Below are 72,089 nucleotides of genomic sequence, written 5' to 3' on the forward strand. Positions count from 1 at the left end.
GGGGACCAGTCCCCTCCTACTTCCACTATCACATATAACATATTATAAACATATTGCTAGGCATGCATGGGTTCTGACGACCCCTTCGGTATATTTCAACCGTTATCCGGGGACTATTTCACCCCTACTACTACTAACATGTATCTCAAAGCATCCTAGCACACAAACATAACTAATAATGGCATACCAGATAATTATCACAAAGACAAACTATGTATCAAAGCCCAACATATGGCCCAATTTTCCAAATTGGGCCGAAACCTTTACAGGGTCATACTCTAAGGCCCAACCATTTATTCCAGACCAACATTTTACATTCTAATGGCCCAATATCATATAATCATTAAGGACCAAACTATGGCCCATCTATGGCCCAATTTTCCAAATTGGGCCCAACTCATCATATGCGCCTTACCCTAAAGCCCAACAACATATTCTAGTCCATATGATTATTCTTGGATGGCCCTTTAATAATCCCATCACCAAAGCCCAATGAAAAGGCCCAACTCAAGGCCCAAGTGAAATTAGGGTTTCACATAAAATGATGATTAGGGTTAAGTTTTCCTCACTTAACCCATTGACTCATTGAGGACTTAATCCATTAAGTCCCACATGGCCTTGGGTTAATTGCAAATGGTTATTAATTAATATTTTAATTTAATAAACGATTCTAGTGCGGGTCCCGATTGATCCAAAGCCCATATATCCAAAATTAGGGTTTTCTAAACCCTAATTAGGGTTTCCAACCCATTTATAGCCCAATAGGCCCAAAACCAAGTCCTTAAGCCCATTAGGGTTTCCTAGGCCCATTAGGGCTTTAGTCCCTTTTTCCAAACATTCCAAACGATTCACAATCCAAACAAGGCACACCGCCACCCGACACGGCGGCCGGTGGCGGCAGGAGGCGGCAGCCACCACCCTACGGTGGTGGTTAAGGTTTCTTTCTCATTAATCCATTTCCAAATACATTTTACAAGGCTAAATCTCAAGTAAACACACACCCACTCACTAACATAAACACACACATGGCGGCACATGGTGGCAGCCACCACCTCACGGTGGTGACGGTGGCTTTTCTCACGAATTCCATCCATACAACCCCGTCATTGTGGTTTTCCAAGCTTTCTGGCCACGAGCACATACACACACGGTATGCAAAGCAGTAGAAACACACACCCACACACCCCATGCTCGCAAAGCGAACCCAATCACCCACCCGAGGTGTGCGGCGATGGTAGGAGGCGGTAATAGCGGTGACCATCAACGGCAGAACGAAAAGGAAGAGGAGAAAGAACGGCGACAGCGAACGGCAGCCACAACCGTGACTACCGACAGCAAAGAAACAGTGAGGCGGTGGTCTTTGTCGTCTTTGCTGATCGGAAATGGCATGGCGTCGGCTCACATCTTCAGCAGCAGCAGGACGACGCCAGCGGCGGAGGCAAAAGGGTGGCTTGCGACCTCGATACCGGCAAGAAAGCGGCGGCGGCGACCGGCGACCGGCTGGAGAGGATGGCAATGAAACAGTAGCAGTAACCACCCTCGCTGGCGGATGGGATGGTCGTTCGGTGGTTTCCGATCTCCATGGTGATGATGGTGCGGCGCCGGAAGTCAAGAAGGGAAGGTGGCGATCGGTGAAGGGGATGTAAGGTGGTGAAGTTGGCGGCTGGCATAGTTCTCTAGGGTTAGGGTTAGACAACGATTATATACTCCCGAGCCCCATAAGCATTATTTCCATAACGACAGAATTAGCCCCTCCTTCCCCCTTTTCTTTCAAAATGAATCCATAACTTACCGCTTAAACCCTCAGCATTAAAAGTCATTACAAATCAAGTACAATACTTACCAAACAGCCCTCCGTTTTTGAATTTCTTTGCAAACCCGGTCCAAAAGTTACCCTTTGAACCCCCAATATCTCAATTATGACATATTCAGCCCTTCCACCTCTTTTCCTTTCAAATTAACTCCAAAATTACCCAAATAGTCCTTAGTCTTCAAAATCCTTTCAAGTTAAGTCCCAATAATTTACCAAGTAGTCCCTACCTTTATAATTATTTACAAAACCAATCTGGAACTTACATTTTTAACCCCCAACTTCTGAATTGTGCCAATTAACTCTTCGAATCCAACACCTCGCTATATAATTATTGATTTTAGGGCTACCATAAATTTATTTATTTATTTATTTATTAAATAAATGGGGAGTTACAACTCCCCCCCCCACTTAAATTAGATTTCGTCCTCGAAACCATTCATTACACGCTCGACCATTCTAGTAACATGGTCACCATCCTGGGCACCCCCTAGCCTTCCCATGGTATTCGTGACCCATCTTCGCAAACCCTAAAATCCATAGGTGAACGAATTCCTCGCAACAAGTTCACATCTACTCTGTCTGAAGTCTGCTGTCTTGAAGTGGTCTGATTCCCTGACAGACCACTCATACTGAACCAGTATTGATAAAACCAGCCTGCTTATCCCTCAACTGACTACTCAACTTCAGATATCTCGAGGTTCCCATTATAAAATAGGTTCACAGACCTAATTATCCATGCAGATCACTTATTCTTAGTCAAGGCTCAGCTAATCTCGATGTGAGTGACTGGTCACTCCCCAATCAACCAGCTATTCCGTCAGTACTTGCAACCTAGAACACAAATACTAACACTGCCTAAATGGTGAAACTGCCCGAATACTGAACTGCCTGAAGCAGTATGCTGTTACATGGCCACTTACCAAAAGCTACCGAGACCTCCTGGGTCTCAATTCGCTCGCTAATCCTCTGAAATAACAGGTTTTCCGCCCGGCTGCGGAGCCAAAGGACTCCTACTTAGTCGTCTCACACGACTTCTGAACGAAATCCTTCTTCGGAACTAGATGCGACTGGTTATCATGCCACTGTGGTTCTAACAACCTCCCGATCCAACCGATCGGGTCCCTGCATCGAATCCTGACGTCGCTAAATCCAAGGCTGAAAGTGATTGCTACATGACCAACAGTAGACTTATATCACAAATGACCTTAAGCAATCCCTTGCTTCCGTGATCTCATAACTATAGTGGCGCTCCCACAGTTTTATCACTGGCGCAACCGGATCTAATCCATCTGGGTAATCCATAAACCAATCCGTGGATTTCCATATCCTTACTGCTACACCCGAACTGGTGGGTACTACTGTTCCTTCTGCGATCTAACAACACTCCCATGCTATCTACCAACCTAGTGAATGCTAAGGCTACACCAGCAGTCTTACAACACTCTAGCACTATCTGGCTACTAGTGAATGCTACGGCTACACCCGCAAACTTACAACACTCTAATACTATCTGACTGCTAGTGAATGCTACGGCTACACCCGCAGACTTACAACACTCTAACACTATCTGGCTGCTAGTGAATGCTACGGCTACACCCGCAGACTTATAACACTCCTCACACTATCTGCCAACCTGGTGAATGCTACGGCTACACCCGCAGACTTACAACACCTTCCATGCTAACTGACTGATAGTGAATGCTACGACTACCCCCGTAGTCTTACAACACTTTCCATACTGGGTCGAACACGCACTCGACCTAACATACAACTGAACTTGAGTCCTAACTAGAGTTCTAACCTGGTTCCCGAAACCTGCTATTTGATGCCAAGAAAAGCATGAACCAAACGTTGGAACGTTTTCTAAACTTCCAACTCACCCAATCCTCCACCTAGACGGCCACTCGACCGCCTTTCCCCCCTTGACGAGGATGTGAAACTAATACTAGTTTCACACCTATTTCTGCTCCTAGACACCTGATCGATTCTCCCCCACTTTGCTTCGGCTAAGTCTTCACGACTCGTGAGAATTGAAGGAATCCCTATCCTTCTCGCTTCCTAGTATCCCACTGATGACAACCTGTGCTGTTGGGGTGCAAAGATATTCATGATTGACTTTGTAATTGTTTGACTTTTGTAAAACCCACTTGCATGTGGTGCATTAGCCTTTAGACCCATGAGTTAGTGAGAGTGAGAGAGATACATGTAAACACCTCTATATAAGGTGGGTTCATACCACTTGTAGAGGTGTGCTTGAGAGATGTAAAAGTGAGTGTGTTAGTGTGTGTTATTTATGTAGTCTAGATCTAGATCCTTTTTGTGTAACACCATATACAATCCATACATCTCTTGAACACCCAAATCACCATGTTCATTGTGCAATATTTAATTCCGCATGCCAAACCATGTTCTTTATGTCACAACAATTGGTATCAGAGCAGGTTTTCAAGATCAACGTGATTTTTGAAGAATGATTCTCGGTTTGGCAACATTTGTCACAATTGGAGCAATTTTTGGTGAGTCTCTCTCTATGATCTCTCTTAATTTCATTGAATTCGTGCGCTGCGTTCTTGATTTGTGATCGTTTGACTCGTTGGATCAAATTTTTCTTGAAAAACCCCATTGATGATCCAATAATTTTTTTGATCAAGCCAGATTAAAAGTTGTATGTGTTACTATTCATCAGATTAAGTCCAAATAATGAGTATGTTACAATTCTCGTAATCAAATGTTTGAGCCCAATATCCAATTCATTTACTGTTCTTCTTGAATTCAAAGCCCAAACTAAATCGAAATCAATTTTATCAAATAATGTTCGGATACTGTTCATGAGAAATTTTTGAGTCCATAAACAAATATGGTTGATCCGATATCCTAAATGATTGAGCCTATATCAAATTGACTTGTACACCAGCTTTATCTGTTGTACAATTGCATTTTTCATCGTTTCTTCAATTACACATCTGTGTATAATCAATTTCTTTTCGTTCTATCGATTTCATTGAGTCGTTCTAATAATTGATGATTTGATTCACATCAAGAAAGCTCGTGATTGAATTTAAATCTGAGATCGATATAGTTGATTTGATTTGTGTTGACTTTCTGAAGTCAAAATCGGTGTTCTTGAGAAATTAGAACTGGAGTTGATTAAAAAGGAAAATAAATATGATTTGTATTTGATTTCGAAACCACACTGACGATTGACGAATTGATTGTTAATGATGAAGGATTAATTTCGTTTTTCAAAAGTTGTTGCTTGAAATTGAAATCAGTCGGTGGTGTCGATGGATGTTGGATTCATTTTCAATGGAATATTATTTGATAATCGAAGTTGTGTTTGGTTACACAAAAGCGAAGATAGATGAATGAAAAACGAAATCGATTCTGTATTGGTTTATTAGTTGAGAATGAATCGAGTGGTCAAAAGTTACTGGGAGTCGATTGTTTTGAGGTCAATGTTTGGGTTCGTGTTTGAAAAGCGAAGTGACTGGAATCAATTATTTTAATTTCGTTGATCGATGGTTTGGGGACGAATCTACAAGTTCAATAGCTTGATGTCGACTTTGGAGTCAAGATTCGAAGGATTGATTTGGAGTCAAGTATTGAGGATCGATTAGGTGTTTAATGGTTGTTCGATAGTTTGGGTGTCTGTGATTCTCATTGTTTTTGATTGTTTTGAAAATAAGTGAAGATTTTGGTTTAGGAAGAACTGTAAGAAAGAAAGTTGGAATTGATGGATTAGCAAATGGTAGTTAACGATGAAGTCAAAAGGCAGCTATCAGATTTTTTAATCGATGATTTTCTTTGTTATCTGGGTTTGGCTTTTGAAGACTAGATGGGTCGATTTCTTCGAAGATTTGGGAATCGATGTTGGCTAATGTTGTTTGCTGTTGATGATTTGGGTTGATACTTGAACGAACGAAGCCTTGGTTATTTGATCGAGGAATTGGAGAAGAACTGTAAGGAATGAAGGGATAAAACGAGCAGTGAGTTAATTCGATTCAGAGGTTGGATGATTAAGAGGTCACTGTTCATTAAGAGGCTTCGTTATGCTTCGATTTCGTATGCTTTGTATGTTGAGAATTTTTGTTTGATTGGGGAAGATGAAGTTTCATACGAAGAGGAGAGAGAAAATTTTGGGTGAAGATGATTTTCGTACGAAGGGGAGAGAGAAGGAAAAAGTTTCGTGTGTTTGGGTTGCCTGATTTCGTGTGAATTGAGGAAAAATAAAGCAATGTTACGTAAATGGCCCCTGAAATTTCGTTAGTTTAACACCTTTCCAAATTTTCGTATGAAGAGGAGATGCTTTCGTACGAAGCGTTGAAAATTTCGTATGTTTGGAATGGAAAAACAAAATTTTCGAATGTAGTCCCTCAAGTTTCGAATGGTTGACAAATGGAAAAAGGCTTCGTATGAATGATCAACATTTCGTATGTTTTGATCAAAAAGCAGAATTTTCGAAAACAGCCCCTGAACCTTCGAATATTTGGCAACCTCAACAATTAATTGAAGTTTCGAATGTTTGACACTTTTCACCCAAATTCGAAAATTTTCTAAAGCTTCGAATGTTTGGGACAACTCTTCGTATGTTTGGTGCACAAAGACATAATTTTCGAAAATAGTCCCTGAGGCTTCGAATGGTTGGCGGTTCATACCAAAATTCGAAAAAGGACTGTTTTTGCTGAAATTTGAAGAAAATGCATTTCAAGCCCCTGCAGTTTGTGCAAATTGACGCTTTCTACCCAGCTTTGGAAAAAGGGGAGAGTTTTGCATATTTGGCTGTTTTGGGCGCACCGGGTCACTGCAGAATTTTGAAATTGACAATTTCTACCCATTTGTGAGAAATTTTGTCAAAGGCGATCCGTGAACGAAGCTAAAAACTGAAGATTTTTTGGATTTTCCGGATTGAAGCACAAAGTTTATGCCACATGTTAAGGGGGAGTTTTGACACGAAAAATTCCGAATAGAGCACGTTCTCTTTCCTTGAAGGTTTTATAATCAAATTTCGATTATAAAAAGGGGGAGAAATTTATATGGAAATTCGAACTTGAATTTTTCATATTACGGCGCGGATTTGAAGACCGAAGTGACCTTAATTTTTGAAGCTTACGAAATGATGAAATTGGAAGTTCGGAAGTGATGTATTCGAAATGGGTTTGGTTTTATTGAAGATTTTTGGGGTGTGCTTTACGCTCAACTTTTGGTGATCAATTTGGAGTTTGAGAAGTTCGTGATCATTCGTTGATGCTCGGTTTGTACGGTCTCACATCCTAGAGCCCAAATTGAAGAATCATGGAAGAATTGAAGATTGAAGTTCGTTTCGACATGTGTCACCCTTGAGGCTTGGATCGCGTAGTTGCTCGATTTTGGAAGATTTGAAGTGGGTCATTAATTCCTAACTTTGAGGGGGAGAATGTTGGGGTGGAAAGTTATTCATGATTGACTTTGTAATTGTTTGACTTTTGTAAAACCCACTTGCATGTGGTACATTAGCCTTTAGACCCATGAGTTAGTGAGAGTGAGAGAGAGACATGTAAACACCTCTATATAAGGTGGGTTCATACCACTTGTAGAGGTGTGCTTGAGAGATGTAAAAGTGAGTGTGTAAGTGTGTTATTTATGTAGTCTAGATCTAGATCCTTTTTGTGTAGCACCATATACAATCAATACATCTCTTGAACACCCAAATCACCATGTTCATTGTGCAATCTTTAATTCCGCATGCCAAACCATGTTCTTTATGTCACAACATGTGCGTACTAATGCTAGCGATCAATCACCGGTTACATCCTCAGATCGCCCATCCTTTGAAATCTTAAAGAGTACTCATGAAACCTGGTCCAGTCTGACACCTCAGTCCATCTACCATGCTGACAACTAGAGGATGCAATCTTCACTCTGGCGGACAAGTCCTCGTTCCCACTTCCAATCTCGCAGCACCACTGAACTCTAACCGTACACAGCCCGTGTGGAAATACAATTTTCTTGAACATTCAATGACCAACCACTTATGCACCCAACACCCGCAACTGACACTACCCTCTTCATGTTACCAGCTCTGTCCTAGCAATGGTAGTGCCTTGAACTCCATAGTTCATCCATAGATAATTGTCGACCACTCCTAAACAATGATAGAACCACTGAACTCTGACTTCACTGGGGAACCATCCCACTAATTCCCGACCAAGGATCTTCCAGACAACACTTCTGCATAGATCTCGACAAAGATCCGGAATGATAACGGTACGCGCAGAACCCACTCCGCAAGATGCGTCCCTCTGTGGGTTCATCAAGGACCTTTCGGCATGCAGGATGGCATATATGATCCTTGGTAACCCAAACACTAGCAGAAAACCGACCCGAGATCTGACCTATCCAAATCTCTCACAATTCTGAAGCGTTACAGGTTCCCGATATCCACTTTGAAGTGGCAGAAGATGACATACCCGTGACCATCTGATGAAATCCTGATCTTGATGATAGGAACTAACTATAGGATCCTCCTTCCCGAAGGATTCTAAGGATCTACAGACCTTGGGTTTCAAATGAACCCCTAACTTCCCCGCGACAAATCTGGCCCAAAAGGCCCCGAGACAACTACCGAGAGCTTCTAAAGTCCTTTCTTGGCTAAAAAAAGACCACCAAGGTCCATTCCCAAAACTCCACAAGTAATCTCTGATGAGATGAACTTATGCGATCGCGCATCGACTACTTCAGGCTCTGCTCCTGAGCTGGAACCAGAATCTGACTTTGATTCTTGGGTCTCTAACACCATACTGAACTGACATTCCAAGGATCCGAACATACCCAAGAATCCTTATCAGCTTTTGCTGACATGACCAATCCCGCTACCTTGTAGCAGCCTAAACCCTTGGAGCGACAAACTCGCTTGTACACCTTCCCGTACGTGCTGCACTGACTCCGGCCTCGCTGACCTTTCACCCGATGATCAGAAGTCATGGGTCTCTTCCCGGGACCCTCTACTATACTCAACTGGCACAACCCTCTCTTCTCATGGCTCTCCAAACCAATCTCGCATATACAACTCTTGGAAGTCATATCCTTCAGGGTCTGACACCCTGTCACGCTCACTAGCTCACTTGCCCACTTGCCAATGGCTAAGCTGCAACAACCGAAACATCCTCTGTCCCCAAACCGTGTCACAAACTCCTCCCCGAAGCTTCTCGGATTCTCCAAGACTCCGACTGATTCGAGTATGGATCATGTGCTTTCAGTAGTACGGGCCCAATACTACCTTCCACACCTATCCATACTTTCCTCAACAATCCTCCTGAATCCTCCAAGTCACTTCCTCAAACTGATGCACCCAAGTCTTGCTAATCCTCACTACTAACCCACTGAAACATACCCTAGGCTTTCTTAGGTTCCCAAACTCACCCAGTCCTCAGCTGCTGAAAGATTCCCAGTAATGTCAATGTAACATCCCAAAATTTAGAAGTATGATTGAAGGACTTAAGGGTAAATTGAAGAAGGTACTCGACGAGTAGGTATGCTTACTCGTCGAGTCGGAGCGGGTTTTGGTCGCAAGTTAAGTGACCAACTCGCCGAGTCGACAGCTGGACTCGACGAGTTGGTGCTGAAAAGAGAAAACCCTAATCTTAAGGGTTGCACCCTATTTAAAGGACCATATATCCTCCCTTCAGCCTCCTTATTGCCCTTAAGAGTCAGTAAACCCTAAAATCGTGTGAGCTTCCATTGTTAAAGAGATTTGAGCTTTGGAGGAGGAATATTGAGAAGGGAGCTTGAAGATCAAGAGGCTAGCATCAATGGATTGGTATAGATCCAGAATCTACTTCAGATTGGGCACATTTTGGAGGTAACTAGCTGTTACCTTGACTCTATTGCATTTATATCTATTCAAGAATGAGATTTGGGGCCATTTTGGCATGTTAAAGATCTATTTCGGGTTAGGGGTCTAGATCTGAGGTTGCTACTTCAGATATAGACTTGTCTTAGTCTAGAAACTCACAAAGTATCAGCCTTTGGCTTGTTGGTGAAGCATCCTTGTCTTAAACCTTAGCCCTAGATTGATTTGGGCCTATAGCTCTTTGTTTCCACGTAAAGTTTGCAACTTTACGTGAGAGTCATGCCCTAGAAGAGTGGATCTACAGTTTGGAGCCCCTGCATGACTCGAAAAGCCTCTGTATGAATAAAGGACTGAAGGGACTCGACGAGTCTGTTCTTGGACTCGGCGAGTCTGTTGAAGATAGGCATGAACTCGACGAGTTGGAGGAACAACTCGGCGAGTCTGTTGAAGATTGTCGTGGACTCGGTGAGTCTGTTCTTGGACTCGGCGAGTCAGAATGCAAAACCCCAACCTCTTCTGGTTAAGACGCAGATCAGCGATTTGAGTGGTGACTCAGTGAGTTGGACATGATAGGACTTAGAGATTGTTGAACTCGACGAGTCATGGGGTGACTCGGCGAGTCGAGTCGTGATATGAGAGTTTTCTGAGTTAGGAACTCGGCGAGTCAGCGGGTTGACTCGACGAGTAGGGTCAATCAGGAAGGTTGACTTTGGCCAGGACTTTGACTTTGACAAGTTTGACCTTCAAGGGTATTATGGTATTTCGGATATTTATGTCAATGGATCATTGATGGCTATAGGTATTGGAGTTTGGGGCAGTGCTTCGGGATTGTGCTTTCGTGGTTTGGATCGGCAGTTGCAAGGTGAGTTATCCTCAATATACCCAAGGGTCTAAGGCACCAAGGCCGGCCCTTTGATTTGTTATTTGAGATAGTTACTGGTGTGCTATGTTAGTTGGCATCCTGGTAGATAGGATGGCTATATGATGGTATGATCTGTTAGATCGGTATTCTGGAAGATTGGATGTGGCTATGCTTAGTGACCTGTAGTTGGTCTGACTGTCTGTATGCTGGTAGGAGATTACCTGTTATATGTGCACGTGTTGAGCAGTAGTAGAGGGTATTCCATCCCGGTAGGATGATAGGGCCCTAGTATGTTGTCTTGTAGACTGTTATATGATTATTTAATAGGTGCACATGTTTGCTAGTATGTGGGCATTCCAACCCGATGGTTGAGGGCTAGGAGTATTCCATCATGGTAGGATGATTGGACTCATAGTAGGTGGGCATTCCAACCTGATGGTTGAGGGCCTGGGGTATTCCATCCCGAGGGATGATTGGACCCATAGTAGCTATTGTATGTATAATAGGTGGGCATTCCAACCCGATGGTTGAGGGCCAGGAGTATTCCATCCCGGTAGGATGATTGGGCTCATAGTAGGTGGGCATTCCAACCTGATGGTTGAGGGCCCGGGGTATTCCATCCCGAGGGATGATTGGACCCGTAGTAGTTATTGTATGTATAGGTGTGTGGGCATTCCAACCCGATGGTTGTGGGCTGAGAGTATTCCATCCCGAGGATGATTGGACTCGTAGTATGTTGGCATTCCAACCCGACGGTTGAGGGCCTGGGGTATTCCAACCTGACGGTTGATTGGACCCATAGTATGCTGTTCATTGCTGTATGTGTATGGTTATGTGTGTACGAGTATTTTGGGGGAACTCACTAAGCTTTCGAGCTTACGGTTTTCAGTTTATTGTTTCAGGCACATCAGGTGATCGTGGCAAGGCAAAGGTGTGATCGTACCGCTCCTCATATTTCATGATTTTGTGATTTGGTTCTGGGGATACTCTGATGTTTAAACTATTTTGGAAACAAGTTGTAATAACTTAATGGTTTTTTTGAATGGGTTAAAATGTTTTAAATTGGCCTGAATTTTAGGGGTGTTACAGTCAACTAGCTATGTCATGAATATAGCTAGCTCACATTACTAAGAATCCCACAAAGCACAAAGCAAGCATCATTCAGACAATGGAAAATCTAACCATCACATTTCAATCAAACCATTCTATCCTCTACTCAGGAGTCTGTACATGCAATTCAAAGGCTTATACAATCAGGCATAACCCAAACAGGCTATCATATCATTGACTGATCAGTACTAGCATGCAATTCTACAAGCACATACAATAGGCATATAATGCATCCTCCTAGATCCTCAGCCCTAATCTAGCATGCAGTTCTCATAATCATATCAAAACATAAAATATCATAACATGTATGGGTATCTTGGGGAAAACTTACTTGAGATCGGCTGATTGCACGCATCACACACCTTGTTCTTTTCAAAGTTCTTTTCTCTTTTCAGATTTCTTTCAAACTCCTTTTTATAAAATGGTTGTACTTTTGCAAATTTTCATACCAAGTCCTTAGTTTGAGTTCAGACACACCCGAGAGTGTGCCCGAATCTCTCAAACCAAGGCTCTGATACAAACTTGTAACAACCCAAAATTCAAGGCCAAAAATTTTATTTTTTAATAAGTTATTATAAAACCAACAGTATAAGAAAACATCCATAATGTCATGTGTTACACCCCCAAACCAAGGATGGCGGAAACGTCCGGGGATGGCGGACTTCATGTATAGTATCATAACAACGAGTATAATAGTGATCAAAGCAATACAACCAATCATAAATATAATCGGAAAAGAATTACATGGTTTCAAGTGTTACATATTTCAATGATTGATTACAACATGATATAAAAATAGTTGTTCAACGCCATAGCGTTCCATCCTCAAAAGCTTGTGATTACCTGGTTTCGTTGATTTCCTGAGAATACAAGTAGTTTTGAAAAAGTGTCAACAATTAAGTTGATGAGTTCGTAAGCTTTTTAGATGAAGAGTTTGGAAACCGATCTTTGTAATGAATTGTGTGATACCAAGAAAAATCCAATATTTTCCTTACAAAATTGATGTGTAGTCTTTAATTCCAAGACCGAAAGTGTACAGTAATATCCATACTTATTGATATAAAAAGTGATTTTAAATCGACATAAAACCCTTTTTGATTTGAGAAAATCCCCGTAAACGTTATGTGTTGTTAACTCCCTATGTGAGTCGCTATAACCATACTATGACTAATGAACCTGCCACGACGTTTCTCAGGCGTCGAAAAAGATAATGACACTTGTCACCCCAGACGTGTCGGTCTAGCTGTTGCATGCAGCTCAGGTGTGGTTTGTCAAACCCAATATAGATCTATACACAACTATCACGTTCTCCCTACAAGACACTCTGATTATAACCACCAGGAATTTTAACCTGTACTCTAGGAGTACTAAGAAGAATGTCTCATAATTTACGTTAACAAGTTTACGTGTAGTGTGCGTGAGTGTAAAACCTTTTTCTGTGGGAATAAAACCTTCCGAAATGTGTTTGTTGTGTTAATGGAAACATAAACTATACCTATTATAGTTTAACATAATTGTTTGTAATGTGTATGAAACATAAACTATACTTACCATAGTTTATCATAAGTGTTTGTAATGTAAAAGAACCTTTTTCTATGTAAGTCGCATATATAGCAAAAACATAACTATGTTTATCATGCCTTGTCTTGTACTATTGGTAATGATGGAGGATTCTTACAAATTAGTGAGTAATTTCTGTTATATAATTATACCACAACAAGAAACACATGAAAAATATGAAATCCTCAAAGATTAACACTTTGCTCAACATGTTACAAAGTGTAATGAAAGTTATAAGCTGTTGATTTGTTTTTAACATTTCTGCACTGCCTTAGAAAAATCACAGAAAAATGATACGAAGTCGAAAACTAAATCCGTAAACTCTGAGAGTTTAGAAAATGTGTCTAGTTTGTCCATAAATTTTATTATAATTTTTAAAAGTCTCTAACTGGTGTGAAAACGTTCATATTCACTGACTGGTCCGAATTCGTAGCTACAGTGGTAGGCAGTTTTGTAAAAATCACCATAAATAGTAGAAAAATCGTATGGACATGTGCAAGTAGTTATTTTAAAGGTATAAACCTGAACTATTTACACCTAACACAGTTTTGAAAACTAAAAAGCTTAAGATGTCTAAAATAGTTCGTGAATGAACCTTAACTTTTCTGTTGAAAGCTGATGTTTGAGTTTAGTTAAGTTGTTGGGATTTTTACTTGTACCCCCCCCCCCCCCCCTAAAACTTGAAGAAAACATGAAAATGTGGGGGTATGAACTCACCTTGAGTGATCTCTTAGGATGGATGATGGAGAGAAGAAGTTTCCAAGTCAAGAACACTAGGGAGACACTTGAAGATTTGAAGATCCTAAGCACAAATATGACGATATTTGTATAAGAGATTCATGATTTGAGTGAAGGAGTGTAGAGTATTCACATGTAGGATGAATATACTTACCAAGACTGAAGTGAAAAGCTCAAGAACAGCCTTGAAATCTCGAGTTCTAGAGAGGGAAAGTGAGAGAGAGAGGGGTGTTTGCTTTTTGGGAGAGAGAGTGTGTGAGTAAAGTGGGGAGTGATATGGGTGTTTCCAGCTTTTGATGAGGCTATGCAGCTGGAGGAGGGGTGTCAAAGGACAAATAGTACACTAGGTAGGGAGGAATAGTGACTGAGGGTTTCCTATGAAGGTATGGGGGGGGGGGTTGCTTGTGTCATACTCTAGATAAAGTCAACACTCTATCACAAAATCTAACTTAATAGATTTTATTCTTGGACAATGATTTTTCCCAAAATAAAATTAAAATATGAATATTTAGGGTTTCTTATGTTAAAATACGAGTTTGGGTGAAAATCCCGTGTTAAAATCACGAAAAACGGGCTTAAAACGAAGATTGGGTCAAAAACTGGGAAGAAGTTGCGAAATTCCAAAGTCAGGAGGCGAGGTTCAATCTTAGGAGCTGAACAACCGAAGGTAAGTTCGCTCCGAGAAGGGTTCGGTTGATGCATTAGAACCGAGAGTGAGAGGTTCGGTCCGAGCCTCGCAGGCGAAGCCATCAGAAGGGACCAAAGGCGAAGGGTAGTTCCGTTCTTGAGGAGGTCTTGGTTCTTAAGCTGGTTTCGGTTCAAATAAGAGGGTTCGGCTCCTTAAGAGGGTTCGGCTCCTTAAGAGGTTCGGCTCCTTAAAGCTGTTTTTCGCGTCAACTTCCGTTTTCGAGCGGTTTTCGACTAAATCAAAGGTCGGGAGGCCCCGAGTGATTATAAAAAGTTGAGAGAGATTTTGAGAGAGATTTTGAGAAAGATTTCACATACTTAGAGAGATTTGGGAGAGATTTCACATACTTAGAGAGATTTGGGAGAGATTTCACATACTTGGAGAGATTTCACATACTTAGAGAGATTTGGGAGAGATTTCACATACTTGGAGAGATTTGGGAGAGATTTCACATACTTGGAGAGATTTCACATACTTAGAGAGATTTGGGAGAGATTTCACATACTTGGAGAGATTTCACATACTTAGAGAGATTTGGAAGAGATTACACACACTTGGAGAGATTTCACATACTTAGAGAGATTTAGGAGAGATTTCACACGCTTAGAGAGATTTGGGAGAGATTTGTGGTAGCGAGAGATAGAGCGAGAGAGATTTGAGAGAGACTTCGTTTGAGACCTTTTTGGATGTTTAGCTTCGCTACGCAAGGTGTGTAAACCCCATTAAACCTTGTTATGAATGTTATACGCCCCCGAAGGGTATGTATTAATGTTTTATCGAGTAGTTCCATCACTTACCCTAATTTGGGTGTAGATTTTCTGAACACGTGAAACTTCTAAGCGATGCTTTGTATTACGATGGTGCGTTGTACAATAGTAAACATAAGGTAAACCCTAATATACAAGGGTTAATTGAGTTGACCGGTTTGACTTGTTGACTTTATTTGACTTTGACTTGACCAGAAATTGACGGTTGTCACTTCATCCCCCCGTTAGAAGGAATTTTGTCCCGAAATTAACGTTTCGACTGGGACTTCAAGAGTTAGGGAAAAGGTGCGGGTATTTTTTTTCATCCGGTTTTCACGCTCCCAGGTGAACTCGGGTCCTCGTTTAGCGTCCCAACAGACCTTCACAATAGGAATGCGACTTTGTTTCGTTCTCTTGATTTCCCGATCCATGATTTCAACCTGTTCTTCTACGAAGTGGAGGCTCTCGTTGATTTTGATTTCGTCGAGTGGTATTACAAGAGTCTCGTCGGACAGACATTTTTTTAAGTTTGATACGTGGGAGGTCGGGTGTACGTTATTAAGTCCTTGTGGCAGTCGGAGCTTGTATACTACTGGGCCAATCCTGACAAGGATTTCGAATGGCCCGATGTACCTTGGATTTAGTTTCCCCCGTTTACCAAAACGTACCGTTCTTTTCCACGGTGAGACCTTCAGTAGTACATGGTCACCATCCTGGAATTCCAAGGGTTTGAGTCGCTTATCTACATAGCTCTTTTGTCGATATCGAGACGCTTTCAGTCTTTCTCGAATTTGCACGATCTTTTCTGTTGTCTCTCTTATGATTTCAGGGCCATTGAGGGTGCTGTTAGGAACTTGCTCCTTCGCTAGCTGTGTATCTCCCACTTCAGTCCAACGCAGTGGTGATCTACCCTTGCGGCTATAGAGATCTTCGAATGGAGCGACCTTGATGTTAGGGTGATAGCTGTCGTTGTGTGAAAATTCAATGAGTGGTAAGTGGGCATTCCCACGCTTTACCGAAGTCAATCACCCAAGCTATTAGCATGTCTTCCAAGGTTTGAACAGTTTCCTTTGCTCTGCCCATCGGTTGTAGGTAACTCGAAGGCTTCTGTTGTTCTACCCTGACCTTGGCACAAGTCTGATACTTGCCCACATGTGTAGCGATGTCAGCTTTCCTATTCGGCCACTGATGTTACTTTTTGAGGTCCAGATACCTCTTGTCTGAGCCTAGATAAATGGAGTAGTGAGTTTTCATGTGCTTTGTTCAAGACGTCATTTCTGATTCCATCAACTTCGGTGTCCAGATCCGGTTCATGGGATAACATGCCCTGCCGCTCTTGCCTTCTAGGTTCTTATGATCGGTGAAGATTGTACACTTCGTGTCGTGGAGATAGTGCCTCTAGATCTCTAGGTCGAATAATACCGCTCCTAGTTCGAGGTCATGCGTGACCTAGCCGATCCCGTACGTATTTAGCTGTCTTAAGTCATAAGTAATAACTTCTCCTCGGAGCGCTGCATAGGGCCTGCTGTAGAGCTTCTCGATCGATTAGTTCGGTAGGGAGCATATGGGTTTAGTTTACGCGACTAGACTTATTCGGATGGTAGAACGTTCACTCGCACTCCTGGGTAGCCTTGTCCCGAAGTTCCTAGTAGGACTCGTACCTGGTCCATCTATCTTTAACTTGCGCATAAAGGTCGTATGTAATTAGGGTTGGTAAGACAGTTGGATGGGTGACTCTGCCCCAGGTCCACAACTAGACAAGGAACAGGAAATAGGGCGGAAGTACACATCCAATGTCCGTAGAATCTTAATTACATATTATCCTCGCATATACACTTAGTAGTGATAGACTAATCGTATTCGTCCCAAGCTTCCGTGCTTGATCATGACCTGCTATACGAGTGATATTCTCGAAGGGTTTACTAGGAATAATTTAAAAGGGTTACAGAAGGTATAACACACCTCCATAGAGTGCTTTGGGGTTTCGCAGTGAAGGATGACCAGGGAATCAGAGTCAGATTTAGGGTTATGAGAGACGAGGGTTTCGATATTTAGCTGGTTAGGTGGAGGGTCTTCTCGTAACATATGCAATTGATAAGGTGATGATCCAACCCAATCCATATCGAATGACGACACCGGAGTTTCTCGATGACACATGTATTAAGTCGTATTCGTAATAGGTATTCGTTAGAGTGATGGTGCATCCTGTGTTTCTTTTTAGTGTTTTCCGTTTTGATCGATGTTATTGTTACTGCAAATGATTTATACCACAGTAGCTAGTGCTGGTAGTAAGTGTGTTCTGATAGCTAGTAATGATACTTTATATTGTGATCCTCGGCCGATCATTCTATGATCGATCAATATATGTAAGTCGTATGTCATTTGATATTGATGAAACCGACGAGTGAATGACTCTACCCTAATCCCACCACTAGACATGGAACAGGAATTAGGACGGAATTTTTCGCTTTAAGTCTGTAGTATTTTGATTATAATTAATCCTGATGTATACATCAATTCATCACAGCTCACCGGTAATGATCCTAAGGTCATATATGAGTGTCTTTGATTTGATTTAACGAGGGAGTATTTTAACTATTTTTTGAAAGACGGAAATTTTTAGCGAACACACCGAATTCATTACAAACATATGGTACTTAAACTTTTTCGTTGTTGGAAACATTACAAAAGTCCTAATAAGTTCCCTTGTTGCTTCCGCTGGTTTAGTTGTCACACTCCTCCTGCTCCTCCGTCATTCTTCTCGGTTGGACAGTCTCTCTTGAAGTGTCCCGTTTCACCACATAGGAAGCATATTGGACTTACACCAGTATTGGTGGTTGAAGCGATGCGCTGGGTCGGGGTCCTGCAGAAGCGGATGGTATGTCCTTTCCTGTTGCAGTTGATACAGCGTGGAATCCGGCAAGCTCCTGTGTGATGGTAGTTACACTTGTTACACTTTGGAAGTGTTCCCATATATTGCCTGTCTGGTGCTTGAGCGATAGATGTTGTGGCTGATGTCGAGGCATGTGTTGTGAGTGCTGTCGTAATTGTAGGGGCAGCCATGGATTGCTGTCTCTTAGCGAATTTTTGAGATGGGTTGCACTTCTTTCTGTTCCAAAACTTCCGTTTCTTGCTTTTAGGTTTGTGGTCTAAGGTATTTTCGTTGGTGACGCCCGCTGGTGTTCTTGATTGTTATTGCGGTTAGTATTTCTGACACCATCTCCGCGCCCGCTGGCGTGGTTAGCATTGAGTTGCGCCATGACGGCTGCCGAGACTGCAGCTTGAAAAGTAGCAGAGTCTATCTGCAGGGTTGGCGCCTTGCTAGTTGGTTGGTTACCTCTTGGTGAAGACATAATTCTGTTTCATGATGAAGAACGATTTTGTGAGTGGGGATGATTACCTCAAGCGCATTCTTACAATTTATATTCACATATATAAATCTCGCACATTGCTGCACTATCCTTAGTGTTTCTGCTAAACACTCCCGATATGGAGTTACGGAAATGGGTAGAAGTAGGTTTTGTACGAATGTTAAGTTTACCCATCCTAGTTACTATCTTTGCCAAAACACTCTTAGCTGAGGAGTTCTGATGGGATCCGGTGTATTAGTGCTGGTATGATCGCACCCTATAGGTCTATGAAGAAGGCACCTTTCAACCAAAATGTTTAAAGGTGAGACGATAATGAGTCGTTAGAAAGCGCTATGCGTCGTGGGTTATCCAACTAAGTTTATCTTAGTTCTAAGTGTATTGCATTTCAATTTTTATGGTGTTCTGAAAGCAATTCTTAATGAAAGTCTGTAATAAACCCATGTATTTTAGTAGTTCTGTATCCAAGTGAAACCTTGTAATTTGATCCAAGCTAGGTCCTTCTTACGACCACTTGATGTATGCTTAGTGGTATGATTAAGACTTAATAGACCTTTGAGTCTGATGGGTCTGCCGTAAGCCCATTTTGTTGATATGATTCTAGTAATTTTAGTTTCAGAGAAAATTTTTAACCTCGATGCAAGTCTACACCAAATCATTATAAGGAAAAGTTTTGACAGCTAATAAATCCCCTGATTAGAATAACCACTTAAATCGCAGGGTTGAGCTTACACATAGAATAGAGTAGCACTAACGCATACTCATGAACCTAATCTACAAGGTCTTGTGAGCAGTATGAACTCTACTCACGACGATCCGTCCCTTGCGATGCCTGAGACAAAGTCGATGCACCTTGCAGCTCTGCCAATCGACGCTTGGCTACAACCATTCTCTCTTCGAGTGTCGTGTGTCTACCTTGTTTCTCTTTTGCCTCTGCCCGAGCGGCGATAAGGTTCTTAAGGAGTTGGTCTCTGAAATAGCAATCTCTTTCCAAGTCTCGGGTACGTGAGATGGTAGTGTTTGTAGTAGCGCGCAGTTTCCGAACTCTATTTGCAGTCTCCCTGTTTTTGATCCCCGATGTTCGCGATCTGCTGGGTCTTCGCCGGGAGGGCTCTATCAGTCGGTCCCCCGTGGTTGAGGTCATAGCAACCTCGTTGGTCTCCAAATGGCGATTGCTGTTGCTGATAGCGACTCCACCCCTCGATCCATGCTGCCCAACGGGGCACATGTTCGATGTAGTCGAAACGGTTCGCGAGAGTCCTGGCTATGTAAGGAGAGTTGTCGACCTCTGGCTCTACTTTCGACTCTTTTCCCAATCGCCCACAAACTCTCCGGGTTCGGAAAGTAGGGGTCTCCTGGTAAGTAGAATCTTGCCATGTTATACGTGCGAGAATAGGAGGGGTAGGAAGCATATATTAGTCGTATCCCTAGAAATACTTATAGGGGTTTGATCCTCATTAGTTACTTCTATAGTGACATAGTGCATACTAATTACATATAACAAAGATATGATAGACCTTCGAATAAGTGATCCTACCCTAGGTCCACATCCAAACAAGGAGAAGGAAGTAAGGCAATGACCACAGATTCTAAGTCTATGATCTCTAAGTTATATATAACTTTAGAGTATCCACTTAGTGACTATAGACCTATTAATAAGGATCTGTTTAGTTTTCACATAAATTACAGTACCACAAAATACTCCTATCGTATTTTAAATGTTATATTTGGTTCTTAACGATTTTCTTGTTTGGGAAGTTTTTAGGCTTGTTGCTCACTATGACCATACCCCGACATCCATTAGTCACACCTCGGATAAATATAGTTGATCAGGCTATATTCATCCCAACTCTGATTACATATCCCAAGTTCTTCTCGTAGTGTCCAACTCCTCGTTTTACTTTTGTATTGTCCTAGATATGATACTATACTAGTATGTATGTATGTACTCATACTTTTAACAAGAAACTATTTCATTTCTAAAAGTATAATTGTTTTGAAATTGTTAAATCAGAGACTTTTAGTCCCAATGTATTTATAGTTTGTATATCTTATGTGGTTCGATATACTTAGTTCACTATAAACAATGCTTTGATACCAATCTGTCACACCCCCAAACCAAGGATGGTGGAAACGTCTGGGGATGGCGGACTTCATGTATAGTATCATAACAACGAGTATAATAGTGATCAAAGCAATACAACCAATCATAAATATAATCGGAAAAGAATTACATGGTTTCAAGTGTTACATATTTCAATGATTGATTACAACATGATATAAAAATAGTTGTTCAATGCCGTAGCGTTCCATCCTCAAAAGATTGTGATTACCTGGTTTCGTTGATTTCTTGAGAATACAAGTAGTTTTGAAAAAGTGTCAACAATTAAGTTGGTGAGTTCATAAGCTTTTTAGATGAAGAGTTTGGAAACCAATCTTTGTAATGAATTATGTGATACCAAGAAAAATCCAATATTTTCCTTACAAAATTGATGTGTAGTCTTTAATTCCAAGACCGAAAGTGTACAGTAATATCCATACTTATTGATATAAAAAGTGATTTTAAATCGACATAAAACCCTTTTTGATTTGAGAAAATCCCCGTAAACTTTATGTGTTGTTAACTACCTATGTGAGTCGCTATAACCATACTATGACTAATGAACCTGCCACGACGTTTCTCAGGCGTCGAAAAGGATAATGACACTTGTCACCCCAGACGTGTCGGTCTAGCTGTTGCATGCAGCTCAGGTGTGGTTTGTCAAACCCAATATAGATCTATACACAACTATCACGTTCTCCCTACAAGACACTCTGGTTATAACCACCAGGAATTTTAACCTGTACTCTAGGAGTACTAAGAAGAATGTCTCATAATTTACGTTAACAAGTTTACGTGTAGTGTGCGTGAGTGTAAAACCTTTTTCTGTGGGAATAAAACCTTCCGAAATGTGTTTGTTGTGTTAATGGAAACATAAACTATACCTATTATAGTTTAACATAATTGTTTGTAATGTGTATGAAACATAAACTATACTTACCATAGTTTATCATAAGTGTTTGTAATGTAAAAGAACCTTTTTCTATGTAAGTCGCATGTATAGCAAAAACATAACTATGTTTATCATGCCTTGTCTTGTACTATTGGTAATGATGGAGGATTCTTACAAATTAGTGAGTAATTTCTGTTATATAATTATACCACAACAAGAAACACATGAAAAATATGAAATCCTCAAAGATTAACACTTTGCTCAACATGTTACAAAGTGTAATGAAAGTTATAAGCTGTTGATTTGTTTTTAACATTTCTGCACTGCCTTAGAAAAATCACAGAAAAATCATACGAAGTCGAAAACTAAATCCGTAAATTTTGAGAGTTTAGAAAATGTGTCTAGTTTGTCCATAAAGTTTATTATGATTTTTAAAAGTCTCTAACTGGTGTGAAAACGTTCATATTCACTGACTGGTCCGAATTCGTAGCTACAGTGGTAGGCAGTTTTGTAAAAATCACCATAAATAGTAGAAAAATCGTATGGATATGTGCAAGTAGTCATTTTAAAGGTATAAACCTGAACTATTTACAACTAATACATTTTTGAAAACTAAAAAGCTTAAGATGTCTAAAACAGTTCGTGAATGAACCTTAACTTTTCTGTTGAAAGCTGATGTTTGAGTTTAGTTAAGTTGTTAGGATTTTTACTTGTACCCCCCCGCCCCCCGCCCTAAAACTTGAAGAAAACATGAAAATGTGGGGGTATGAACTCACCTTGAGTGATCTCTTAGGATGGATGATGGAGAGAAGAAGTTTCCAAGTCAAGAACACTAGGGAGACACTTGAAGATTTGAAGATCCTAAGCACAAATATGACGATATTTGTATAAGAGATTCATGATTTGAGTGAAGGAGTGTAGAGTATTCACATGTAGGATGAATATACTTACCAAGACTGAAGTGAAAAGCTCAAGAACAGCCTTGAAATCTCGAGTTCTAGAGAGGGAAAGTGAGAGAGAGAGAGAGGGGTGTTTGCTTTTTGGGAGAGAGAGAGAGAGTGAGTAAAGTGGGGAGTGATATGGGTGTTTCCAACTTTTGATGAGGCTATGCAGCTGGAGGAGGGGTGTCAAAGGACAAATAATACACTAGGTAGGGAGGAATAGTGACTGAGGGTTGTCCTATGAAGGTATCATGAAAAACAGGCTTAAAACGAAGATTGGGTCAATAACCGGGAAGAAGTTGCGAAATTCCGAAGTCAGGAGGCGAGGTTCGGTCTTAGGAGAGATTTCACATACTTAGAGAGATTTGGGAGAGATTTCACATACTTGGAGATATTTCACATACTTGGAGAGATTTGGGAGGGATTTCACACACTTGGAGAGATTTCACATACTTAGAGAGATTTGGGAGAGATTTCACACGCTTAGAGAGATTTGGGAGAGATTTGTGGTATCGAGAGATAGAGTGAGAGAGATTTGAGAGAGACTTCGTTTGAGACCTTTTTGGATGTTTAGCTTCGCTACGCAAGGTGTGTAAACCCCGTTAAGCCTTGTTATGAATGTTATACGCCCTCGAAGGGTATGTATCAATGTTTTATCGAGTAGTTCCATCACTTACCCTAATTTGGTGCGTTGTTCTGAACACATGAAACTTCTAAGCGATGCTTTGTATTACGATGGTATCGAGTAGAAGCCTTGTTCTGAACACATGAAACTTCTAAGCGATGCTTTGTATTACGATGGTGCGTTGTACAATAGTAAACATAAGGTAAACCCTAATACACAAGGGTTAATTGAGTTGACCGGTTTGACTTGTTGACTTTATTTGACTTTTACTTGACCAGAAATTGACGGTTGTCACATCATGTCATGTCAAAACCAAAGTAGAAATAATCAAGACATGTTATCATAAACAATATCAGAGTGTAATCCCAAAGATCTCATGTGCGGAAAAACCATAGTGTGATGCGTTGCGATCGAGCTGGCTCCTTTCCTTTGAAACGAAGTACCTGAAACCAAAACTGAAAACTGTAAGCACGGAGCTTAGTGAGTTGCCCCATCATACCACACACCATACAATCACATAACATACATACTGCCAGGCAATTCTGGGGTGCCCGACCTACCCGGTTCGACCATTCTGGGGTGCCGACCTACCCGTGTCAAGCCATTCTAGGGTGCTGACCTACCCTTCGGCCCTAACAACCGAACTCCGGGGACTATTTCACCCCTACTACTACTACCACATATATCATAACATAAACATACTGTCAGGCATATCTGGGGTGCCCGACCTACCTTTCGGTCCTAACAACCGAACTTGGGGACTAGTCCCCTCCTACTACCACTATCACATATAACATATCATAAACATACTGCTAGGCATGCATGGGTTCTGACGACCCCTTCGGTATCTTTCAACCGATATCCGGGGACTATTTCACCCTTACTACTACTAACATGTATCTCAAAGCATCCTAGCACACAAACATAACTAATAGTGGCATACCAGATAATTATCACAAAGACAATCATCCAACAAACAACTCCTACTAGTGGGCCGGCATTGTGGCCGTAGATCCACTTCTACTGGATGGTAACTCACCTCACACTGCTGAAGTCCCGCAGACTCAACCCCGCATTGCTAAAGTCCCGCAGACACAATCCCAGCAGCTGGATGACAGATTCCCGAACTGTCAATATCAAAACATCACCCAATTAATAATTGGGTCCCAACACATAACCATAAGTTCTTGGAGTAGCAGGCTACATTACCCGATCTTGGCTTGATTAAAGCCCTAGGCCCAATCCAAAGGCCCAATAGTCAAAATAGGTATCAAAGCCCAACATATGGCCCAATTTTCCAAATTGGGCCCAAACCTTTACAGGGTCATACTCTAAGGCACGACCATTTATTCCAGACCAACATTTGACATTCTAATGGCCCAATATCATATAATCATTAAGGACCAAACTATGGCCCAATTTTCCAAATTGGGCCTAACTCCTCATATGGGCCTTACCCTAAAGCCCAACAACATATTCTAGTCCATATGATTATTCTTGGATGGCCCATTAATAATCCCATCACCAAAGCCTAATGGAAAGGCCCAACTCAAGGCCCAAGTAAAATTAGGGTTTCACATAAAATGATGATTACGGTTAAGTTTTCCTCACTTAACCCATTTAGGAATTAATCCATTAAGTCCCACATGGCCTTGGGTTAATTTCAAATGGTTTTTAATTAATATTTCAATTTAAATAAACGATTCTAGTGCGGATCCCGATTAATCCAAAGCCCATATATCCAAAATTAGGGTTTTCTAAACCCTAATTAGGGTTTCCAACCCATTCATAGCCCAATAGGCCCAAAACTAAGTCCTTAAGCCCATTAGGGTTTCCTAGGCCCATTAGGGCTTTAGTTCCTTTTTCCAAACATTCCAAACGATTCACAATCCAGACAATGGCACACCGCCACCCGACACGGCGGCCGGTGGCCACAAGAGGCAGCCGCCACCACCCTACGGTGGTGGTTAGGGTTTCTTTCTCATTAATCCATTTCCAAATACATTTTACAAGGCTAAATCTCAAGTAAACACACTCCCACTCACTAACATAAACACACACATGGCGGTACATGGTGGCAGCCACCACCTCACGGTGGTGGCGATGGCTTTTCTCACGAATTCCGGCCATACAACCCCTTACCTATTAAAACACACACACATACATACTAAATATCACACACAGCCACCACCACATGGCGGCGGGTGGTGGCCAAACGGTTGTTCATAGCGACAGCCACCATGACCTGCCGCCATGGTGGTTTTCCAAGCTTTCTGGCCACGAGCACATATACACACGGTATGCACAGCAGTAGAAACACACACCCACACACCCCATGCTCGCAAAGCGAACCCAATCACCCACCTGAGGTGTACGGCGATGGCAGGAGGCGGTAATAGCGGTGACCATCAACGGCAGAACGAAAAGGAAGAAGAGAAAGAACGGAGACAACGAACGGCGGCCACAACCGCGACTACCGGCAGCAAAGCAACAGTGGGGTAGCGGTCTTTGTCGTCTTCGCTGATCGGAAATGGCATGACGGCGACTCACATCTTCAGAAGCAGCAGGACGACATCAGCGACGGAGGCAAAAGGGTCGCTTGCGACCTCGATACCGGCAAGAAAGCGGCGGCGACGACCGGCTGGAGAGGATGGCAATGAAACAGTAGCAGTAACCGCCCTCGCCGGCGGATGGGATGGTCGTTCGGTGGTTTCGATATCCATGGTGATGATGGTGCGGCGCTGGAAGTCAAGAAGGGAAAGTGACGATCGGTGAAGGGGATGTAAGGTGGTGAAGTTGGCGGCTGGCATATTTCTCTAGGGTTAGGGTTAGACAACGGTTATATACTCCCAAGCCCCATAAGCATTATTTCCATAACGACAGAATTAGCCCCTCCTTCTCCCTTTTCTTTCAAAACGAATCCATAACTAACCGCTTAAATCCTCGGCATTAAAATTCATTACAAATCAAGTACAATACTTACCAAACAGCCCTCCGTTTTTGAATTTCTTTGCAAAGCCGGTCCAGAAGTTACCCTTTTAACCCCTAATATCTCAATTATGACATATTCAGCCCTTCCACCTATTTTCCTTTCAAATTAACTCCAAAATTACCCAAATAGTCCTTAGTCTTCAAAATCCTTTCAAGTTAAGTCCCAATAATTTACCAAATAGTCCCTACCTTTATAATTATTTACAAAACCAATCTGGAACTTACATTTTTAACCCCCAACTTCTGAATTGTGCCAATTAACTCTTCGAGTCCAACACCTCGCTATATAATTATTGATTTTAGGGCTACTATAAATTCATTAATTAATTTATTTATTTATTAAATAAACGGGGTGTTACATATACAATATATAGAATATATAATAATAAACAAATGCTCTGAGTAATGTGTTATGGTGGTGTGTATACGTACGTATGTATATATCATCCATAACTTGGTAAGCTAAAAACAATTCATATATAATCAAGTTGTACAAAATTATTGAACGAATAAATAGACGTTTCAATCTCGAATTTAAAAAAAATGGATTCTATTCCTAGGAAATCTCTTGGAAAGTGAGGAAACTTCATTTCTAGTAGTGAAGTATAGTAACAGTCATGGTTTAATTTGTTTAAGTAACACAAGTGTCTATATAAATTGATCATTTATATGCTAGTTCCTAGGAAATTCCTCGGAAATACTGAGGGAATACCGAGGAAAGTGTAGTAAGTACACTTTCGTAGGAAAAGTGTAGGAAAAATGATTGTATTCTCTACTAAACTCGACATGATTTATATTGTTACAAGAAAAAAAATTGTTAAAAAATATTACTAAGGAAATACCGAGGAAAGTTGGGTATTGATAAAGATCCTAGGAAAAGTGTAGGAAATACCGAGGGAATACCGAGGAAACTGTAGTTAGTACAACCTTCATAGGAAAAGTGTATGAACAATGAGTGTATTCTCTACATAAACTCGCTGTGATTTTTTTTACAAGGAAAAAATTGTTTAAAAAAATATTATTAAGGAAATACAGAGGAAAGTTGGGTATTTATAAATATCCTAGGAAAAGCGTAGGAAATACCGAGGAAACTGTAGTTAGTACAACCTTCCTAGGAAAAGTGTAGGAAGTTCTCAAGGATTTCCGAGGAAAGGGCGTTTATGGTTATTAATAAGACTTTTCTCGGTAATTCGTAGGTAATACCGAGAAATTCATTTTCCTCGGAAATATTTGTAGGAAATCCCTACTTTTTCTAGTAGTGAATTGGCATTTTTTTGTATTGTTTTATACTTATTTATTCATGTTAATAACAAACATGACCACAACCAAAGGCTTTTTTTTAAATAACTCACATTTTTACAAAGAAAATTAATTTTCAAACAAAAATTATCCGATGTTCGCTAAAACAAGCTATTCGTTGGCTGTTGAAAAAAAAAACAAATCACTGAATGTTGTATTTTTAAACCAAATAGTCTGCCGAAAGAAACTATCCCGCGCTGCCACATTGTACGGGGATCTAACAAAATACGCGTCGTTTGGTGCAGATAATTGGTTAGTATGAGTGTGTGTGTGTGTAAGCTTAGGTGCTAAACTTCTAAAATATGACGTTTTAACATGCTAAATATACTCGGTTTGGTTTCACTTGGTAAATATATCATCCTCCATAACATTTATTTCTTTCATTATCGTTTTACCATCCCTGTTTTCTTTCCTCAATTATCGTTTATTACTTCACCCAAGTGAACATTACTAAACCCTAAACCTAAACCCTAAACCCTAAATTTAAACCCTAAACCCTAAACCTGAACCCTAAACCCTACATCTAAACCCTAAACCTAAACACTAAACCCTAAATCTAAACCCTAAAACCTAAACCCTAAACCTAAACCTAAACCCTAAACCCTAAATCTAAACCCTAAACCCTAAACCCTAAACCCTATTGTTTCGATCTTGAATTTACATCTTGAAGTATTAATCGTGAATCCATTAACCGTAATCTTTATATAGTAAAACAATGTATTTTCAAGAGGTTTAGTACCTAAGCTTAGGTGGGGCTGTAATGTATATTCCCTTTTCCCTATATATATATATATATATATATATATATATATATATATATATATATATATATATATATATATATATAATACACAATTAAATGGGGCGTGTTATAAGTGGAGTGAATCGACAATGATCAAAACCCTTAAAGATTTAGAGCAAATCTCACTACTAGAAAATTGTATGCTTACCTACAAGCTATTGCGTTGGTGTTTAGTAGGAAACACCATTTACCAACAAAGTTCCGACACAATTAGTTTGTTGGAAAAAGGGCCGTGGGAAATATGGTTCCAACAAACTTCCAACAAAATGTCTAATAAATTTCCGACAGATTATTCTGTAGGAAATTTCCAACACTTTTCCAACAAAATGTCCTGACACGCTTTTTCAGACTATTTCCTACAAAATAGTGACGGAATAAGTTTCCAACATATTTCCAACAGAATATTCAATTTAATTAAAAAAAAAAACCAAAAACAAAAAAAAAATTGTAATAAATCCATTTTTTCTTTCCATAATTCAGAAAAACCACAATACATTAAACCTTTAACCCAATATAAATCCAATACATCAACCTACAAAAATACAAATTCCATTACATTAACCTAGCCCATTAATTGACAAAAACGAGATCCAAAATAAAAACTCTATCTTGCTTGCTCCTCTGTATTTGCAAAAAGTTTAGCTGCATTGGTTTCTGGTGCTTAAGTCTAAAAAGTATTGAAATAAAACAAGTTAGTATCTTATTGAACTAAAACATATAATAACAATGCTTAATTATAACAAAGATGAGTGTTAACCACATATGCACTAATGGTGCAATGTTTTAAGTGAATTACTTGATCCGGTGGACTTATTTGATATTCTATTTAATGTCAGTTTCCATCTATGAATATGGAGTTGTACCATATCATTTTAAGGGTCTTTTTGTTTACAATAATTAAAGCAAATGAAATTTACCAGTTTTGATGTGGATACCTTCTTTAATAGCAATAAGCTTGATTATTGTTTTATAAACCGACTCTTCTGCACACTCTTGATTATGCATCAGTTCTATGAACATCAAGGGGATCACAAACAGTACTTGCAAGAGAACCATCTTTCTATATAAAAAAAAAGAAGAAAATACATACATGCATACAAAAGATAAGAACCTGTATAAGAGATGGTAAACACTAAACAAAACCAATTTTTTTTAATCGCGGGTTTCATCAGTATTTCAAACCCTAAACACAAAAATCTAACAAAAAGATTATGAGCCTATTCTAGAAAAAAGAGTTAGGGTTCATACCTAAAAAGCGAAATTGAAAGAGGGGTTTAAAGTCGGTGACTGTTGTGGTGGTATGAGAGCGATGGGTGGCAGCGGCGTCTTCTGTGGTGGTGATATGGGTCCAAATGACGATAAATGGCAAAGAAGGGATAAGAATAGCGATGACATCCAACATGACTTCCCACTGAAAAACAATCAAATCTTGATAACATGCTTTTACTGTCTTTGAAAACTTGAAAACATGTAAAAGGTATCAACAACTTGAATACAGTGTTACCTCCGATGATGGTGACGAAAATGGCTCATGTTGATGAACCGGTGACGAAAATGATAGATTAATGATGTCGATGGACATGGCGATGCAGAATCGGCGATGGATTTGGAAGAACGAGTGGAGAGGCGACGTGATGAAGGTCGAAGAGGAATCGTGAGAGTCTATAAACAGAGAAAATAGAGGGAATCTAAAACCTAGCAAAAAAAAATGGGGGAAAACTGGATATATTAAAATTTTCATTTCGTCGGTATTTCGTAGGAAGTTACCTACGCATTTCCGACAAAAATAAAAAAAATTAAAATTAAAATTTTGTCCATGTATTTTTTCAACGAAATATCTACTAAACATTAAAAAAAACAATTAAATAATTAAATGTTTTGAGTTATTATATTATACATATTACATAACATATATAGATACTACTCATAGGTATATGTTTATGTATTAAATAATTTCCTAAAGAATATCAAAGCGCGTGTATATATATATATATATATATATATATATATATATATATATATATATATATATATATATATATATATATATATATATATATAACAAATCAAAATTTATGTTTTAAAACAACTAAGATGTACCAATCATATATAAAAGCAATGTTCAAACCATTTGGGTTGTGGTGACTTGGTAAGGCATGTGGAAGATATGGTGGATAACCTATTGACCCATGTTCAAATCCTGACACTACTCAGCCCTTGTGGCCATGGAGGTTCGCCTGCAGTGACTCCAGGGCATGAGGCAAAGCCTCATGTTTGCAGCGGGGGATTAGTCGGTGCGCGAAAGCTGGCCCGGAAACCCTCGTTAGGGAAGTTCCCTTTCCAAAAAAAGAAATGTTCAAGAATCATACAAACGATAACCTTAAATGTCCAAATTATCTTCTACTCCAAGCTAGGGCCTTCTGAGACTATAAAAATAAGTTAGCCAATAACTTACATAGTAAGAATCCTCGATGTAGAATAAATTAAAAACATACCATACTTATAAGATATAATCAACCTCAAAGGCAAAAACAACAACTTGGGTTAAAAGTGGTTAGATAAATAAGATTAATGATGAACTTAAACACAACAAGCAATTTAGATTGGCGATGGTTAGACAACTCAAATCAATAAGTTCAATCTCATATTTTTCATGGTTAAGTAGGACTTGTGCATGAATAAGTGTATCCCAAGCCCATTCAACTTATAACTAGATGCTCCTGAACCATCACAAAAACACCACACAATGGGTAGATATACATAAATATACATACACGTCTATACACGCACATACATTGACTCACACACATAAACACATACCATACACATATACATACATACATACATACACATCCATAAACACATACCAACCCAAAATTCCATTTTACCCTTAACTGCTTAATACTTGCATTCAAGCATCAAAATTTCAGATCTAAGTCTAAATGAACGTCCTAATCCATAATGTTCTTAACTTGGAGACTTTGCATGGCTCAAAAGGACCCAACACTCAATTTTGATCATTAAGACCCATAATAAGAGCCCTAAATTATGCATGGATCAAAACAAGACATCAAGGTTGCATTTTTATGAACAAGGGACCTCATATAAGCCATGATCTAACATCCTAATCTTCTGGAGTAGCCCATACTCCCAAGCATGGCTTGAAGGACTCAAAATACACAAATGAAGCGCTACAATAGATCTAGCATAAGGAACCATCAAGTTAGGAGCTTTATACCTCAAATAACTTGCAAAGTTGATGAAGATCCTAGATCTTCAAGCTCCAAGTCCACCAAAGCTTCCACCACCAAGCTTCACGTCCTTTAAGGGGAACAAAACACCATAACAATCACATTATGGTTCACAAACAATCAACGAAGATTAGCGTTTCGTTCTTAGGGTTTAGAGAGATGGAGGTTGGTCATAAGAAACCCCAAAGACAACTTAAGGTGTTTAAATAGGACACACCCTAAAAATTAGGGTTTGTCCTAGCTGAGCATATACCCCGCGTACTCCCACATACGCCCAACATACGTAGGCGCCTCCGCGACCATCTAAGGAGTCGGTACACCCAACATACTAGGCTAGGGACCATTTGTATACGAGTTCGGTTTGTGTTTTAGAGCCCAAATGTATTGTTAATGGCGTTGGTGCGGGCTTTTCATGAATTTGGATCTGCGTTCGAGTGGGCTTCAAGAGGAATAAAGTTGAAAGAAGTATGGGGCTTCTCTTTACCTTTTCGTGGATAAAAGGATCGTCGGAAACGAATTTATAACGAAGAAGGTATGACCTTCGGAAGTTTCGTGGTTTCAGGGTTAGCCGAGTACGTTGGGCGTACACAAAGCGTACACGGCGCGTACTAGTGAAGAAGGCAGTACGTTGGGCGTACTTTGGAGTATGTTGGGCGTACTGACCAGGATGGTCGCGAATGTTCTTCGGAGTACCCTGGGCGTACGCCAATCAGACCTGAACCCTATTTTAGGGTCTTGGACCCTATTTAAGCTCCTTATCTCACAACCTCATTGTGGACTTTTGGGCTAAGTCTCATTTTGGGCCTTGAGTGTTGGGCCTGGAGTTTGGGCTTGTTGCACTAGAGTGAGGGTTTGGACTTAGATCTTAATTGGGTAATTGTGGATCTTGGTCCAGTGTTAGAGGCCGGTGTGCAGCAGCAGCATCTATAGGAGTTGTTCATCATCCGAGGTGAGGGCTTTCTCCCATCCATCCTTGACAACGAGTTACTTGAGCATATCATGATGTTGAAAACAAGGGGGTATGAACTCACTTTGGGGGTTTTTGAGATGTACATGAAGAAGAAGAAGAATCTTTGAACCTAGCTTGAGTTTTTGGTGAGATCTCGAAATGGAGGTGGTTCTAAGAGTTTAATCACGAAGAATGGAAGAGTAAGTGAAAGATCTTTAATACAAACTTGGAACAAGGCAAAGGAGTTTGTCATAAACTTACCAAGTTAATGATCTTTGAAGAGGAACTCTTGAACCCACTAGCATACTCACGAAATTTTGGAGGAAAGAATGAGGGAAATATTGGAGATTTGAGGGGAAATGAGAATTGAGAGGAACTTTGAGATGAAAATGGTGGGGATGGAGGGGGTTACGGCCAAATGAAGGGAAGAAGGGAGAAAAGATCCATCATTGATACATGTTGGACAAAAGTTCCTCCCTAGATACATGCTAGACAATTGCATGGATAAATGATGTGTAATATTGAGGTGGCTACTATATTATCCTCTTAATTCCCTTTTTTTTACTAGCTCACCCTAACCGGCCCAAGGGGCTCTCGGCCCAAGGTTGGCCCAAAAAAATATTTGTGGGCTTTGATTTGGCTTGGCCCAATGAGGATTCTTGGTCCACTAATGTTCTATGGAGGGTTTTTGGTCCTTTCAAGAGGTTTTTCGGCTTAATGGAAGGCCCATTAGGGGTCAAAGGATGAGTTTTATCCCAAAAGACCAATTGGGAAGGTTATTGGCCCATTAGGGCCCAATAAGAGAGTCTTGGTCCAATAAGGGATTTGGACTGACAACTCTTAGGCTAAGGCCCAAAGTTGATTGGATTTGGCTTTTTGGTCGAGTTTTGGACTTGCTTGAGGTTGTTTTGGCTCGAATCACAATGTATGAACGTAGGAACTTAATAGTATTGAGGTATGAATTTTCACTAAAGGAAATGTTGTAAGGTTACACAAAGGAAATTATCTTGCACAAGGATTAACATTTTGCTAGTTGTGACAGTGTTTACTGTGTTATGTGTTATGTGTTTCAGGTACTTCTCAGGATCACTGGAAGACACCGACTTGATTGTAAACACACGAGTTGGAGATATGTTTTGGATGATCCTGGATTGCGTTTTAAACAATTTATGAACATGTGTTTTTTTGATAACTCGATATTTGGGGGTTTTTGTGATTGTGTTAATGAAATTAATATGATTTTTAAATGAAAAATTAGTTTGGAAATTTACGGTGTTACACCCAACATATAATGGGCCTAACTCACTCATGCAAATGGGCCCAACCCTACATGCATGACAATGGGCCCAGCCCAAAACATCAATGCAAGAGTCGACCCACTCATGCAAATGGGCCAACCCTAAGTTCAAGGCAGAGAGGTTTAAATATGGAAGAAACCCTAAAGAATCATGAACTTGGGTCAGAACAGCTGCCACATCGTGGCAGCCTAATGTCATATTGTGGCGATTTAACAAGCTACGCATTACTTTATTCGTTGCCACGCCATGGGCATCCTCGCGCCACATCGTGGCATAGAGTTTTTCCCAAAACTCCATCTTTAGCCCCTGATAAATATAAAGTTAAGCCGGTCTGGAACATGGGTGTTACACAAGGGAGGTTAGAAAACTAAACTCTAATCATTTAATCTCATTAATTTCGACATTGGGGTTTTACTAATACTAATATAATTTTATAATTTTAATAAACCTGGTATTAATAAAAACATATAATTATACTACGCCTAATACTAAAATATCTAATTATAATAAATCTAATTATAATAAATCTAATAAGAAAATAATAACAATAATAATCAAAATAATAGTAATAATGATTATTATATTTACATTAATAATAATATCAACTAATTATAATTATATTAATATTAATAATAATATAAAATAGTAGTAATAATAATAATATTTTAAAAATGGTGGAAGAAAAAAAAGAAAAAAGAAAAAAAAAAGGAGGGAAAAGCAAAACAAAAGATGGGAAAAGTTTTCTGATTCCCGCTAAATATGTTTTCTACGAAATTCCAATATATTTAAATATTAATTAAGATTTTGTTGGAAAATACCGACGTTTTTCCTACGAAATTTCTAAGGTATCTACTTTTGTCGGTAATCCGTAGGAAGTTTGTTGGATTCCAGTTGTGTCGCAAGTTTGTAGGAAATTAGAAGGATATTTCCTACAAAATTAGTCCGTAGGAAATATTTTGTAGCTAACACCAATTTTTCTAGTAGTGTCTAGGTCAAAACCCCTCGTATTTACTGGTCTAACTCAAACGCACACAAAATCCAAATACAACAAGACACATCCACACACATCTCCTACTTGGTATTTTAAATTCTCTCACATACACCTTTTACTGTCCCGTCTCTAAAAAGAACACAAAACTCGCCAGAAGACACAATTCTCTGCCTCGTTTTACATGCAAACCACAGACAAGACACATGCACACACAATACAAACAAAGCATGCTTGTGAGGAATGTGTATGTGAGGTGGTGAAATATGAGCATATCATCAGCAATAATACATGAAATAGTATGAGTGAAACAACAGGAAATTTTTTATTAATTGATCAACTTTAATCACATACACGAGTCACGAGTGATAACACTTTAACGCTACCAACTTATTGCCCTTTTTTGAGGTTAAGAGAACTCAGCAAATTCTCCTAATTAAACACAACACAGAAAACGAACTTATTACATGGACATGAAAATGCGATTACATTATTGAAGTTCAAACGATGGGGACCAGCTCAATCTTGATCTCTGAAATTGTGATATCATCGGACCCTGTCCTAGGAACCAAAGTCACCATAATAGAGTCATCATCTTCAGCTTCAATGTCCTCCAACAACTCTGTTAACCCGAATCTCGCGGCACTTGTCATGAACATCTTGTCACCTGATTGATGGTGAGGCAACTGCGCAAAGCTACCTGCAAACTCGCTATCAGCCGCAGTGGTTTCTGGTTCATCGTCCTTGTCATCCACATACACATCAAACTTGACAAACTTCTCGCTATCAAAACAAATTCCATTCAACATCAATATCTCATTTGCGTTCTCCTTCTCCTCCTTAGTCCTGTTTGCATAAGGTCTTTTCACTAGCACCTTTACTATCCCGTCTAACTTCACCGGAAATTGCACGTCGTGGAACCCCCTCCCCATTCGAGCCGACCTTTTTGCAATTTGAGGATTCTTAGCACGTGGGATCGGCCGATTTCTGGCCCACGGGATACGGGATGTTTCATAGTCGTAGTTAAGCTTATTCAAATCCACACAGTCTCGGTTGTAGACACGTACAAGTTCTTCATTCTCATCGTAAAACACGTATGATGCATCTAGCCAGTCCTTGTCGGTTGGTTCACGGTGTCCCCTGATACCCAACTCTTTCCAGATTTTCCACATCCGGTCAACATTGGCGTGGTGAGCATAAAAGATAGGATCATACCCTGCGGAGTAGAAGTTTCCCATGTCCTCATTGTTCGGCATCCGAGGATCAGCCACCCATCGGTGCACCGCTGTGTGACAACCAGCTTCTATGGAGCCAACCGATGGACTTCCATGACTATTTTTGTCGTCGTGGTCCATCCCAGCGACGTATCTGCCACCAAAGAAGCTTGTTGGGTCACTAGCATTACTGATCATCTGCTTATACATTGCAGACAAATTAATTGTTATTTGGTCTATACATGAAACGCCACGGTCTTCACCGTTATAATCGATATCAACCAGAGCTGGTGGGAGGTGTCTAGCATCCCTGTAAGCGTCAAAGACGGGGTTTTCTTTGCGTTCCCTTACTTGGATGGGTTTTTCAAACAAGTCAGGGATTATCATTCCGGTGGGGTTGTCCCAATTCCAGTATGGTATCGCGAAACTTGGTTCATCAATCAACTTTCCCAATATCCTCTCGTAGAAATAGAGGTACCACCGGTGGAAAGGAAAGAAGAGCCACGAGTTATGAATCTGGAGTGTGATGTTTTCATATTCCTTACCACTCTCTTTTTGAGTGTAAGAGCCATTGCAATAAGCGCAATGGATCTTAGCTTGTTGCTTGAAACTGTGTGGGTGGTCATCTGGGAGATCCCTCATGGCCTTCATTGCTGCTTTATACTTGTCAATGTAATCGTCAGAGGCTCTTTGTGCTGCCGGACGGATACGAACAGCGGTCTCCTTTGGGAAGACGTAATCTTTTGGGGAATTTAGTGTCAGTACTGGTGGGCAACAAGCTACCCCCCTTACAGCATCTTTGATGTTGTGTATACCTTTACTGGCAATAGCACAGTCTGAAACATTGGGAGCAGCAATGGGAACCGAGAAGGCGGACGGGAGGAAGGTCAAGTTGGCGGCACCGTAGAGAGTTCCACCGAGCCCCAGAAGCAAGTTTCTCCGGTCTACATTCTTCTTGTCAAGTGATGTTTGCAGTGTATCATATTTGTCGTCTGAGGTTGTGTTGCATGAGACTTTGAAACGATGGGTTTGGTTTTCATGAGTATATTTGAATCGGTGAGAGGAAGTTTCGGAAAATATCGAGGAATGGGAGAAGTTGTTGGTGGTGACTTCGGTGGCTGAGGGAACGGTGGAAAAGATAAATGAAGCCATCCTTGTCGCAGGTGCTAAATCTGTTCTGTTGAGCTCCAATTATATAGACGCGGATTGTGGGAAATTCGACAAGGTCCAAACCGGAGATGGCTACTTTTTTTTTTCTTGAAAAGTTAATCATATAGATAATAAATAATTAGTCTGCTTCAATAAATAAATATTAAATATTTTTTTGCTAGATGTAATATTTTTATTCTTTTTCGGAAACTATTTTGTGGTTATTTTAAATTATTTTTTGTCGAAATGTTATTTTTTGGTATTTTCATTTTATTAAATTTCATATAATATTTAAATATAATAATTTACAATAAATATAATAATAAATAGATATTAATTTCATTAATGGATCTACCTTATAATTTTAAAATTATTAAATTAAAGTCTCATTATTTTTTTTATTTATTTATCTAAAATATTTTTTAAAATCTAAAAGCGAAAAAAAAAACACTTTAATTTTAATAATTCAATATATATATTTTTAATTTTTCTTATAAATTTAAATTTCTCAAATATTTAAACTTTAATATTTAATTTTTTTTTGAAACAAACTCATGTAATATATGGATTTCACAACCAATGTATTATTATAAGTCAACAAAGTATTTTATGATAAACTAGGTTACAAACCCATGTATTAATGAGATATAAAAAAGTTTAATAGATCTAACATACTCTTTAAACTACTTTTAATATCATCTATGTACCGTAGTAAACATGAACCTTCGATCCCAAGAAGACATAACAACACTTGGTACCTCTAGGCTAGAATATGGAAATATTTCTTTCTATATAAAAATTTATAAATTAAAATTTTGGACTAATATCATAAAAGTCAGTTGTATATTTTTAGGAAATAACAATCGAACGTTACAAAGAATTCTCTCTGATTTAATGTTTAATGTGATTTCCTTTTACCATTTCCCTTCAGTTATATAAGTGGTTAAATGATGGACGGGTTAAAGTAACAAAGCTAAACTAGTTTTATGTTCGATTTGTTAATGGATATGTAGTGAGGTACTAGAAAAAGGCAAAAAAAAAAATGGCCATAGAAGACTCCATTTCTGCTACAAAAGCTAGACTTGAAGAACATAGGAAAATTTTGGTTGATCAGAGAACCATAAAAGGATGAATTTGTAGCAATCATATTAGACACATTTGAAGGTTTTCTTTTTGTATTATCTACTTTCAATTTAATTTTTATCTAATATTATATCACAATGGAGTGATGATTCCTTAATCATTCTTTATATTACTCTTTGGTTCAAAGGTCTAAAAGAAAATGAAGAAAAACATAGTCAAGATGCAGAATGTATAACAGAAATTGAAGAGGTGATTTCTTGGTACAACAGGTGCTTGGATTTAGAATCAAAACATGACATGATACATAAGTTTTTTGATATGACTGCATGTTCATGTTCAGGTAAATGTCAAGTCTAAGCATGTAGAAAATGGCAATGAACTTTCAATACCCACTCCATAATAGCAATATATTTTTGACTGAGAAGTACACTGCTATCTCAGAAGTACTAGGACCGAAAACCGGTATTATGGTCAGTGTCGGTACCGATACCATAGTACTAATAATTCGGTTTGTTCATCAGGATTGACTTTTCATACTATTTGGTATTTGTGATTCTCGGTCTGATACCAGTTATGTCACATGCTTATACCCACTAACAACATTTTGAAAAACAGCAAAGTCTTTATCTTAATGATTTAATGGCTGATTTTCTAATTACCTTGTATATTTTTTTTTCAGAATCAAAGTCGGAAGTTGGATCATACATTATCTGGTATAAACTCCAAATCATTCACTCGAGATGGAAAACCAAAGTAATGTCTCTTATAAGTTATAATGTTGTTATCAATTAATGGTTTGTTTAGCTTTTAAAATGAAATTAGTTTTAAAGGATGAAGGACAAGTTTATTGAAAGTATGTTGCTACAAATTTCGTTTTGTGGATTATTGTTGATCGTATTTGTGAGGAGATGAAGGATGAGCTTAGGGCAGAAAGAAATTGCTGCCAAAAAACAAGAAATTGTCAAGATTTATAACGACATTCACACGATTCACCCAATCAAGTAACCTACCCAACTAGTTAGATTTTGACACTTGATTTTTGTAACTTGGTTTCAATACTTTGAAATCGATATAGACTTTGAAACTTGATTTTGTTGATTTAGTTTCGACACTTTGAATGTGATATGGTTTTGATACTTTGAAATTGAATATAAATCTTCAGTTTGCTAGTCAATTATTAATATTTAATTTAGTAGTTGAATTTTAATTTTAGTTTATTATTTACATTAAATTTATTTTGTAAATTCTCGTTATAGATTTAGAACAGAAAAACTAATGATAAAACTGAAAATTAGCAACGGAAATACGATGAAATCCATAGGTTTTCTGAGCTTTCCCGACAAGTTATTTCGTAGTTAAATAACTCATTAGCGATGGATTAGCGACAGATTAGCGACGAAATCTGAGAGGTTCCATGATCAATTGTGGCATCGGTAATCCGTCGCTAATCCCTTGTCGAATCCCTCGCTGACAATTAGCGATAAGGGTTTTTCCGACTACCAAAATCTATCGCTGATAGCTTTCAGCGACGGATCAACAACGAAATTGTTCGTCGTTGATACCCCTTTTTCTAGTAGTGTGCGTAATTGGAAAAAATCATAATATTTTTTTTATTATTGTTATGGTCACAAATTTCTCGCAGAATTATCATTCTAGACCACTTAGCGAGTTTCATGTTTAACTTTGTTATCTATTTTGCAAAAGTAGTCATAAAATTGAGTTTAAAGTTCAAATTTGGTCCATATAGTTTAAAAAAAATTGCACAACATGATTTTTTAACTTTATTTTTCGTTTTTTATATAATTTATTTATTTCGGATATATATATATATATATATATATATATATATATATATATATATATATATATATATATATTATTCTCTGTATATAAAGATTTATATATTAAATTTTTTGATTTTGAATATGTTTAAATCATTTTATCAAGAATATTGAAAATATTGTTATTCTATTGAACTCCTTAAATTTAAGGGTTTATATCAAGTGAAATTTAAAGCATTACAAATATAATAAGAAAATAATTGCTTTAAGAAGAATACATAGAGAAAATATTACATTCAGTTTTAAACTCTTTAAAATTTGGGATTTATATCAAATAAAATAAAAATATTAAGAAAATGACATGAAACATCATTGTGCATAAAAATATATCACGTGTTAGTAAAAATGTTTCTTTTATTGTAATATGGATTTGTCATGCAAAATTCGATTGATGTCATTATAGAAAAAATACATATAATGCTTTTTTCACCAAGTAAATTACTTTTTTCTAGTAAAAAAACATTTTGCTGACTCATAAACATTTAATACTTTCTTTTTGTTTTTCAAAAGGGTCTTCATTTTGACACATACAAGTTTTATCTATGAAAAAATTGTACATTGACATTTATAACCTTTCATTTATATGAGGAAAATAGACGCTTCTATCCTTTTGTTCAAAAAAGTTACAAATCCACTTTTCTTCTTCCTATGCCAATCATTTTAGAGACTACACATCCAACACCACAAGCTATTGACACTGCCGTCCTTTCGCCTTGTCCATGTGCCAGTTGCCCTTCTTTCCCTATGGTAAGTTTTCATCTCCTTTTTTTTAAGTCAGATTGCTTTAGTTCGATTTTCTTTACGATATCGCATTATGATCGAATTGTTGACTTATAGATGTGTATTTTTAATGTACTAGTTTTAAATTTATAATTCCTAGTATATCACATCTAAATCACACCTTAAGTGAACCTGATCGAATAGAGTATAGTTTTGATAGGTAAGGGTGTCGAGCTCAAGGGAAACTATAGTGAATTAACATTAGAATATTTGACTATAGGTTATAGTAAATTGAAGAAAGCAATAAAATGGAGAGTTTGGTTAAAAAACTAAACTAAATCAATAGCTAAACTAACTAGATAAACTGATTTGAAATGAATCACTTCTCAAAATCATGATTAACTTCTCAAAATCATGATAAACTTCATTAATAGTGTAATGGATTTATTATTTGGTTAGCGAATTCTAATGTGACTAGTTATCTTGATCAGATTTCCTAGTACAGATAATTAATGAACAACTAACACAACGATCATACAATTTGTGAACATATAATCAATTTAATATATTCAGAATATGAAAGATATGATCTAGAGATTTCTTATCAATGGTCATGACAATCAATCGAAGCATAGCATGAATATATAATACTCTCTAACACAGTTAAAGTCACAGATTAATATTACCTAACCCTAAGATTTAATCAATCGTTAGTCCTTAAAATTTCATGGTCATAAAATAATTAAGATTCAAGTTAATGTAATCGGATTTGTCCTCTTAATTACATATAACTCAACAATAAGCAACAAAAATCATAACTTTAACATTATAAGTGATGATCAATCAAACACAATTAATAACCAAACTAGTAAAATCCAAAATCATTAATCAACACATAAAATCGAGTTTCATCTACTCCAAACAAAAGTATAGGCTTTAACACCTGAATTCCGAAAGTAAAAGACAAATCGAAACAATTGGAATCCTAATCATGGTTTGAACAACAAACTGAATGGCTCCTGTCATGAATCATCTATCGAATCCTTTAGATCTTCGCTCCATATCAGCTTAAAAGCCCCCCGACAACCTTCTAGAACCTCAAAATCGCAGCTAGGGGGTTTATTTTTTGTAGGGAACAAATTAGAGTTGAAGATATTTCATTAGGGATAATTTCCTGCTCTATTTATGGGTTTCAGCATTGCCACAGTGTGGAAAAAACTTTCCAGGCTGTGGGAGTTGTTTTCTTCGCGTCCACGAAATTTCCTAATAACGTCATGCCGTGGAAATGGTTTTTTCACGACGTGGGAACTAGGAATCAGAATTTGGAATAAACACGAAAGTCGTCCGAAAAATTGTCTAGTTTTTGGAACATTTTGAATCTCGTCAATCGAAGTTACGAGTCATGAGATATGTCCAAAACACTGAAGAGAGTTCAAGTTGCCATCAACATTCTTTTTGCGTCTTTTTCTGTTCCTTTCTCCTCCTTTTGCATCCCAACTTTGACTTTAACTGTAATTGAACATTTCAAATCATATTTATATATATATATATATATATATATATATATATATATATATATATATATATATATATATATCTTAAAATATAACATTTTTAATACCACACATCAAAACCTTTCTCACCAACATCACATAGAATAACCTAAATTGAATTCTCCAATTATGTTTCACCTCGGTGCATATATTTGTGTCTAGATGCTAATTACTTCCAAATCCTAAATACTCATAATCCTCATAAACGTTCCTCACTTAGTTTGAACAACATTCATTTCTGCATCCCTCCGAATACATCCTCAAAAAATTTCTTAACCTTAAGGTATTTTTGTTAAGTTCCCAAGCATACGTACGATAAAGTAACCTAGAAAGAAAAATTACAACTTTAAATACTTTGCTCTTGGCTTTTGCCAATTTGCCTCATTTCTTCAGTTCATCAAAATCTTCACGCTTTGATAACTTTTATTCACTCAACAACATTTAAAACTTTTTTTTTTCCTCTTTTGTTTTTCAAATTTTTTTTGCATAACTCACCTTTTTCACTCAAACTAAAAACTTAAAAAAAAACATATGCTTAAGCTTGGAAACTTAACCTCAACCCTTATTGGTAAAAGACATTAGTCTAAAGTGCAATGACTACATAAATTTTCCTGGATACATTTCAAGTACGTGATGCAAAACATATTATATCACTCAAACTACACAAGTTCATGTTTTTGTCTTATGATTTCACTAGAACTGGAAAGCCATCAAATTATCCCACATATCAGCAGCAGACTTAGCTCTAACGCAATAATATCAAAACAAAAATTTTGAATTAGTTAATATTCTATTTTAGACCATTTTTTCAAGTCTTTATTTTTCAATTTTTTTCTAGCATATATATTTTAAAATCTAGCATGCTTGTTGTCCTTTTTCCAATCCTCATACCCCACACTTAAATTATATAATGCTCTCATTGTATATAATAACAACTAAAGCATATAAAATAACAGAGGAAGAAAATGAACGAACTCCCCTTGGGTATATCGTCGTGAGAAGGAAATCGAATGTCGTGGATTGCTTCGAAATGTTTGCTGGAATGATGATGCTACAGATTTTGCTAGAAACTGAAAAACTATAACTCTTTTACTTTTCTGCTCATGTCAGGACTTGGTGTGTGAAAAACTTGGTGTGTGAAACGATCAACGAAAATATCGTATAACAGATCTATGTAAAATTTGGGAATTGTTTCTTGGGAATTTTCTTCGCACAAAAGATGCCGCCATGTCGTGTTTGTTAACGTGCCACGACGTGGAAACTGAAAAGTGGATATTTTTGCAAATAAAAATCGAATTGAGTTGTGTCGGCCAAACATTTGTCTCGTCCCTTGTATATGGTTTCCCCTCTATTAGTGAACTTTAATAAAGTCTTGATCCCTCTCTTGTGTGGGTAAGTGACCCCACACTTGTGTGATGCAACGCCTCTCATGAAATATCTCTCGTAACAAAACCGTACTCGATCCAAATTGCTGAAATTACTAAAAAAGAATCCAAAGGGCAAAATAATGCTATAATTGTTGATTAAATCCCTTACATGCAAGAAGTGGTTTGTGAAAACAAAAATTTTCAGGACCTGTTAGGCTATTTCCTTTGTTTTCTTTGCACCATGAACTAATAAGTAGATCAAGAGTTGACCTTACTAGTCAAGAGTAGCAAGTGTTCAGTCTTCCACTTAACCACAATGATACGTCTTGATATACTACGCCTTCTGGATTGAGTTGGACAAATCACTTATGTAGTAGGCTAAACAAATCAAGAATTCCCTAATAGCTTGAAATCTCGAAACCCATGCAAGAAGATAAACCAAGAAATGCATATGATCACAAATTCTTGTACATAATAACAAAACCTTCCCAACAAGTCACATGTTATCAAAGAAAAATAAAAATAAAACTAAAAATGCAAAAAAAATATATAATAATAATGAATAATCAAATAAACTAAATTAATTGGAAACCGTTTCTCAACAACGGCACCAAAAACTTGATGTGCACAAATATACCTACCAATTTTAAATTAAAAACCTAACTTAACTTATCTACTAATGTGCTTATAGTTAGTGTACCTAGTCAGATTATAATATAGAAAAGTAAGTCGGGTATCAAATTCAGAGAACGTTATTTGGCTAATAAAATAACTACTAAAAATTAATCTAAAACAATAACTAAAATTAGGGTTTTTATCTGATTTTTCAAGTTTAGATTAACCCAACTACTTAATTAACTTAAAACTAAGCAAACTAAAGACAATTGTAGTCAAGATAATGAAGACACTTTCGTTTAGCTTTGAATCCCCCATTTTCCTATGGTTAGTTTCAATACATAGATTAATTCAGTTAGTTACCAATATAAATATTATTAAGAATCTTGATCCGATCTCCAAATGTTTTTACTAATTCATGAACAACTAAGCAATGATCATACACAAGTGACACAAAATTGATTATTTTGTTGTAAATAATTGGTGGTGTTGTAAATAATTGGTGGATGACATAATAATTGGTGCATGGTAAATTTGTCAACATTTCTAACTAGTTACAATTATATGTTAGTAAAATTTGTAGTATAAATACCCCTCCATTGTAAAGAATGAAACACACCAAAAGTTATAAGAGATATAACTTTCATATTCTCTCTAAATATTCTTTCTTCTCAATTAAAGTTCTTATGAAAGTTTACTAGTTTGGTTTGATTTATAGTTACATTAATTACGCTTAATTCATAACACATTATCAGCACGAAAGCTCTAATCAAGGTTATTAAACAAGTGCAAAATCACATCTATCTTAATCAAGATATGTATTACTTATTAAAAACACTATTAATTATAAAAACTTCAATCATATTAAAATAATAATAATACTAATGAATTAATGAAACTTATACATTATGGATATTATGGACTACTAACAATTTTTATTTTTTATACTAACATTTCTTTATGTATTCTAATTTTTATACTAACATTTACATTATGCAACTAATTTTTATTTATGCAAACTAACATTTACATTATGCAACTAACTTTTATTTATGCATACTAACATTTATATTATGCTACTAACTTTTATTTGTGCATACTAACATTTAAATTATATTTATTTATACATGTCAATGTTTATTTATATTTTAGATAATCTTCATAATTTTATTTAAACATTTACTAATATTTATTTATGTTTCTAATTATTAAAGTTATGTATTAGTTATAAGTCTTATTATATGATTTATAAAATACATATACATATATACACAACGGGAATATATATGCAACGGTTATAAACAATAAAAACAACGACTATATTTTTTTACCATAAATAAACATCTTTACCCTGCTTATTTTACCCACAACAAATATTTCTCTCTTCTATCAAATAAATCAATTTCAAGAAATCAAGCTCCAAGATGATTCATCCTTTTGTGATAATCATGACTATAATAGTCATGTTACTTTTCATCCCAATCCTTAACATCGAAGATAATATGGAATTTCATCTACTTTTAGGCTTGTATGCAATGTTAGCTTTACCGCTTCTTTTTTGTGTAATATTTATTGAAATAAATGGATTTTAATTTTAATTTTAATTTTGTTTAAAATTTATAGTTACATTATGTCCAACATTGCAAAGCTCGAGTTTGCAGCACTTGAAGTTAGTGGGAAAAACTATGTGCCATGGATGATAGATGTAAAAATGCATCTTGAATCCATGAGTATCTCAAATACTATATATGAATTTAATAATTGCTTGGCACAAGACAAAGCAAAAGCACAAGTTTTCCTTCGTAAGCATATTGATGAAATGTTGAGATTTGAATATCTTGATGTTACTGATCCAAGTATTCTCTGGAATCTTTTGAAAGAAAGATTTGATCATCAAAAGGAAGTTATACTTCCAAATGCTAGAGATGAATGGAGAACACTAAGGTTTCAAGACTTCAAGAAAGTAAATGAATACAACTCAGCTTTGTTCAGAACATGTTCACAACTCAAGTATTGTGGACAAGAGGTTACTGATGAAGATATGTTGGAGAAAACTTACTCAACATTTCATGCAACAAACATTACTTTGATGCAACAATATCGGATCCAAAAGTTCACAAGATATTCTGAACTGAATGCATGTCTGCTCGTTGCAGAGCAAACAATGAACTCTTAATGAAAAACCATGAATCTCGTCCAACGGGATCAGTAGCACTTACTGAAGCAAATGCTACAAATATTGATGTTCATCGAAACAATACACGTGGACAAGGGCGAGGTCATGGTCGAGGGCGAGGCCGTGGCTATTTTAATCGAAACCAAAGCCATAATCAGAACCATAATTCTGGTCGTGGACAAGGTAATAATCGTGGTCGTGGCCAGAAAAGAAATAATTACCAATATTCACAAAGAAACAATGTCCACACACAAGATAAGGCCAAAGTGGCAAGGCATGACACTGGGACATCACAAAAATCTGATGGTTCATGTTATAGATGTGGTAGCACAGGCCATTGGTCAAGGACCTGTCGCACACCTGCACATCTTTGTCAACTTTATCAAGAGTCCATTAAAGGAAAAGGAAAAGAAGCAAACCTCATTGATAATGTTGAATTCACTCCGCTAAATGTTGCTGATTTCTGTAATGACATGGAAGACATAAACTAAAAAAAAAATCTATTATTTTTCTAGTAAAACTGTTTTTCCTTCGTTTGGTTTTCATGTAATGTCTTTCCTACAATAAATGAGCTTTTTTTTAATAATAATTATGATTATGTTTATTCACTTATTATTCATTTTATATGTGAAGTTTAATATGAGTCCAACTGGAGCACAACACCAAGAAAAGATTGGAGATCTTTGTATAGCAGATAGTGGTAGTACACATACTATTCTGAAATCAAAGAAATATTTTTCAGAATTAGTACCAACAAAAACAGTCATACATACAATGTCAGGTCCTGCAGGCTTGATAGAGGGAATCGGGAAAGCCCATTTTATATTACCAAATGGTACAAGCTTTTGTATAGAAAATGCCTTATTTTCTCCAAAGTCTAATAGAAACTTATTAAGTTTCAATGACATATATTTCAAAGGTTATGACACAAAAATTGTGACCATTGAAAATAAGAAATATATGTATATTATAGACAAAAACCATGTGCTTGAAAAACTACCAACACTTGATTCTGGTCTGCATTATACATATATACATATGATTGAATCAAATATGGTAGTAGAAGTAAAACATTGTGATCCTGGGACATTCAGTTTATGGCATGATAGGTTAGGCCACCCAGGATTAACAATGATGCGAAGGATAATTGAGAATACACACAGGCATCCATTGAAGGACCAAAAGTTCCCTCAATCCAATAGCATAAAACCATGTACATCTTGTTCCCTTGGAAAGTTGATTATAAAATATTCTCCAATGAAAGTTGAAAGGGAGTCACCTAGATTTCTAGAAAGAATTCAAGGTGATATATGTGGACCGATTCACCCACCATCTGGACCATTTAGATACTTTATGGTCTTAATAGATGCATCCAGCAAATGGTCTCATGTTTGCCTATTATCAACTCGTAATATGGCATTTGCAAAGTTTCTTGCCCAAATTATTAAATTAAGGGCACATTTCCCTGATTATACTATCAAAAGAGTGAGACTTGATAATGCTGGTGAATTTACTTCACAAGCATTTAATGACTATTATATGTCTGTAGGAATTGTTGTTGAGAATCCAGTTGCTCATGTACACACACAAAATGGTTTAGCTGAATCACTGATTAAACGTCTCCAGCTAATAGCTAGACCATTGATAATGAGGACCAAACTTCCTGTTTCTGTTTGGGGCCATGCAATCTTACATGCTGGATCATTGATACGCATGAGACCAAGTTCATATCATGTATATTCTCCACTACAACTTGCTTTCGGTCAAGAGCCAAATATATCCCATTTGAGAATTTTTGGGTGTGCAGTATATGTCCCTATTGCACCACCTCAACAGACAAAAATGGGTCCTCAAAGAAGGTTGGGAATATATGTTGGTTATGAGTCAGTCTCTATTATAAGATATCTTGAACCATTAACAGGTGATGTTTTCACAGCACGCCTAGCAGATTGTCAATTTGATGAGGCAAATTTCCCATCATTAGGTGGAGAAAAGAAGATTCTGGAAAAGGATGTGTCATGGCATGAGCCTACTTTATCATATCTTGACCCTCGCACAAAGCAATGTGACATGGAAGTTCAAAAGATAATGCATTTCCAAGAAATGGCAAATCAATTACCTGATGCATTTACTGACACAAAAAGGGTGACTAAATCATATATACCAGCTGTCAATGTTCCAGCTCGAATTGACATTCCACATGGACACTCTGATGATAAAGTCACTCAAGAGTTTAAAACACGCCTGAAGCGTGGAAGGCCATTTGGTTCTAAGGATAAGAACCCACGAAAAAGAAGAGGAGCAGAAAATGCACTAGATCACGATGAAAGTGTTCCTGGAGAAATACGAATTATTCAAATTCCCCCAGGAAAGGAGGATGATGCATTAAATTATGGTCAGACAAATAGAATATGTGACCAAAATGAAACTGACAATATAGGTGCAATATTTTCTTATTCAGTTGCATGTGATATTAGGAATGATGATCCCGAACCACAATTTGTCATTGAATGTCAAAGAAGAAATGATTGGGCTAAATGGAAGGAAGTTATGCAAGTTGAATTAAATTCTCTTAACAAGAGAAAGGTTTTTGGGAACATTATCCTCACACCTGAAGTTGTGAAACCATTAGGATATAGATGGATCTTTGTACCAAAAAGAAATGAGAAAGACAAAATTGTAAGATACAAGGCCAGGCTTGTTGCTCAAGGTTTCTCTCAAAGACCTGGAATTGATTATGAAGAAACTTATTCACCGGTAATGGATGCAACCACTTTCAGATATTTAATCAGCTTGGCAGTATCTAAAAATTTAGAGATGCGTCTTATGGATGTTGTTACAGCTTACTTGTATGGATCACTTGATAGTGATATCTATATGAAAATCCCTGAAGGATTTAAAATGCCTGAAGCGTTAAGTGCAAAACCCAAATAAATGTATTCTATAAAATTACAAAGATCTTTGTATGGGTTAAAGCAATCCGGGCGCATGTGGTACAATCGTTTAAGCGATTATTTGACAAGTAAAGGTTATAAAAATAACACTATTTGTCCATGTGGATTTATTAAGAAAACAACATCTGGATATGTGATCATAGCAGTCTATGTTGATGATCTAAACATCATTGGAACGAATAAAGAAATCCTTGAAGTGATTGAACTTTTAAAGAAAGAATTTGAAATGAAAGATCTTGGAAAAACCAAATATTGTCTTGGTTTACAGATTGAGCATATGCCTAACGGAATACTTGTGTATCAATCAAATTACACAGAAAGAGTCTTGAAACGTTTCAATATGGAAAATGCAAATCCTTTAAGCACTCCAATGGTTGTTAGATCATTAAATATTGACAAGGATCCATTTCGTCCATGCGAAGAAAATGAAGAAGTCCTTGGTTCAGAAGTACCATATCTAAATGCAATTGGAGCTCTTATGTATCTTACCAATTGTACTAGACCTGACATTTCTTTCGCTGTAAACTTGCTAGCAAGATTTAGTTCAGCCCCAACAAAAAGACATTGGAATGGAATCAAACATATTTTTCGATACCTTCGAGGAACTAGTGATTTAGGGTTATTTTACCCTAACAATTCAAAACAAGGCTTGATTGGTTATACATATGCAGGTTATTTGTCTGATCCTCATAAAGCTAGATCTCAATCTGGATATGTATTCATGAATGGAGGTACTGCAATTTTCTGGCGTTCTCAAAAGCAAACACTTGTTGCCACATCCTCAAATCATGCTGAAGTAATTGCACTAAATGAAGTTAGTAGAGAATGTACATGGTTAAGATCGATGACACAACTAGTTTTAACTTCATGTGGACTTGAAAAGGATATATGTCCAACTTTAATTTATGAAGATAACTCAGCATGTGTCACTCAAATGAAAGAGGGATATATCAAGAGCGACAGGACAAAACATATACCTCCAAAGTTTTTTGAGTACACTCAAGAGCTTATAAAGAACCATCAAGTTGAAATCAAATATGTTCAATCCAGTAACAATGCAGTAGACCTTTTTACGAAGGCACTTCCTACTGCAATCTTCAGGAAACATGTCCATGGCATCGGAATGCGACATGTGCATAGAATATAATGTGATGGATGTCTAAATAAGGGGGAGTCAACTATACACTGCACACTTTTTCCCTTCGCTAAAGTTTTTTTCCCACTGGGTTTTCTTTAGCAAGGTTTTTAATGAGGCAGTACGTCAAAGTTGAATGCTAAAATGATGTCATCCAAGGGGGAGTGTTGTAAATAATTGGTGGTGTTGTAAATAATTGGTGGATAACATAATAATTGGTGCATGGTAAATTTGTCAACATTTCTAACTAGTTACAATTATATGTTAGTAAAATTTGTAGTATAAATACCCATCCATTGTAAAGACTGAAACACACCAAAAGTTATAAGAGATATAACTTTCATATTCTCTCTAAATATTCTTTCTTCTCAATTAAAGTTCTTATCAAAGTTTACTAGTTTGGTTTGATTTATAGTTACATTAATTACACTTAATTCATAACATATTTAATATTATTGAGTTATGTAAGATATATCTAAGATTAATTATCTATGATTAAGACAAATGACCAAAAACAATTATGATCAAATTATGTTGTTTAACACAGTTAAAGTTGTTACCTTTATTACCTAATCTAGGATTTGGTTAATACTAGCTCTAGAAATTTAATGATCATAAATAACTAGGTAGACTAGTTCATGCAATTAAAGTGATCATCCAACTAAACTTAACTTGAATCTAACCAAAAATGATTAAAACTTTTAACATGCTAGGTATTGATAAATGAAACATAAGCTAAACCAACTTCATAGAATCTATGAAAAAATAAACTAACACATAATATTAAGGTTCATTTACACTAAATGAAAGCTCAATGATTTAGCTCCTCATTGCAGAAAATAAACATATAAAAACATAAGAATTTAAACTAGACATAATCAATCTAATGCAAACCGAATGTATCGTGTAAATTCTTGCTACAATCTTCAAAACTCTTAATCTCTAATCTTCTTCTCCCTTCAACGGTTGTTTGCGCAACTTTTCTATTGTAGTTGCTATTTAATCGAGTAATGAAACGAGATCAGAAACGAAATGAATTCCGAACACACAGAGTAAATATAATCTGGTTTAAGCTCTATTATGCTTTCAAGATACAAAGAGTTGACAGACAGAAGTGTAGCAAAATTTCTATCTATCTTATGTATCATTCCCTATTTATTGGAAAAAAATAGCACAACAAAAAAAAATACAAAGGGTTAAACATTACAACTTCGAAATAACTATGCCTTTGAAATAACATTACATTAATATTGAATACAAAATAACCTTCGACACCTTACAACACACTTTGACACTTACAATCTCACCCTTTGTAAGCCATGTCGAAATCATGTTATCGAAACTTGAGCAGCCATATGCAGTGTTCTTCTTACCTCTGCATACCAATTCTATACTTTCTTCAGCTCTGCTTTATCCCCATCATTATTCTTCTTACAACTATTCATACGCACAATTAAGTTTGTATATTGAGCAGTTGTGTATCTTTCAACATCACATGAGTGGAATAAAAACTTCGTTGACTTTCCCTTTTTGCTTTTCCCAATGAAAACGATTCCCAGTGGCTTCAAACATATCTCCCCATCTACATAATTCTTCAAATAAGCTTGACTCTTCAACACGGACTGAGGAACAGTAATTTATTTTCCCATTGACAAAGCTAATTCAACATCTGTCAATGCTAGACAAACATAGTAATTGTCTATGAAAAGTTTGATATGACCTAACCCCAGATGTAACATGTCTTTACTAGTTACTTGAAGTTTCGAAGCATCCATGTTTTTGAGAATGTTCGCAACTTGAATAAGGTCATTCAAATTCATCAACGAAAAATCAACAATTGAGAAGTCGAAAGTAACATTATTTGCCCTCACAACATGGTATCGAAAATTTTGCAGCATATTCTCGAAAAGCACATCCTTTGTTATGTTGAACACTCGAACAATCTTAACAAGTGACCAAACCTCATCACGTTCCTTTCCCAGCACATCATGGAATCTCAGCTTCATATGAATAAAATCATCTTTATCCTTGAATTGATCAACAATTTTACACTAAGCTGTAAGAAACACCATCTCACTGACAGGAAAATCAAGCTGATTCATGTCAGAATTCTCTATGGCATAACTCTTTCTCGGTTTCTTTTCGAACTCATACATTTCATTATAAGCCACTCTTGCATCGATATTGTCATAACTGTACAGCTTCTTTGGATCACCTTTGGTCAAAGTAGGAGGATCATCTTGACGAAGCCTCAAAATACTTTGAATTTGACACTGCTTTTCCATTTCTGCTTCGATTTCAGCTTTTCTTTCTTCTTTTGACATTTCTACAACAACCCCTTTTCCTTTCCCTTTATATGTTTCAGGTTGCTTGGGTATTGACGAACTACCTTCACCTGTAGACCCAATTACAACGCCTTTAACAATCGTCCTTGTAGTTGTTGCTGTTGCTATTACCGGTTCAACCTTCGAAAATGTTGGTTTTGGATTTTGAGTTGTTAGGATTTTTCCAACAACCTTCACTTCTCCATCACTTTTCCCAGAAGCACCTTCTCCTTTACCAACAATCTTCCTTTCTCTCCCTTGCACCCCTATAACAACAAGCGGGGCATTCATTGGTAAGAGATTAATCAACTGAGATAAAGGGGCCAACTCCTTTTGAATGGCGGTTTCGAACGAACGAAACTTATGAGTTAAAAACTCAGGAGTTAAGAGAGATGAAGATACATAATTCAAAACCAACTCTTTCAATTCACTAAGCATGACATCAAGCTTCCCAAAAATTTTAACATCACCAATTGCTTTTTCATCAAACTTGGGAATAACAGATCGATACCTTTCCACCACTTTTGTTATCGCCCCTGCAACAATTTCCACTTTCGAAAGTAGAGAAGAATAATTGGTAATCAACTCATTAATCTCTTTTGCCACATCAACATTCAATTCCTCAAGCTTTCGATTCACACCTTCTCTAATAGTCTTGACATCCTGAACGAAGAGAGCATGTGGATCCTTCGCAACCATTTTTAGCTCCTTGATTTCACTATTGAAGTGTCAGATTGAGCTTTGACTCGGAGCTCATTGTTTTTATCCATTACATCCAGCTTGTGTTGAAGTCGAAGCTCCTGAGCTTTGAGCATGGCATCGACTTCAATGCCAGATTCAGAGTGTTTGCCTCCTGCATCTGCTTGTGACTGCAATAAGGAATTGAGCTTTATGTTGAGAATCTTGAATTGTTTACCCGACATAAGCATATTATCTGGGATTTCTTCTTCTTCAGGATCAAATTCTAGGTCAGCAAAAGAACCTCCAAACCCTCCATCATTAGTTTCATCATCATTTATCGTTTTGGGTGGTTCAGTTGATTGAGATGGAAAGAGAGAAGTGATAGGTTGATTCATGACTTGATCAAAAGTTGGCGAATGAGTGGTTGTAGAAACAGTTGTGAAAAATGGTGGTAGTAGAGAAGTAGTTGTAGATATGATAGAGGTTTCGATAATACCTTGAGAAGTTGAAAATGGGATTTTTTTTATTCGAAACTCCTTCACCCATGTTGACATTTACATTTATATCAGATACGTGTGTAAGGATGCCTGAGGCTCGAACCTCCTCATTAGATGACTTGGTTAACGAAACCTCGGGTGGTATGACCGAAGTCTGCGTAGGAGTTGATATTTTGGTTGAGTCTCCAAGAATAGTAGATGTATCTACTGTTGTAGTTTTCACAGAGCTACTTGAAATTCCTATCTCCTCAAAATTCGACTTAACAGGAGATTTCTTCTTAGATAAAACTTTACCCATTGGTGATTCAGGAACTACTTCGTCATCCATGGAGTCTTCCTTAAGTATCAAATTTCTCTTCTTTTGTTTCTTGGTAATATGTTTAGCAACATCCTCAGCTCTTCGCTTCTTAGAAGATGGAGAAACAGGTACAGGTATTTCATGAATGACAACACCTTTCCGAGTTACATGAGGCTTTCAAACCATTGAAGGTGAAAAGCTAGATGACCTTTCAGGAGAATTTCTTGATCGATGAGCTTTCTTTTTAAGACGCTTTAGCGAACCAATTTTCGAAGGAACTAACTCCTTTGAAGGTTCAACAGTTTCAGGCTCAATAGGCTTTTCCAACTTCTTCGAAACTTTGACTACCTCTCCAGACTTTTTCCTTGGTGACTTAGTCATTTTCTCCTCTTGAATAGGCTTCGAAGGACTAGTTTCAACAACTTTCTTAGGATTTCGTGATTTCTTTGAAGAACCTTCATCAGAACGTGGTAGTAAAACTCCAGTCTCGATAGAAGGATTAATGATCTGTAAATATGCCATTAACACAGGATTCAACAGATCAACCTTGTTGAGAATTGCATCCGGAATTCGAGCAACTGATGGAAATTCATCCACAATATCTTCAATAGCCTTTGGGTAATGATACTTTACAAACTCAGCCTTTTGTTCATCAGCAGACACCTGAATACCTTCCTTCTCATATGCATAACGAAGAATTAGACTCCAATACCTAGCACAAGAAACCCCATCCACAACGTTGGTATTCTCAACGCTCTTCAAGAACTCCTTCCACATCTGAGTTGCATAATCTACCGATAGGTCATAATATATGTCAGCAACCATAGCATACACCTCCAGTATTCCTTTATCCAAACTGACACTTCGACGACATCGAAGATAAATCCCAAAGAGAAAATTCCAAATACAAGGAAGGATTGATTTCTTGAACTCGCTTATCTTGGTAAGAGTGGGTTGAAAACCCATTTCATTGAACATGTGAATCACTTTTTCATTAGTGACCTTATAGAAAGGTGGAGAATTAGGGATATTGAGAATCTGAGCAAAAAGCTTCTTGGTCAAACGAAATTTCTTGTCATTCACCAGATTGAATGTAACTGTCTGCATTGTCTTGTTGTATTTTGCAGTGGAACCAGTAATTGAGAGCCAAGACATCGGAACTTCAAAAGAACTGAACATCATAGTTGACAAAACTGAATGTTTAAGAGAAACAATCAACATCTTGAGTTCCTATGGATAAACATAAATATCACCATCAACTTGATAATTCGTACTTTGGATCTTCATGATGGGCTCAGAAGATATGTCTTCAGTGGTGTTAGATTGATGAGCAGTCATTGCTAGGGTTTGCTTGAAATCTTGAAGAACAGATGAAAAAGAGGGCACATATTATCTTTGAGTATGTTTGAAAAGCGTAAAGTTGGAATGAATACCCAATCCCCCTTTTTATATGTATCCTTAATTTGAATCTCAAATGGTTGCCATTAATTAACATGACACGTGGCCCCTGAAAATCACACCATTAGCCGTCAAAGACGCCATGTCAGATAAAGTGAGTAGCACAGTTTCCTAGAAATGCGCACAGTTATCAAACCGTCACAACAAAAGTCTCTTCGTGAGTTCCTAGTGGATAAGAACCAAAACCTTCCAAATGGAGGTTGGGCTCTTCCTCTTTTGGGTTTTAAAACGAAGTCATGTGCCAGACTTTCAAAATCATCAGCCTGAGTTGGTATTACTCAGAACCTCAAGGATTTCGTGAGTGCATTGTTCCAAGAAAAAGATAAGAAGCAAAATAAGAAAAATTTGGATCTGTGATGTCGAAAATATAATTTCGACATAAAAGCAGATAAATCCCGGGCAAAGATTGCTTCGCTAATCATCAAGAGAGATGATCAACAGCTTGTGTGGTTTCCCGTGAATTACAATCGATTACTTGTAAAGAAGTATCGAAGAGCTTCTTTTAACAAGTTTTAGAAGGTAGCTTAAAAATTTCGTTACAATGCACATCTAAACATAAGAGTGTCAATTTGTAAACGAAACTACCTGTTTGACCAGTGTAGTCAGTGACAAGTAAGCTTTGAAATTTTTTTCAAGTAACGAAGGTTAAGAATGATATTCAGACATAAATCATATTCTTGAAACCAAAATTAGTCTTAAATCTTGTTGGTTAACAAATGTCGTGGGTTTTGAACATTTGATCAAGATTACTACAAAGAAAAGAATATGATTTTGAGTATCGAAAACAGGTACTGAGACAAATATTTCGTCAATTCTGGAACAAAGTTCCCCGTCAATTCCATAATTTGGTTCGATACTTAGGGTTTCACTTTCATCACGGTCTCATGATGTTAGATCATAAACATAGAGTTTTGACATGTCTAGATCCTGATTGGTTTATACTAGAAATCTCTTGGACATATGTCTTTGTGTGTGAATGTGTAAGAATTTTTAGGATGAAAAAGAATGGTTTAATAAACGAATGTACCTCTGCTATGATTGGACCAAGCAGTAAACTCTTAACTCATATGAGAAGAGTAAGGTAGCTCATGAATGAATGAGAAGATAGCCTAATTGGGAAGGAATTCTCCGAATGAGAAAACCATTAAGGCTTCGAAGCTCATAGCATTATCGAGGCTTGGGTCAACATGCTACAACATGCTTCTAGGGACATCTTAACTAGTAAATAGTTTTCGAAAATATACCTTCCCTCAAAGCAGCAAACATGTACCACGAAGACTCCATTTGTCGCGATGGTAAGTAAAGTCTTCGCTACATCTACACAACAAATGTAAAAACACACAAGAAAAAGAATATATATATATATATATATATATATATATATATATATATATATATATATATATATATATATATATATATATATATATATATATATATATATATATATATATATATATAGTTTTATAAAATGAAAATAACAAAAATAAGAAATTTTTTTTTGATATTTTTGGATTTTTCAAAAAAAATAAAAATATTTTTGGTGTTTTTGATTTTTCGACATAAAAGTAACGAAAAAAAATTTAGTATCAAACTAACAAAAAATTGTGATTAAGCGGATTGTACATAATGTCGAAAGCGAAGCGTGTCGAAGCGCTGAATGTGAACAGTAACCTCTAAACGATTAACTGATTCCTCTGAATGAACACTTAGCACCTCTGAATCGACACCTTTGTAACTTTTTCCCTTGTCATTCTTTCGAAATAAATCCAGGAACTGAATTAGCTTCTATCAACCCCAGTCCATTTAGTATTCTTACAAACGACTTTTCATCCAATGACTTTGTAAAAATATTAGCAAGCTGATCAGTTGCTTTTACAAAGTGGACTTCAATATTTCCATCTTCCACGTGATCCTTAATGAAATGATAACGAAGTGCAATATGCTTTGTTTTCGAATGTTGCACTGGATTGTGTGACAACCCGAAATTTTTTTTAATTTTTGCCTTGTAAAGCTCAGCCAGTCAAGTCAGCTGAGTGTCAGACTCATTTCTGCTATCATTTAGCCTCGTTTAGAATCCGTTTAAAGGTTCAAAGCTCAGTACATTCTAGCATTGAGCATAGGAATGGATCGCGTAAACTTCTAGCACCAAAATCGAGCCTTACACTCCAACATCAGGAGTGTACGGCCGCACACCCCTTTCCTGGCAGCACACTCACGTGTACAAAGGAGGGGTTTAGCCTTCATTCATCCCTTTTCACTCTCCAAGACTTAGAACTCGATTTCTCTCTCAACTATCATCCGATTTTCAGCCTAGATCTTCAAGAATGTAAGTGTTCTTCACTTGATTTGTTGTTAATCCATCCAAACTAGTAACACCCTTTGATTTCATCCATTGGAAATCATTTTTTGACTAGATCTTCAAATCTTCATCCATTTCACCAAGAACACCAAGAACACACACTTGTTCTTGGTGATTTTGGGCCTTCTCGAGCTTCCGGATAGTAAGTACTTCTTCCCTACACTTGAATCTTGTTTAGAACACTAGTTTAAGCCCTTGAAACTGCCCAGAACTCAAGAACATATGGTGTGTGCGGCTGCACACACTCATGTGGCCGTACACCCCTCGAATACCCTCAAAACACCCTTCAAACACCCCTAAAGGCTTCCATATTGTAAGTACCATCCCCTAAGCTTGTTACTTACCAGATATGAGCCTTAGAAGACGTCCAAACCATGTTCATCAAGGAGTGTGCGGCCGCACACACTCCATGTGGCCGTACACCCCTTTGTTTAGTGCTTAAGGGCCTCCAAAGTGCCTTTCTAGCTTCAACACTTGATGAGCATCAGTCCTATAAGCCTCACTACCTTTTAGAAAACGTTTTGTGCACTCTTTACCATGAGTGTGCGGCCGCACACTCCCTGGCCGCACACCCATGGCCGCACACTCCTCAAAGTGGCCGTACACTCCCTTTTAGTGAATCACATGTGATTCCAACACTTGGTCAAAGTATTTCCTAGTCCCGTGAGGTGTTTCTTTGCATTTGGTTGCTTCTAAACACTATATTTATGTCAATATGTGCCATTATATGTTATTTAGGATTCGTTAAGTCTCGGGACTTCATTCGTGGAACTTCTCATCCTTACGCGCACATTCGTTTGAATCACCCACATCAGGTGAGTTCATACCCCGTAATGAATCTTTTAACTGTTTTAAATGCTTTTAAGGGGGGGAATACAAGTTGAACACAATGTTAATTGTGTAATTGTTGGTTATAAACATTTTCAAAAGGATTACTTATGTCATTTATAAGTTGTCAAAACATCTCAAAGACTCTTTTCAAGTTATGTTACTTTATAGTTTAACAAAACTCCGTTTTTAAAGTACTAGCATAACTTAGTAGTAAAACGAGTATTTTCAACAACAGTTCAAGTACATTACTAGTAAACTAAAATAGGTATAGTTTAAGGGTTCACAACATACTATAACACGTACATAGAGAAGCATACTATAACACGTACATAGAGGAGCATACTATAACAAGTACATAGAGGAACATACTATAACAAGTACATGGAGGTACACACCATACTAAGTACCAGGAAAAATCACGTTCATATATCTTGCCGAGTTTGCATTGACACTGGTACGATTTCATGTACCAGGACTAGCAGGCACGAGGTGATAAACCTAATAATATATCTTGCCAGGTTTGCATTGACACTGGTACGATTTCACGTACCAGGACTAGCAGGCACGAGGTGATAAACCTAATAATATATCTTGCCGAGTTTCCATTGACACTGGTACGATTTCACGTACCAGGACTAGCAGGCACCAGGTGATAAACCTAGTAATATATCTTGCCGGGTTTGCATTGACACTGGTACGATTTCACGTGCCAGGACTAGCAGACACGAGGTGATAAAATATCATAATATATCTTCCTAGTTACATTCGAGTTCACATTTAAACCTTTAAGTAACCGACTTAGGACTAAAGGCTATCTTAGACTCCCTGAGGTGTATTGTACATTTAATACTACCTGGAGTCTGTATCTTATTACTTTATTTTCCCTACTACATTTACTTTGTGATCTTCTCACATATTCATTAATGTATACATTATATTTAGTTCATGATAGCCTCACTAGGGGAAAGTACATACTTATATAAGAAACAAACATGCATAACATTTGAGGCCTTGGTAGAATGCTACGTTTAGTAGAAAGGGACCATAATGCTAACCTTATGATTCCTTAATGTATACATCAAAGGATACATATATATCAATAGGATCCGACAGGTAATAGGATGTGTGCTCTCCGCTTCATTTCCTGTTCCTTGTTTAGTTGTGGGCTTGGAGCAGATTCACCCAGTCTATTATCTATTCAATTCTAGATATATATGTCTAGTATAGTCATCATAAGGGTACCAGGTATGGGTCAAATCATAGGACACATAGTCAATGCATAGTTTTCTAGTACAGAACATACTTTCCAAAAATCAGAACTTTTAGTATACAACACTAGAAACTTACCAGTTAAGGGTTTAATCCATTTTATTAAACTAGTATAAACTTAAAGGACCTTAGGTGATTTACTCTATAATACTTTAGTTTACACAGCATGGTTATATATCATTGATACTCAATAGGTAGTTGGATGTGTGCTTTCCGCCTTACTTCCTGTTCCTTGTTTGGTTGTGGGCTTAGGGCAGATTCACCCAATTAACTCTCTATCCGATATTAGATCATATATAGCCAGTATAAACTAAGTGATTATAGGAGTAATTACTGTGGGCACCATTTTATTATAAGAAATAAGAGTTTTCTTAAAGAATCTTTCCATCGAATATAAAGGAACTATTATAGTTAACTTCGTGAGTATCAAGGGAATACACCAGGGTTATATACAACAAGGATCTAACAACCAATGGGATGTGTGTCATCCGCCTCATTCCCTGTTCCTTGTTTGGTTGTGTGCTTAGGGTAGATGCATACAATCGATTGTTTGTTTACTCTGGTTTTTATATAACTTGTATCCATTTCATACTCATAGAAAGGACTGTAGAGTCATTTTTTTTACTTATCTGTCATCAAAGCAGGAAATATAGGATTTCCAGGAGGAACAGGCGAATTTTTCTAAACAGAACTTACAACTCACTACATTTTGCAACTAGATTTTCAACAACATTTTACCACAACATTTTACAACTTACTTACATCACTAAAATCTTATGAACTCACCAGCTTAATTTCTGATCAACTCTTTCAAATAACTTGTATTCTCAGGAGCCTAGTAGACAGGTACTCGCACTGGGATGTAGAAGATGGAGCAGTATAGCTTCAAGTCTTGTTTGTTATTTTGTTATGTATTCTATGTTTTGTGAACACACATTGTAAACACTTTCTTTCTAATTAAATGGTTGCTTATTACTTTGATTACTATGATGCATGTCTTGTGATACTAAACATGACGTCCTCCACCCGTGAACGTTTCCGCCGTTCCGGTTTTGGGGTGTGACAGATCGGTATTAGAGCATTGTTTATAGAGAACTAAGTATATCAACCGATAAAAGATATACAACTATAAATACAATGGGGCTTAAGTGCTCTGGATAATGGTATAGTTTAAAAGTATAACGATAATTTATAAAAATATACCTACTTGCTTATACATGTACATACTAGACCGAGTATCACAAGAAGAATAGAACTAAAGTATTTAAAGGTTGAACACTGTCGTCAAACCTGAACAGTTATGTAATCATAGCTAGGATCAATATAGCCTGATAAACTATATTCATTCGAGATGTGACCGACATGTGTTTGGGTGTGATGTGGTGTTGCAACGGTCTTAAAACTTACCTAAACACCAGTCGAGAGAATACGAGATCAAGTACATTTGAGTTAGAATACTATAGGAGTATTCTATGATACTATAACGCGATAACAAGTTTGAAACATACTAAGTACATTACATTAAAATACTATAGGAGTATTTTAGGCACTATACAAATAACTTACGTGATAACTTAAAAGACCCTTACGGATAGGTTTATAATTTTACAATGTATACTCCCAAGGCTCTATATAATTGAGATCTTATAGACTTAGAATTTGTTATCTACGCTCCACTACCTGTTCCTTGTTTGGTTGTGGTTTTGGAGTAGGATCACTTATTCGAAGGTATATTTAATCTTAAGTTATATACAACTTGTATACATTGTGCAATTATAAGAGGACTCTGTAAGGATCACCCCATAAAGTTACCTTAAATCTCATAGACTCTTTAGTCACTTCCATTCTCGCACGACAAACCCAGATAGATGTAACCACTTCCTCGTAGTAGACAACATAAGAACCCAGGAGGTACAAGAGCAAGTTCAGGAGAAGTTTTCAAAGAAGGATCTACTGAGGTAACCAAAACGTCTTACACGTCACACTAATAAATAATAATCTTGTTAACTAAATGAGCGAGTGGGGACACTGCTCACTTTACGTGTTAGAATTATTTTCTTACATGCAGCTGGTAACAGTTATTAAGGTAACAGATATTCATTCGAGGATAACCATTTCAAATTCATAGAGTTTATTAGGTGTAGACTCCTTTATGAATTGTTTCTAGAACCCTGTGGAAGTCAGGACCCGATACACTCAGAACTGGGATAACCTTGTCTTTTCAGCTTTCGGCTTGTGTCCACTGTTATAGACTTATTCCATCTCATCTTTGTATTCTTTTAGCAAAGATGCCTCCTCGCAAATCGAACAGACGCAATATTCCAATAACTCAAACTCAACCGCCACTAACCCCGCCACAGTTCGACCTAGCTGCTTTTCAGGCAGCGGTAACAGCAGCAACGATAGCCGCTCTAACCCAAATTCGCGCAAGTGGTATAAGTGGATCTGGTGGCGGTGCTCGCCTAAACAACCACGGAGATACCCACGAACACCCAAGGTAATGTTCGTATAAAGACTTCATGAAATGCAAACCCAATTCCTTCGACGGAAATGGTGGATTCATCGCTCTGATGCAATGGTTCGAGAAAACAGATTCGGTCTTCGAACTCTGTTCATGCCCAGAAGGGAGCAGAGTCAAGTTTGCTGCCTGCACCTTCTCCGGAAGAGCCCTAACATGGTGGAATGGCCATGTTAAGTCACTAACTTTATCAGTGGCAAACTCTATGGGTTGGGAAAACTTGAAGGAAATGATGATGAGAGAGTACTGCCCAAGGGGCGAAGTACAAAAGCTGGAACAAGAACTATGGGAGCTCAAGATGGTTGGCTCAGACATAGTGGCCTACACTGACAGGTTTAGCGACTTGGCAGCACTATACCCCGGGATGGTTACCCCGGAGAGCAAGAAGATAGAAAGGTACATCTGGGGTCTGACTGCCCCGACCCAAGGAAATGTGTTGTCTTCTAAACCAGCCACATTCGATAGTGCCAAACGCCTGGCTCAGCTACTCATCGACCATGAAGTCCATCATGGCAAAGAAGTCCCGGTTCCCGAGCCATCGAGGGAAGAGGACTATGGACAGAAGTCGAGGAACAAGAAGAAGAAGAAGCAAACAACACAGGACACCCCGCAGGAGAAACGAACAAGTACGATGTACGCCGCCACAACACCTACTACTCCAGCACCTGCCAGTCGATATGCTGGAACCCTTCCGAAATGTGGGAAGTGCAACTATCACCACACCGAAGTATGCCAGAAAATGCAGTGTCTGAACTGCCACAGAAAAGGATACACAGTCCGTTTCTGCAGGGCACCGGCTCAACCAATCTCCCAAGTCCCCGGAGTTGAAGAAAACCAAGCCTGTTATGGCTGTGGTGAGACTGGACACTACCAGGAGGACTGCCCGATAACAAAGAACTCATGAGCGGATGGACGAATTCTGATGATCACCGCTGGGGAATCGACCTCGGAGTCGTTTTTGAGCAGCGGTACGTTTTCGACCTAGTAATTACTTTGAAAATTAATTTATATTTATATAAGATTAAAACTTGGGGATAACACCTAAAAGTAATTATAATAACTCACTCATAGGAACAAGTCACAACATTCAAGAGAACTAAGAGATCCGTTCTGAGAAGCTATGATGGCTTAGTATGTACATTAAGGGTTGTGCATAGCTAAGATTTTGCAGACTTAGAGTGAGTGATTCCGCCTTAATTCCTGTTCCTTGTCTGGTTGTGGATTTGAGGCAGAGTTACTCAGTCGGCCGTCCAATTCATCTTAAATATTCGCAACTTGTATATTCCATGCGATCGTAGTGGTACCAAGTAGGATATCAATACTAGTTATCAAAACACTTTCATTTGTATGTATGCGCACATCGCGGTACGATACGTAGAAGTGTTAACATCACGGGGAAAACAGAAAGCACTAGAAAATTTACAAAGAAGTACATTTTCGAACACACTATAAGTATATTTTTGGACGCACTAAGAGTACACAGTCGAACGCACAAAGGGTACATTTTCGAGCACGCTAGGGATACATCATCATATAACATACGTTTCTTTCAAATCGGCCAAAACTTTGTTTAGTAAAGAGTCCGTTACTATCATTCATCATGAATTGGCGTGGTCCTCACCATACTAAGTTCATATGTTTCTATCGCCTCGATCGGCAAGTTCTCGAAAACTTTCGTCATTCGTATCAATGGTCCGACATAAACCCCAGTTTTATCTTTCGTATTCTAAAAACCCAGAAGTACTCATGCGAAGAGTACTTTGTCCTCTGAAACCTTATCGTCAGATGTCCGCAGACCGTCACGAAATACCACTTGTCCAACAGACCCAAGTTCGAGCAGAGAGGCTATGGACGAATACAGCCCACCTATCACTATTCAGGGTATACGCGAGGGTGGTATATGATTATGATTACGAAAATTTAGTATGTGTGCTTCTGCCCTATCTCCTGTTCCTTGTTTGGTTGTGGACCTGGGGCAGAGTCGCACATCCGACAGTCTTACTAATCCTAATTATATACGACTTGTATACACGAGGTAATGATAGATGGACCAAGTACGAATCCTATCATGAACACCAGGGCAAAGTTGCCAGGTCTATGAGTAGGTATTCTGCAAATCAGAGGAGCGCAACCCCAATAGTACGGCTAAGAAAGCTAATTTCGGGACGAAATTCCATCTAACGGGGGGATGATGTGACAACCCGAAATTTTTTTAAATTTTTGCCTTGTAAAGCTCAGCCAGTCAAGTCAGCTGAGTGTCAGACTCATTTCTGCTATCATTTAGCCTCGTTTAGAATCCGTTTAAAGGTTCAAAGCTCAGTATATTCTAGCATTGAACATAGGAATGGATCGCGTAAACTTCTAGCACCAAAATCGAGCCTTACACTCCAACATCAGGAGTGTACGGCCGCACACTGGGTGTGTGGCCGCACACCCCTCTCCTGGCAGCACACTCTCGTGTACAAAGGAGGGGTTTAGCCTTCATTCATCCCTTTTCACTCTCCAAGGCTTAGAACTCGATTTCTCTCTCAACTATCATCTGATTTTCAGCCTAGATCTTCAAGAATGTAAGTGTTCTTCACTTGATTTATTGTTAATCCTTCCAAACTAGTAACACCCTTTGATTTCATCCATTGAAAATCATGTTTTGACATGATCTTCAAATCTTCATCCATTTCACCAAGAACACCAAGAACACACACTTGTTCTTGGTGATTTTGGACCTTCTCGAGCTTCCGGATAGTAAGTACTTCTTCCCTACACTTGAATCTTGTTTAGAACACTAGTTTAAGCCCTTGAAACTGCCCAGAACTCAAGAACATATGGTGTGTGCGGCCGCACACACTCATGTGGCCGTACACCCCTCGAACACCCTCAAAACACCCTTCAAACACCCCTAAAGGCTTCCATATTGTAAGTACCATCCCCTAAGATTGTTACTTACCAGATATGAGCCTTAGAAGACGTCCAAACCATGTTCATCAAGGAGTGTGCGGCCGCACACACTCCATGTGGCCGTACACCCCTTTGTTTAGTGCTTAAGGGCCTCCAAAGTGCCTTTCTAGCTTCAACACTTGATTAGCATCAGTCCTACAAGCCTCCCTAGATTTTGGAAAAGGTTTTGTGTACTCTTTACCATGAGTGTGCGGCCGCACACTCCCTGGCCACACACCCATGGCCAACACTCCTCAAAAGTGGTCGTACACTCCCTTTTAGTGAATCACATGTATTTCCAACACTTGGTCAAAGTGTTTCCTAGTCCCGTGAGGTGTTTCTTTGCATTTGGTTGCTTCTAAACACTATATTTATGTCAATATATGCCATTATATGTCATTTAGGATTCGTTAAGTCTCGGGACTTCGTTCGTGGAACTTCTCATCCTTACGCTCACATTCGTTTGAATCACCCACATCAGGTGAGTTCATACCCCGTAATGAATCTTTTAACTGTTTTAAATGCTTTTAAGGGGGGGAATACAAGTTGAACACAATGTTAATTGTGTAATTGTTTGTTATAAACATTATTAAAAGGATTACTTATGTCATTTATAAGTTGTCAAAACATCTCAAAGACTCTTTTCAAGTTATGTTACTTTATAGTTTAACAAAACTCCGTTTTTAAAGTACTAGCATAACTTAGTAGTAAAACGAGTATTTTCAACAACAGTTCAAGTACATTACTAGTAAACTAAAATAGGTATAGTTTAAGGGTTCACAACATACTATAACACGTACATAGAGAAGCATACTATAACACGTACATAGAGGAGCATACTATAACAAGTACATAGATGAACATACTATAACAAGTACATGGAGGTACACACCATACTAAGTACCAAGAAAAATGACGTTAATATATATTGCCGAGTTTCCATTGACACTGGTACGATTTCATGTACCAGGAGTAGCAGGCACGAGGTGATAAACCTAATAATATATCTTGCTGGGTTTGCATTGACACTGGTACGATTTCACGTACCAGGACTAGCAGGCACGAGGTGATAAACCTAATAATATATCTTGCCGAGTTTGCATTGACACTGGTACAATTTCACGTACCAGGACTAGCAGGCACGAGGTGATAAACCTAATAATATATCTTGCCGGGTTTGCATTGACACTGGTACGATTTCACGTACCAGGACTAGCAGGCACTAGGTGATAAACCTAATAATATATCTTGCCGGGTTTGTATTGACACTGGTACGATTTCACGTGCCAGGACTAGCAGACAGGAGGTGATAAAATATCATAATATATCTTCCTACTTACATGGGAGTTCACATTTAAACCTTTAACTAACCGACTTAGGACTAATGGCTATTTTAGACTCCCTGAGGTGTATTGTACATTTAATACTACCTGGAGTCTGTATCTTATTACTTTATAGCCATCAGTGTCACTGCTGAGGTAAAACATTATTTTCCCTACTACATTTACTTTGTGATCTTCTCACATATTCATTAATGTATATATTATATTTAGTTAATGATAGCCTCACTAGGGGAAAGTACATACTCATATAAGAAACAAACATGCATAACATTTGATGCCTTGGTAGAAGGCTACGTTTAGTAGAAAGGGACCATAATGCTAACCTTATGATTCCTTAATGTATACATCAAAGGATACATATATATCAATAGGATCCGACAGGTAATAGGATGTGTGCTCTCCGCTTCTTTTCCTGTTCCTTGTTTGGTTGTGGGCTTGGAGCAGATTCACCCAGTCTATTATCTATTCGATTCTAGATATATATGTCCAGTATACATTGAGTCATCATAAGGGTACCAGGTATGGGTCAAGTCATAGGACACAGAGTCAATGCACAGTTTTCTAGTACATAACATACTTTCCAAAAATCAGAACTTTTAGTATACAACACTAGAAACTTACCAGTTAAGGTTTTAATCCATTTTATTAAACTAGTATAAACTTAAAGGACCTTAGGTGATTTACTCTATAATACTTTAGTTTACACAGCATGGTTATATATCATTGATACCCAATAGGTAGTTGGATGTGTGCTTTCCGCCTTACTTCCTGTTCCTTGTTTGGTTGTGGGCTTAGGGCAGATTCACCCAATTAACTCTCTATCCGATATTAGATCAGATATAGCCAATATAAACTAAGTGATTATAGGAGTAATTACTGTGGGCACCATTTTATTATAAGAAATATGAGTTTTCTTAAAGAATCTTTCCATCGAATATAAAGGAACTATTATAGTTAACTCCGTGAGTATCAAGGGAATACACCAGGGTTATATACAACAAGGATCTAACAACCAATGGGATGTGTGTCATCCGCCTCATTCCCTGTTCCTTGTTTGGTTGTGGGCTTAGGGCAGATGCATACAATCGATTGTTTGTTTACTCTGGTTTTTATATAACTTGTATCCATTTAATACTCATAGAAAGGACTGTAGAGTCATTTTTTTACTTATCTTTCATCAAAGCAGGAAATATAGGATTTTATGGAGGAACAGACGAATTTTTCTAAACAGAACTTACAACTCACTACATTTTGCAACTACATTTTCAACAACATTTTACCACAACATTTTACAACTTACTTACATCACTAAAATCTTATGAACTCACCAGCTTAATTGTTGATCAACTCTTTCAAATAACTTGTATTCTCAGGAGCCTAGTAGACAGGTACTCGCACTGGGATGTAGAAGATGGAGCAGTATAGCTTCAAGTCTTGTTTGTTATTTTGTTATGTAATCTATGTTTTGTGAACACACATTGTAAACACTTTCTTTCTAATTAAATGGTTGCCTATTACTTTGATTACTATGATGCATGTCTTGTGATACTAAAAATGACGTCCTCCACCACCGAACGTTTTCGTCGTTACGGTTTTGGGGTGTGACAGATTGTGACAAATGAGTATAGCACTTTGTGAATCACAATAGAATGGAATCGTTTTCATGTTAATAGCATAATCACGTAGTTGAATTTGAATCCAAATTATTTGTGAAGTGCAAGCTGCAGCAGCAAAATATTTTGTATCTGCTGTGGAAATCAAAACACATGTTTGTTTCTTCGATTTCCAGCTTACAAGCTTCCCATCTAAGAGTTGTCATCCAACACTTGTACTTTTTCGATCAAGACTACAACCACCCAAATCAACATCAGAAAATGCTTGTATGAAAAAGCCAGTTTTCGAAGGATACCACAATCCTAACGAAAGTGTTCCTTTGAGATATCAAAAAATATTCTTCACTGGTGTTAAGTGTGGTTCTCTGGGATTCGATTGATATCTGGCACAATTACAAAAAGAAAACATGATATCAGGTCGACTTGCCATGAGGTAAAGTAACGAACCTATTATGCTTCTGTACAAAGTAATATCAACATCAAATTTATCTAACGAAGAAGTGAGTCTTGTTCCAACTGCCATTCGTACGCGTAATGTTGTGCTATTCGTCATCCCAAAATTTTCAAGCAAATTCTTTGTATATTTTTCATGATTGATGAAAATTCCTTCTCTGCTTGACAAATATTCAATCCCAGAAAATTGTTTATTTTTCCCATCATGCTCATCTCAAATTGACTTTTCATCAGATTTTTGAATTCACTAGACAAAGCAGGGTCAGTAGAACCAAAAATAATATCACCGACATAAATTTGAACAAGCATAAGATGATTCCCAACTTTCTTTCGAAATAAAGTGGGATCAGCTGACCCTTGTTTAAATTTCGATTGTTTTAAGAAATTGGTAAGTGTTGAATACCAGGCTCTTGGTGCTTGTTTTTACCATAAACAGCTTTATCTAACACATAACAATGATCAGGATATTGAGAATTGATAAAACCTGGTGGTTGTTCAACATAAACCGTTTCTTCGAGAACTCCATTAAGAAATGCACACTTCACATCCATTTGATAAACATCAAAATCCTTGTGTGCTTCATAGGCTAAAAAGATTCGAACAGCCTCGAGTCTTGCGACAGGGGCAAAGGTTTCCTCATAGTCGATACCTTCTTGTTGCGAATAACCTTTAACTACAAGCCTAGCCTTATTTTTTATAATATTGCCTTCTTTATCAGTTTTATTTTTGAAAATCTATTTTAATCCAATCAAAGATACATCATCTGGTTTTGGAACTAAACGCCAAACTTTATTTCGTTCAAACTTAGCCAACTCAGATTGCATAGAAAAAATCCACTCAGGATCTTCCATAGCAATCTTGACTGTTTTTGGTTCAATCTTCGAAATAAAGACATTGAACATGCAAAATTCTTGATGAGTATTGAGTACCTCATTTTTAGCACGAAGTTGAGCTCTAGTAAGAACTCCATATTGAGGACCACCAAGAACTTGTTCCTTTGGATGATTTCTTGTCCATTTTTCAATGGTGGATATGCTGGATCAAAATCTAATGGCGCATCTTCGAACATTTCATCATTCTCTGAACCTGCAACAGAAATATTATCATTTACATCATGAAAATTTTCATTTTGATTATTATTCGACATATTAAGCTCCCCCTCGACAATTTCATTTTCAGATTGCTCCCCCTCAACATTATCATTCATTCTCATATTCTCCCCCTCGAAAGAATGCTCCCCCTCAACATGAGAATTCAAATGCAAGTGCTTCCCCTCCACTTGAGCATGTTGCATACTTTCGCTATTTTCAGGAGAATGAGATGTCGAGTTTAAATCAACAGCATCCTGAGTAAGTGTCAAAAAGTCAGAATGCTTTGATGATTCAGGAAGTTGATTATTCTCAACATTTACTTCAGCATCAACATCCCTATCTGGAACACCAAAAATCAAATCATAATCAAGATCAAATGAATTAACATTTTCAGATTCATCTTTTGATTCATTGATAATTGGTTTTTGTTCAAAACACTTTTCAACTTGTTTGATATAATAATCATCAAAAGTTAAATTGAATGTTTCTTCAATTTTCCGAGTTCGTCTGTTCAATACTCGATATGCAAATGAATTATGTGAATAACCCAAGAAAATTCCTTCGTCAGCTTTGGACTGAAAATTTCGAAAGATTATCATTGAGATTCATGATAAAACACCTGCAACCAAAAACATGAAAGAATTTGACATTAGGTGTTTGGTGATTGATAATTTCATAAGGAGTAATGTTTAATCTTCGATGAATAAACGATCTATTTTGTGTAAAACATGCAGTAGAGACTGGTTCAGCCCAAAGATATTGAGGAAGATTCGCATATGAGAGCATCGTTCTTGCTGCTTCACAAAGAGAACGATTTCTTCTTTCAACAACATCATTCTGCTGAGGTGTGTAGGGTGAAGAAAAATTATGCGAAATTCCTTTTTCAGTTAAAAATGAATCAAGAACATTGTTCTTAAATTCTGAGCCATTGTTACTCTTGATCTTTCGAACTTTCTTCTTCAAACTTGTTTCAATTTTCTTGATAAAATCAATCATTACTTGAGAAACTTTAGATTTTAACATGAGAAAATAAACCCACATAAATCGAGAAAAATCATCAACAATGACTAAAATTTACCGTTTCTTGTTAAGAGTTTCAACAGTTCATGGTCCACAAAGATCATTATGAAGAAGTTCCAATGGTTCGACAATTTTCGAATCAATGACAATTGGATGTCCTTGTCGATGTTGTTTCCCTTGTTCGCAAGTTTCACACAAAGTATCATTATCAAATTTTAATACAGGTAATCCTCAAACAAGATCGTTTACCACCAGTTTATTAAGATTTCGAAAGTTCAAGTGTGAAAGACTTCGATGCCAAAGCCAGCTAACATCTGATGAAGCTTTCGAAAGTAAGCACACCGAAGGATACTATAACACGTACATAGAGGAGCATACTATAACACGTACATAGATGAGCATACTATAACAAGTACATAGAGGAACATACTATAACAAGTACATGGAGGTACACAACATACTAAGTACCAGGAAAAATCACGTTAATATATCTTGCCGGGTTTGCATTGACACTGGTACGATTTCACGTACCAGGACTAGCAGGCACGAGGTGATAAACCTAATAATATATCTTGCCGGGTTTGCATTGACACTGGTACGATTTCACGTACCAGGACTAGCAGGCAAGAGGTGATAAACATAATAATATATCTTGCCAGGTTTGCATTGACACTGGTAAGATTTCATGTACCAGGACTAGCAGGCACTAGGTGATAAAACTAACAATATATCTTGCCGGG

At 37.6% G+C, this 72,089-nt stretch overlaps 1 long non-coding RNA gene and 1 pseudogene across 1 annotated transcript; both read right to left on the bottom strand.

The window, feature by feature from the left end:
* Positions 1 to 29,027: 29,027 nt before the first annotated feature.
* On the bottom strand, positions 29,028 to 29,969 carry LOC145136099 (uncharacterized). Its single transcript, XR_013720229.1, has 3 exons — positions 29,869 to 29,969; positions 29,613 to 29,775; positions 29,028 to 29,424 (listed from the first exon to the last, which is right to left on the bottom strand). It is a non-coding gene; the product is annotated as an uncharacterized LOC145136099 (long non-coding RNA).
* Positions 29,970 to 35,214: 5,245 nt separating this feature from the next.
* Positions 35,215 to 37,216, bottom strand: LOC145140104 (polyphenol oxidase I, chloroplastic pseudogene; annotated as a pseudogene).
* Between the last annotated feature and the right edge of the window lie 34,873 nt (positions 37,217 to 72,089).

The sequence above is a fragment of the Lactuca virosa genome, chromosome 9 (genome assembly GCF_052849685.1).
Source record: "Lactuca virosa cultivar CGN04683 chromosome 9, Lactuca_virosa_CGN04683_v6, whole genome shotgun sequence".
NCBI classification, from domain to species: Eukaryota; Viridiplantae; Streptophyta; class Magnoliopsida; order Asterales; family Asteraceae; genus Lactuca; species Lactuca virosa.